The sequence below is a fragment of the Homalodisca vitripennis genome, chromosome X, assembly GCF_021130785.1.
Source record: "Homalodisca vitripennis isolate AUS2020 chromosome X, UT_GWSS_2.1, whole genome shotgun sequence".
Taxonomy (NCBI): domain Eukaryota; kingdom Metazoa; phylum Arthropoda; class Insecta; order Hemiptera; family Cicadellidae; genus Homalodisca; species Homalodisca vitripennis.
Genome location: NC_060215.1, coordinates 55,567,202 through 55,628,149, shown reverse-complemented (window position 1 = coordinate 55,628,149; position 60,948 = coordinate 55,567,202). Strand labels below are relative to the sequence as shown.

The following is a 60,948-nucleotide window of genomic DNA, read 5'->3' as shown; positions in this document are numbered from 1 at the left end:
ATGAATGAATCTTGTGAGGCACTGGATGGTATCAAAACTACATTAACCAAATTTTCTCACACTAAATTTGTTTTGGTAGATATTCCTAATAGACACGATCTTGCTAATTGGTCTTATATTAATGTAGAGACAAGAAAAACCAATGCTGCTCTTAAAGAAATGAGCCTATTACACCCAAATGTCAACTTAGTGGAAGTGAGTAAAGCTGAGAGGCACTTGCACACCCGGCATGGTCAACATCTGAACCTTATGGGTAAAAAGTGGCTGCTGAATGTATTGCTGAAGCAATACACAACCTGGCAGACTCAGAATATCTTGTAGATACTTCTTAGCCTCCACCACCTGGTACCAGTCGAGATGAATCTTTGATTGACGACAGCAAGAAGCCTACCAAGAAAAGTCCTCAGCAGGGATCGGTAGTGTTGACGTTGAAGCCTTCCGAGATAAACCCTCAACAGGGATCGGTGACGTTGAGAGGAACGACATCGGGAAACATAGAAGGAACTGCCTCTACCCACCATCCATAGCCAGTAAGCCTCTACCTAGTCATAACTCTGTCAATTGTAATACACTATCACTTTTCAATCTGTAAAAAATAAATTATACGCTTTGGAAGCATATTTGAATAGTAAATACTTTGATATACTGTGTTTTAATGAACACTGGTGTGCTCACAAGGAACTCGACCTTTATGTACGAAGTGGTGTGTTATTAGGGATTGGTTATTGTAGGAAATTGTTTTCGTTTGGTGGTGTGTCTATTTACATAAATAAAAATGCTAAGTTCAATTTTGAAATAATTGATATTATATAGATAATTGATATAGATTTTGTGAAGAAGAACAATTTGAGGTGTCTGCAATCAAATTTTCTAAGTTAAATTTAGTTTTACTATCAATTTACTGGACCCTTGACTCTTCAATAGATGTTTTCACTGATAAAATGTCTCAGGTGCTGGATAGTATCTCTAGTTTGTCTAAAATGGTGAATTGTAAGATAATAATTTCTAGTGATCTGAATCTTGATCCTAGACACTCTGACCGTAAGACTCAATTTTTTAAAGATGCTTAGGTCATATGATTGTTACTGTTTAAATTTAGAGCCAACTAGATTTAACTCTTGTATAGATAATTGTATCTCTAATATTGGAAATAATGCAGTAGTTTGTTGGGTTGATCACCACCATTTGTCTTTACTTGCTGACCCTACAAATTTTACTGATCCTACCATATCAAATATTAGCTACACTTATAGGGTGCTCAATGAAAAAGCTGTATCTGCCCTACTTAATGGACTGGCTAGTTCTGATTGGGAATCATTTTTCTCATACTGTAAGAATACAAATGAAGCGTTTGAACTTTTTATTAATGATTTAGTGGTTAAGTTTAATGACTGTTGTCCTGTAAGGAAATAAAATTGTAAAAATAAAGAAAAACTCTCAGTAGCCCAAAAAAACTGGTACACTCCGTACTTAGGAAAAATTAAATCTTTTCTTGTAATATGTCATGAAAAATACAAAGCTAGACCCTGCTCTAAATATAAGGAATATTATTCTAGGCAAATAAAATTGTACAGATCAGAAATAGCAAAAGCCAAGAAACAATCTAATGCAGATTTCATTCTGAAATTTGAAAATAAATGTAAAGCAGCCTGGAAGATAATCAATAAGGAAACTGGTCGTTTAATTAAACAAAGCACTTCAAATTTACCCATCAGTGCTACTGAGTTTAACAATTATTTTGTTAATGTTGGTAATAACAACCAACAAGTTTTTCCTATTGATACAAATGCAACCCCAATTGAAATCTTACAGTCTGGTAAACCTGTAAAGGATCCCAAACTATTTTAAATTTAACTTTGTAGATTGTGTAACTGTGAATAAATGTATAAGTAGTCTAAGTAATTCAAAGGCAGAAGATGTTTATGGGCTTTCGAATTACGTTCTCAAGAAGTTAGGTTTACTTTTGCTCATTCCAACGATTCTAATCAACTGGAGTTTTTCGGAAGATGTTTTTCCCAATTTTTTAAAGGTAACAGCTGTAAGTCCCATTTTCAAAAAAGGTGATAGGCTCGGTGTAAATAATTACCGTCTAATTGCTCTTGTGCCAGTAATATCCAAGCTGATAGAGTCCATTGTTAAGGATCAGTTAGAAACCTATTTTGAAACAAACCTATTTTGAAACAAACCATTTTCTCACTTCTGCTCAGTTTGGATTTAGAAGAGGATTATCTACCATTAAGGTGGTAGAAAATCTGATTTTCAATGTTACGGAGGGTTTTGAAAACAATGAAGAAACTAGAACATTACTTTTAGACCTTAGTAAAGCTTTTGACCTTGTTTCGCACAAAGAACTTCTAGAAAAGCTTAATTTCTATGGCTTGGAGAATGCTGAATTATCTTTTATGAAATCTTATTTGGTAGACAGATCACAATTTGTAAAACTTGGAGACCAAAGATCGGACCTGAGGATGGTGACGAGGGGGGTTCCACAGGGCTCTGTCCTTAGTCCCTTCCTTTTCATAATTTTTGTTAATGATTTACCTAATTTTCTTCCAGAAAAGTGTCTTCTTTATGCCGATGACACCACCCTTTTTACATCTAGTCCTGATCGAGAACGTAATGAATTGGTAATTAATTATATGAATGAGCGTTGTGATCTTTGGTTTTCATCCAATAAGCTTATCTTAAATAATGATAAAACTGAAGAAATCATCTTTAGTTTACGTAAATCTACTTTGAATAAGACAGTTAAACTTCTTGGAATTAATTTGGATTCTAAATTGATGTGGGACATTCACACAAAGCATTTATGTACTTGCCTTTCTAGAGTTTTATTTCTGATCCCTAAATTAAAAATGTGTACTCATTTAGATTTAGTGACCCAAGCTTATTATGCATTGTTTCATTCACGTTTACTTTATGGTATTACTCTTTGGGGTAATTCCAGTGGAGCCCAAGAAGTTTTCATGTGGCAAAAAAAGTGGTCAGGTGTATAAAAGGTCTGGGGGATAGAGATTCATGTCGAACTATATTTCCTGAGCTTAAAATACTCACATTACCTAGTCTATTTATCTTCTACAGTCTCACCCATGTCAAGGAAAACTTAAATAGTTTTATTTCGAGAGGTTCAATCCACTGTTACAATACCAGAGGTCAAGGATCTATTGGATGTAATATATGCTAGACTGAGTAAAACTCAAAAGTCTTTTAGCTTTGTTTGTATAAAACTTTTTAATAAATTGCCCTTAAACATTAGAAACCTTCCAATTAACGCTTTTAAAACAAAAATTAAAAATTGGTTGCTTAGTCAAACATTTTATAGTGTAACTGAATTTGAAAATGGGAATTTCAATTCTGTAAAATTGTAATCCAAGATGTTATGTACATTTTTACTTGAATCTATATTTATTTGTGTGTTTAATTTATTTATATGTTTTATTCATTTATATGTTTTTAACTTATTACACTTATTGTTATACATTTTAAATGTAGATTTACAATATCTTATTCACTTTTGTTGACTATAAATTTATTCTATTTGGCCCATTTAATTTGACACGTAACCTTTAATATCTAAGATTAAGGCTACACAAAGGCTGTGTAAGTTTGACTATGTCTATTGCAACTACTGTTGATTAATGACAATAAATATATTTCATTTCATTTCATTGCAAATGAGGTCTAAAAGTGAGGGGCAACCCTATTATAGGCTGTTAAAACAATGCACAAAGTACCAAGTGTTGAATTGCTGACATGTACGATGTGCTGGAGCATCATTGTAGTGACAAAAAGTTCACCAGCACATTGGCAACACCATATGTATTCATAAATTCACAGCTTCCAGTGCTTCAAACATTTGTTTGCTGCATATCATCTGTTCTTATAGCAAGTAAAGATATTATCACTTTACTCCTCCAATAAACTTACTTCATTTTCAGCACACATACTTGCTTGCTGGTCATACTTGTGTATGGTTTGAAGGTCCATGGTATCTCTTTCATGTGAGGATACTACATCATAGAATATAACATATTAGGTAGTAGGAATGTACAAACAAACAAGTTACTGTGATTATTTTTAAATGTACACTTTATTCACAGTTATACAACAAATAATACAAGGTAATACTCAGGATAAAATCTGCAATATGTTTGCGTATACATACTGCTTATTAAGTACAGACAGATATTATTACTACTTATTAAAAAATAACAGATATCAGCTTTTGTAATCACTTGAATTCTCCCTGAAGACAAAAATGCAGTAATTAAGTGAAGCAGACAAACCTGTTTTGGTATACAAAGGAATAAACTTAAGATCTCTTGTAATATAAGAAGCAGTAGCTGACAAAAATGTTTATTTAGGACTAAGAAACAAAAAATAAGGAACTAATCTTTAAGTTTTTCATAAACTCAGCATTTAAAGCGTAAGAAACATCTTCCCAACACAAATCGAGAAAATATAGAGTACGGAGACAAAAGCATTTAATAATACTCCATCAGAAATGGGACAAACTTAATTAATAAGCAAGATATAAAAATAAATCAAAAACATTTTCATGATTTTTAAGCCATTTTAGTTTACACTTCAAAAATTATGTGACTTGTTATTTAGACATGCCGGTATACAACATCTTTAAATGTATAGAATTTATCAATAACAAATTTACAAGATTTGAATGGAATCTGAATATACAAGTGAAGATGAATGTGACTGATCTTCCATTCTACTTCTTTTAAAACCTCCTTTTTTTACGAGAGTAGCATTCTTGGCCTCAAGGCTGTTTTGAAAGCTGATTCTATGAGGCTTTTAATGATCAGTTGTTATTGGTCAGTGGGATAATCAGTAGGGCATAGAGGTAAGTGAGAGCCCTATCGCAAAAAAACATATTTTGGAACTGACCAGCTGTTAGATCAAATTATCAGTTAGAACTCTAGTGACTTCCTCACTTTAGCAAGTCACTTATTCATATTCGTATCATGACCATCAGCAGAACTCTAGTGCTTCTGGACTGCTTACTAGATATAGTCTCCCACATATTAGATAAAATACCCCCATAGAATAGCTCTGTTGTTCTAGCAGAATATATAAACATGGCACCAACCTGAGGATCTAAGCTACAGTACAACTAGGTCTTCTTTATCTCTTATACGAATAACAAAATAATTGATTGGTATTGCACTAATTTTGAACTAACTTACAAAAATGTACACCTTACACAATGAATTAACTTATCACAGTGTTGGTGAACAAATAAACATTAATTTTTCTTAGACTTATAAGATAGTTTATAGATACCAATGACTACGGTACAGTGCTGTGCTTGGGTTGGAAAAGGAACATAACAATTAACACGACAGTTAGCACTGTGAACTGCCAACGAGAAAGTGTCAGTGCTAGTGTTCCTTTCCTATTTCTATTTTTCGCTGGGCTTGGACACAAATCTTCAGTGGTCACTGTCAAGACATTTTAAACTAACGAAATCTGTCAACAATATTCACAAAATTTTATATCTCACAGTTAAAGTATTTAAAATTGTGTTTATTGCCTAAATGTTTGGACTCTAACCTCATGTACCCTTGACAGTGAGCCAGTATAAGTCATATACAATGTAAGTCCTTAATCCTAATATTGAAAAAGTCACAAGTAAACTATAGTTGTATGAGTAATAATATTATGTGTAAAACGTGGATTATGATATTCTAAACAGCTTAACATACATTTATATAATACTGAGCAGTATTGAGATCCACAATTTTTAGCTTTAAGCCATTTGACTATTCAAATTAGTTTCAATATTATTAAACCAGCATGAAATAAGTAATTAAGTGGCATTAATAGTGTTTCATCCACATTAATTATCAGAACCTGAATAATATTACAGTTTCAAGGATTTTGTTATTGCTGACTAGACGTATTAATATTAACGGTGGGAAATATTAATTGTTACAATGCTATACAAGTAAACAAATTCTGAGAGAACACCTTTGTTTGTTTTTATAAAACATATGTTACATAATAATACACAAATACTGATGTAAAATAATATTTTTGACTGTAATTTTCACTAATTAAGTTCTTTCTAATAAACAGTTTTATCTGTTCAAGATTTTTAGTGAACTCTGATAAGTTAAATAGAAATAAAGAACCAGACAGAAAAGATCTGAGTGAGTACATCAGTACACTAAATGAATTAATTATACCATACATCATATTTTATAAACATTATCATCAAATACTTAAATAATTTTACAATAAATAGTGAACTTGAATCCATGACGTCAATGCAGTATATCTCACAGTCTTATATTAAAATACACCTTATGACACAGTATCTAATGTTACTCAGTATCGCTTTACTTGGCCAACATATTGCTTCGATGTACTGGGCTGATCAGGGGGTATGTAATTAATATTCTCAGGAAATTCGTATAGGTCTGAATCTTCTTCTTTTTTCCAATATATACTGGGGTTGACTTTGTTCTTATTTTTTTGAGATTTTGATTTGATCTTTGGCACAACTATTGTTCCATTTTTCATTTCTACATTGTAGTATATACCGGATTTTGAAGTCGAACTTTCCATACCGTTTGCACTTGCTTTCTGTACATTATAATAAGTGTTAGAAGACCTTGTGGAGCTTCTTTTCATACCATTGAATCTGTTTTTTGCCTGTTTGCTTAAGTCTGTTGAATCCACCCCACAGTTTGGTTCAAGCTTTCGGTAACCTGCCGATGCTATAGTGTATGGTAATTCCTTTGGAACAATTTCATCCCAGTACACATCCTTGACAACTTCCGGTTCATCTTCATGCATCTCGTCGACAATCATGTATGCTGCTGTGATGTGCCGGTCTACTGTAGCATTCAGTTCAAAATCATCATCATCTTCTCCAAATGGATTCAACATCACAGTAGCAACTTTCATCAAACCTACGTAAATGATGAAGTTTGTCAAAGAAGACAATGTGACTCCTATCAGACTAATCTCACTGCTATCGTTGAATGGCTGATTGCTGAAGAGAGTGATAATAACGTAACTGACCACCACAACTACCATGGCCTGAGTATACACCAGTGGAATGCTAACTAAATCGTAACCCACCAGAATACCTAACTTATCTCTGTGTGCAGTCAGTTCAGTGATCACCAGTCGTAAACACTGGTCAGATGATGTTTTGTTCAAAGTTTTTGCGTGGGTTGCAATGTTTGCAGCCCAAACTAAAGGCATCCAGTTGTTGGCAGTTACTTGGGTCTCAAGTTTGTCATAATGTTCTTTCTCTTCTTGCAACATGAAGCCTGCTTCTTCGACATGCTTAATTGTTGGAAACCTTTTCTTGATTCTGGTGCTGATATTGCGAAGTGTGAGAACCAATGAAAGGACAGCGTATCTGACGATTGTCCTACGGATCAACCGAGACGTCTCGTCCTTACCTGGAATGGCCGCATTTGTGTACAGAGCGAGTGTGTCTGGGGAAGGGATCATCTGGTATTGGTGCCACCACTTAACTGCCACTTGGTCCACAAAGAAACTCAGCACAAATGGCACAGGAAACGAGGTGATATTTGAGGACAAATAACCTTTGAGCTTGTTCAGAAATTGCTGCATGTATACTGGCATTAGATATGTGTGCATGCAGTTGATGGCCACAAATAGAATGCAATATAATAACAAGTCTTGCCAGATCAGCTTATATAAGCTGCCCCGCCATCTTATCATCACACGCCATATATTCACCAACCTCCCTCCATTCGCTATATCTGCTGTGTATGACACGGTCATCTTTTAGTTTTTCACCAGAAATCTGTATCCTTACTTCCTTTAAAGTATCTTACTTGAAGACTTGTATGATGATAGTTATTGAGTTGAGCATCACATTAAACTCAAAAAAATAATCTCTCTTGGTAATCACTGAAGTTATTGGTGCCGTAAATCCTGAAACAAACCAATTTTGTATTATTACAAAAAAAATCTGTTGGGTTATTTAAAAAACTTATTATTTAAATATAGCATAAACTTGTTTAGATTCTTCTGAACTTATTTTTTCACTGGAAACCAGGGAAGGAGCTCTAAAACTTAAGAATAGGCTATACAGTTCAATAATCAACCCTCTTAACATCAGCAGGTATTTTAGCATAGATAAGTGTCTAGTTTAAAACATCAAGGTAAAATTTTAAAATAAGATTTTTAAAACATTCACTTTAAGTGACAGCTTAATTTGATCGCTATTGTGACTATGGACATTTTTGTAAACCTAATGTTATCTCTGGTCAGTGAATGCTACTTTATGTTTAGTTTTGCTAAGATGAATTTTGTGTTTCTTCATTTTGGGTCTTTAAACCTGGTGTTTGTCTTTTTTTTACATATACTATGTGAAGATAAACTGGAAATCATAAAAATCCTACTGACATCTCAATGTTTGAATAGTTAAAAACTTTCAAACTTCCCTTTATATAATATATATATAGAGCCCCTGATATGACCAATTTCTGTCTATTTTATCCAAAGTGGTTATTGTTTGAACAAGTTTAAAACTCTAATTTCAGTTAGTTGCTGTTCCATATAAAGTCAAATCAAAAACCTCTAATTTAATAGGTTTTTTATTTTTTCCAAGATTTTTAAAATGAGGTGTCACTTGATGAGGTTACGTGTTTTATATTTTAATCACCCCTAAAAACATCATTATGTTTAAAAGGTGTAAAACTTTTGTGGTACCTTTTTTAAAGTTCTTGATAACTCAAAAAGAGTAATAAACAGTGAACATTAGAGATCCTTAAGTTGACTCTGTCCAACATAGCGATCAATTGATATTATTGTATCTTGATCGAAAAAGTATCCATTTTTAATACTATAATAAAAAATTGGTTTCTTTCTGTCATTAGTTTAATCTCACCAGTTCCTTTTTTTTAAACTTACGAAATATACATAACTACTTGAACAAAAGCTGTAATCAAACGTTTCTAAAACATGTTTCATTATGGTATCTTTTTAATTATAGATGACATAAAAGTTTTTACCCAGGGTATTACTATAGGTAGTAATAGACTATTCTACTTGGCATTACCTAAGAGTAAGTACAATTAGTTAACTGAAAAATATTTATTTGGGAGGTCATATTTAATTGAAATCTATTTCGATTTCTATGTCTCTGTCTACCATGTCTTTGATTAAGGTATATGGTGACATGTCTGTTGAATATCTCAATTCATACCACTGATCACATGAAAGTTAACTCAGGATTGAAGCCCAGAACTAATTGGCACTCATAGCAATCTGGAACTAGGCTGATCGACAGCTCACCAGTGACCACCTCATGCTTCTTGTCCGAGTACAACTTCAACTATAATAATTATTCTCCAAATTTGATTCTTTCTTCCTTTTTTATTCCTTTTAGTTACTGTGTCTGCAATTTCGGGCCAAGATGCTGATGCTGCGTGTGTGATTCGACACACATGACAATCAACGTGAAGTCAATTTTAGAGTTTTTTTTTAGTAATGAAGTTTGTAGACAAAATGCCAAAGAACATTGGAACCACTAGGTCCACTCCAAGATATCATTTTAGTTCATTATTACTCTATTTTGGCAGCAACGTGACAAGTCATAATTTTTATTTAACATTTAAAATTGGTGCTTGAAGGTTTTATTTACCACAATTAAACTTAGAAGTAAATGTTGCAATACAGAGTATTCGTTACTACGACCTCAGAGATCTCCATCCCCATGTGTTTCGTCCACTAGGTGCACATATTATTTGTGCCAATCTGCTATTGATATGCACATAGGCGTATCTGGGATGACCTAATGGGAGGTGGAGTGTGTACCACTACAAATTTTCTGTACCTCCCAGTTAAGCTTAGGTACGGGAGCACCCCACTACCCCCAGATTATCTTAAATGCTATCTTATGCTTTATAAAAGTTATAACATAAGCGAACATTAAAACTTCTGGAGACCGCAGGATAACAAAAAAGAATTTCAAGAAAACGACCGCTCTGTAAAGAGAATACCAGAGGGTCGGTTAAATGGCTATATCTTACGAACTACTAAACACATCCTCAACATTTTACCTAGAATGTATACATTATAAAATGGGCTTGCAGGATACATATCTTTTACTTGAAAATATGGGAGTATATTTGTATTACTAAAATCACATGTATTTAACATTTAAATGTTTCTTAATTTCAAACGATACCGTCCCTGATTAAAATATTGGGATATACATCGACATGTATTGTTATAGATGGTATATTTACTGTGTATACAACTATACAAAGTTTGAGGCATGAAACTAGTAATTGTTTTTTACCGCCGCTGCGCTGAGCGGTTGATGTCCACTGCGTGCATTGCGCATTGACGCGGGAGACGCTCGGCAATGAACAAATATAGACGTAGAAAATATGAAATGTAACTTAAATATTATTTAGAAAACACGATATTTTGTTAATGTCTAATTTTGGGTTTTCATACACAAAGTGGGACAGAAACACGTTATAGCGATCGGTAAATAACTATCGTAATAATTAATGAACGTACGCGAATATAAATCGACGAAAAATAAATCTGTTTTTGTTTGTTGACGATTGTAATGTCATTCTAATAGTCATAAAAACTACTCTAACGCCATATTAAATATTTTTACAGTTTCAGACAAACTATTACAGGCATAAACCTGAGATCTGGCGAGGATGCACGGTTTAGACATTTTTGTTAATCTCCTACGTAACAAAGTAGCCTTTTATTTAACAGCATCTTTCTTGGAAGCAAGAACACTGAACCTAAAAAGATAAAATAAATTATTTTTATTAAGAACACTATCGAATAAACATTGCAACATAAACATTGGAATAGAGTATTCGATGAAAGAGATGTTGACAAATAATTAATTATTCATAGACACTATTAGAGACTATTCAAATAAACCGTTTTCTTTAATTCACTAAACAATATCAATTTATAAGAAGCCAACGTTTGATAAAAATTAAAAATCAACAGACAAGAAATTCAAGATGCTTATTTTTTACAGACCAACGGTCTACCAGAATTAATAGTTGTTATAATTGCATTGACTTTGTTTTAAATAACAACAATTCGTTTACAATTCTAGAACTCCTGTGATAGAAATTAAAATTAAATGATTTAAAATAGAGTATTTAAAGTTACACACTTATAAAAAATCAATTATTTACTTTGTTCTTAAATTATTTAACTCCTCAGACCTAGAACATTATCTGGTCAGAAAAAATTTTTTTTAGAAAGAAAAAAATAGTTGTTAGAGAAAAGGTATTTATTATTGTACACAACTAAAAAAAATCACTCCCGGTTTAAAAAGTCTAAAAATAATATTTTGTAAATAATCACGCAGTGAGGAAAGAAAAACGCTATTTTATGAAAATATATGCAAATTTAATGAAAAATTTGAGTAAACTAAATTATAGAAAACCTAATTTAATATTAAATGTGAGAGATTGTAACAATATGCGTCTAATTGAAGCCATAATTGATAAAAATATGAAAAGAAAGTGCTTATTGGATACTGGTGCTACAAGATATAAAATTAGTAAAGCATTTTATAATAGCTTATTGCTAAATAACAATATCTCCAAGTTAATGCAGTGAAATATAGGATGTTTGTTGTAAAGAACACTGAAATCAAATGTTTTGGTTACTGTTATACTAAAATAAAAAAAAAATGAATGAATGAATGAATTTGACGAAACAGTGTGCTCGAACATAGGATTCGTGCTTTAAAATCGTAGGGAACATTACTTTTTGCAAGTTATTTACGACGCTTGTCACCAATTGTTGACGATTTTCTGTTGGAGTTATTTTATTTTCTGACCGTGGAACTTTACCAAATTTGACTCCATTGATAGATAGCTCTTTTCGCTCTAAGGGTTTGGTGCTAGACTTTTCCTCCATATCCTCTAAATGCCGGACAATTTATATAAGTTTATTTGCGTAAAACACAGAATGCCGTATTAGAGATACAAATCCAGGAGATGACATGTTTCGGCAAACCAGTGTAGATTGCTCGTATCCTGCATGTTTTCTTAAGCAATCTAGGATGCTCTTTGGTACAGTTTTGCATTTGATGACACAGCTCAACAAGATATAGGAATAAAAAAATTGGGGCTTCTCTTTACCAACTTTATATATTATATATTTAATCAACACATTTTGTATATGATTTTGTTTCCAAGACTTGTCGATTCATCTATCATAGTAATATCTTAACAGTCACTTCTAAATGTTTTACAATGGTTTTTCTTTTCATTTACCAGATTTGTGACATTATTTTCATTACAGTTTTTGTGTGTATAAACCTATCAAATGTTCAGAAGGGTTGGCCCAGGTATATCTTCAAATGAAGAATCTGTATCGGCAGAGGAGGGTGATAATCCTTGTCCGACATTTGAGTCATCAATTTCATTAGATAAACGTGTCCAATATTCATCATCAGTGTCGATTTCTGAGAGGTCAAGCTTGTATACGAGTATGTTTCATTTAGAGCTTCTAATATATCACTGTCGTCACCAACAAGCTTTCACTTACTCAACGTTGACCTAAATGTAAAATAAATGTTCACAACCCAGTTCATAACCTAACTTATCACCTAAAGCGAAGAGTTTATTTGAAACTTATGTCAATATTTCAACACTAAATGCAAGTTACTAAACTCAGAATCGACAAAAGAGAGGGACAACAATTTATTATTAGTTTTACTGTAAAGTAATAAAGTTTTTACTACTAATACGCAATACAAATATCACATAAACAAACAGCTGGCAGCGAGCGGCAGAGAAAGAGCGTACGTAGTCAGTTTTGCTGTGATGATCAAACACTTTCGGAGACAGAGAAAGAGAATAGTCGGTAGCAATCATTAATCGAATACCACGTTCGGACTTGTTTTTACAAGGTATAGTACATATTTTGAAGCCCATCTGATGTAGGTATTTTTTTCAATACGAATATGAATAAATATGATTCACAAGATCGTATTAGTTAATTAATCCTAATGTGGTACACATGATGAAAACGATATATTCATATACGTATGTTATTCATACATACGGGGGTTTTGACAGTATAATAAATGTATAGTCTTATCCAGACATTGATAAATTTATGATAAAATTATAAATTTACTATGTTATCTTACTTCAGACAGTATCTAAAATCTGTAACTCCACTTTTAGCAACATAGCAGTAATTACATTTTAGTATTGAGTAGTAGTGACGTTCAGCAATCAGTTCTTTATATTTATTATATTTTATTTTACGTCACTCGCTGAAGCGTTTTAACATATCTTTCATATTCTATTATACAAATATTTTAATAGCTATGTTGGATTCATACATTTTTTCGTAACAGAAATCCACAGAAATAGGACCAGAATGAAAAGAATTTTTAATTTATATTTGTAATGGACTAGCCAAAAATTTTCATAATTTGTATCATCAATTGACTAAACTGTGTGAGTTGACAGATATTAAAACATAACTCCTATATTATATGATACTTAATTATCTGAAGTGATTAATAGCATTTATTTACATTGTGAAACAAGATAACTATACTGGACTCGAAACAAACTACTTTTTTTTAGTAGATATAGTCAATATGCGAGGAGAAGAAATATCCGAGAATGATAATAAGAGCGAATGCTATGATATATTGCCCTCTTGTTTATATATTGTGTTTTGTGTATATGATATCTTATCTTAATAATATAATTTATGAATGATTTTATGTTGGTAATGATTTATATCTGTTTACATTGAGCAAATTTTAGAGTTTTATTTGATTGTTTATAATTTCATTACTTGCTCGAAAAGTACACTTAAAAGTCAAAATAAGATGAGAAAATAGTCCTGAGCCTAGTAATAATACCAATCTCTCTACCTGTATGGTTTCCAAAATTCGTTTCATTAATAACACAGATAACTGCCTATTTGAAGAAGGTTAATGTATTACTACAAACAATTAATTAATCTTTCAAATGAAAATAATATTGAAACGAAATGCTATACAATGTCTCTAAATACAACAACTTCTAAAACTGAAACGTTTAATGTAAACTTGGATCATCTTAAATATTTATTTGTGCATCCTCAGAGTATTAAAAGTGCAAAATAGAAATTTGATTTTGCATGGGCATCCAATGAGTTTACTGTATAGCCTGATATAATAATATTGATTGATATATATTGAAACGTGGTTATCCACTGAGAATGACGCCTCTGTGTTCTCGCTTGACGGATACAATACGACACAAATGTTAAGCACTGTTAATATTTCAAGCTTGGGGTCTTGTCTGTATTTATGAATAACGACACGAACAGTTCATTTGATAAGTTTATTGGTGTTATGAACAAGGCGATCTCCCTTTCAAAAATCGAAAGAAAAATTAAATTCAACAAAAATAAACTTAAAAAACTGACATTGAAAGACAAGTGATATCCAAACTATGGCTATTCAAGACAAATTTTTTAAATTAGTAAACTGCAATTCAACCGATAAGTGATTAAAAATTAAATTTATTATATTTAGGAATAAAATTTGAAAGTAGATTAAATACGCTAAAAAACATTATTATTAGGGATTGTCTGGAAAATGCTCAAATAACCCACGTCAGCAGTATAGTACTCGTATAATTAACAAATTGAGCGGGCAAGCCCCCAGCCATGTAACCTGCTGACAAAACAATAACACTAGAGATATGCAGTGTTATTAAGCAATCAGAAATCCATTATAGGCGAATTCAATAGGTTTTTATATTAATGATTCTACTGGTCGGACTCTTGCGCTTGAGCAGCCTAATGAACACCAAAGATTTGGTCATGTCAGCCTATTCAGAACTTGCTCGCCTTCTCGTTCAGTTTATTAGCTTCATGTATCATAAAATTAACTAGTAAACTAAATTAAATTATTATCTAGAAATAAGGTACCAGGGGAAGATTCCGTTTCAAGTTACATACTAAAATGTCTCTTCACAAAGTACCTGTTCAAACACATATTTTATAAGAGGAAATATTTTAAGAGCAACTGAAATTTGCCAAAGTAGAACTGGTATTTTAATAAGAGCAAAGTAAATCCGTCGAAAAATACAGGGAAATATCATTGCTTTTCCTTTTTTTCTGAATTGTTGGCAAAAACGTAAAAATTAACGCAATTAAAAATTTATAGCTCCAATACAATTTGGGTTTAGACAAGAAATGAACAATCGACTGTTATATCACGAGTTCAACTATCAATAATCTCTAAAGTTCCTTCTCGCATATGCTGTGTGCGTATATATATGAGAGGGAGAGAGGGGGGAGAGAGAGAGAGAGAGAGAGAGAGAGAGAGAGAGAGAGAGAGAGAGAGAGATGTATGAAATATCATGCATTAATATCTGATTTTACTATATCTAAATACTCGTTTCTCAGCTTTAGTTTGGTTGTCTTGTATACTTAACGACAAAGTTAATGCCGCTTCAATAAACCGGGAGGGAAGTTGTTTTTGTGTAGTGAGTACGAAAGACACGCAAAGGTTATTACGTAATAATGTCTGTGTTCCTCGTAATTAGGATGAGCCTTGTCTGCAACACTTTCTGCAAGGTTGTCATGGAACATTTAATAAGCAAGAGATACTTGCAGGTAGATATACATTTATTCCACGGATTTTAGGAAGATTACGTGTATCAACAGAGGGTAAAATGCAAGAGACTTGGTATATTTCCTTCCTTTAAAAATTAGATTGTTTGCAAACTAAGATAGGTATAGATATCAGTTTCAAAAGCATATACGAGATCGTGGCATTTAGTGTTTCTGTTTAATGGTTGTTGATTGAGCAATAAGACCTTAAGTGTCCGCAATTCACATGTAGCTATAATTACATTATCAGGAAAGAACTACAATTGGAAAGGAGTATCTAAAGCACGGTTTATTCTCCAAAAACATATTATTTTGATTAAAAATCGTGTACTATTGTAAGTAAAATATTTGATTCAATGGTGTCATTTGTTTAAATTCTATTACAATAAATACTATAATTTACTTGGTAAATATATTTTTTAACTCGTTAGTAAATTTTTAAATTTACTTTTAACTTTTTTATTCGAAGTAAATTCAAATAGTCGAAAATCCAATTGCTGGCACTATTTGGTCTAACACAGGTTTTGCAAAAAACGTCTTTTCAAACATAAAAACCACAATAAATTTGAAAGTGGGATGCATTCGGCTTAATAAAAACACCGATACATAACAAGGCTTTGTTGCAAATAAAAATGTTTTGTTCCAAACAACAAAAACAAGCTTTATTGCGAAGACAAATAGATCGAAAATAAAAAAGAATTTCTTTCAAAGTGTTCATAAAGAGTCGTGTAGAAAAAACAGATTTTTATAAGTCAAGTTAATTTGTTTTTTGTATTTTAAATTGTTTTTAAACTGATATACCTGATTTCCCCTTAATACTGTGACTTTAAAACTATTTCGTCAACGCAGCGACCTCTTCTTATATCCATGTATTAGCGATTCGTTGTACGAGTAAGTTAAAATTTAAAACACATGATACATGCCACTATAGCATGTAAATAAATAATGCAAATATTTATGTAACACAACGCTACGACGCGATGGCCACTTTTTCGCGCGTGCTGGACGGACGGTTTGCAACTACTGAAGGACGCAACTTGTCATAGATGAACGTTTTTCACCGATCAATCGTTTCCAGATGCATTACCGTGTCAATTTTTATTGAATGTTTATTTTATAATTCAGTACGTTACGGGTCACTTTTTGCTGCTGTGTGTATCTCATAATGTTCAAGTGTACTAATGTCAACTACTTTTCTTGCGTTTTAGAATTATATTGCAGTAGTTGTGTCCACGTAGTATGAGATGTGCACAGTAATTTGATCGTTGTGAAGCAATATTCTCTGGAAGGTGTTCCTTAAAACGGGTTTGAATGATCTACCCGTTTGTCCTTGGGACAATCACTACATACATTGCATTTTATATGCCCCGCTGCCGTTAAAATGATCCTTGTCGGGCTTTACAGGAATTTATTTAGCCACTGATTTTATTTATAGTCATGTAAGTTACAGTGTATCCATGTATTGTACATGTGTTGTTAACTTTGTGGATCAATTATACATACAAGCTAATTCATTGTTAGACACGGTAATGCAGCTGGAAATGACGAGTCGGTGAACAACCTACTTCTCCAACAGTTGCACACCACCCGCCCGGCACGCGCGAACGTGAGGCCGTAGCGTCGTGGCATCCATTTGTGTTATGTGGAATGTGTCGTGTACTATGTGTTTTTAATTTCAACATACAACTAAAGACTAAAGGCAGCCTCACACCACACGATCGTCCATCCACTCGACGGATGGGTTGAACGCTCCGTACAGATCACTCGACTGTTTATTAAATTGAACGCCGCACACCGGCGTCCGTCCAACCGCTGGAAGAAAATTCGGCCAGTAGATGGATGTTTTAGAATTGCTTGCCGAGCGATTTTTACAGACGTCCGCGTAGACGTTTTCAGTTGCGCATGCGCACATCACTTCAACAGACACCACCCGGCTATGTCCTCGCCGCGTGATGTCTTTATTGGTAGCTGAATCGTGTTATCCGTGTAATTTGTACCTCAAAAATCAGTTTTTGCTTACTTATTTCTTATTTTAAAGCTTCTTGCCAGATTACCTAGTCCATTCTTGGCATATAGTAGCCCTATTATTAACGATGTTTTGAAGCATTTGTTCAATATTTTTTATGTTTAATTTTTAGTACATGGCGAAAAAGATAGAAGTAAAATGCTTCAAATATTAGAAAAATTATATTTCTCGTCTTTTACTGTAGAAAGCAAAATATAAATGTTGGGTTTTGATCAATGTAATTGTGTTATTGCCAATATTAATTAAAAAGCACCTTTGGTTTTTGCTGGTCCTTAATAGTTTGAAAAAGCCTACCTCAAACATCCAGCTAACCTTTCTCTGCTTGTGATCGATTTCCTGTAATTCCTGTCTTCCTTTTGTATATCACTCTATATATATGTCAAAAACTCTTCGAATTGCTCTTTACTTAGTGTAAAATAAAATCTGAATCTCTCTTCGCCTCCTCCTCTCAATCTGATATTGAATGGTGGGATTCACCAAACCTTTCTCTGTTTTTATTAGTGGGGTGTACCCAATGTTTTCGTTTATTAACTGAATACAGTAGTACTGACTTTTCGTGATCACTGCTAAACTGTCAGTAGCAGTCCATGGTAAACTTATTATAAACTCACTGTTACACCAAGTTACGTACACTAAATGGCATTATTTCAATGTTTCCCTGACGGAGATAGCTATTCAACAGAAAGACGAGATGCAAACAAATTCGTCCGTCCATCCGTTGGATGGTCGTTCGCGGTATAAGATAGAATCCCGTGGAGGTCCAAGGAATTAAATCCGTCCAGTGGGGTATGAGGCGGCCTTAATGCGTAGAACCCTGAAGGTATCACAGTGTTGACGAAACGCGTTGTAACGTCGCAATATTGAGGAACGTCAGAAGGTAAGTTTATAATTTAAAGAACGATCCAGCTGTAGGAATGAGCTGGTATATTTTTTACTTAAAGACAGCTCAGTATAATTTTGTTTTATTCGTAGTGAACACTTTAAAAAATGTTAGAGTAAAGTATTATTTGTTACATTTTGATCACAGCTGCACTGACAATAAGGGAATCGTTAAATTTGCAGGTCGACATGGCAGGTACCAAAGATATTACTTTTAACTTTTCATTTCGAATCTTGAAGAGGGAAAGAGAAAGTTGATACAAGTGAAGTGGGGAGAAAAATAGGTGTTATTTTAATAATAAGATAATATTGTAATTACTGGTGACGTAAATGGCTTGCTATACTCTAAATATATATTGTTAGTGTTTTAACGTAAACATTCCTTTTTTACTCATTAAAGAAGTTTTAGATCGAAGAGTTTTTCTTAAAGTAAATCATTATAATTTAAACAGTTTGTAGTCATGTGGTTACATTGACAATTTGTGAAATATTTTCTTGAGTAAATCTTACATTATTCACTAAAAAATGCATCATACAAAATATAAAGGTTGGATGTTGCATAATTTACTTCTTCTTTGCGTTTGCAGTGGTTCACGGCAAACATGAATTTTCTTAGTTAAAAAACTATTCCTATGAATTTTCACAGAAAGCTCAAAATGTTCAATATTTTAATCTCCAAACCAATTTCTTCTGAACAGTAATTTCTTTAATGGCGTTATTTGCCGCTGGGTTCCCAGCCATAAAGGAACCCAGCGCCATAAGGGCCATAAGGAGGGTGTTGGTATAGTTGACTGTGAAGGATAACTGTTAGAGTGAGTTAGCTTCCTTAATGGTCAAGGGTTTTAATGGAGGGTAATGGCTTCCCCTCTCCTGCCCGCTTTGAATGCAATGGGCTTTAGCATCAGAGCTCTCCCCTGTTTTGAGGGGACATGTTATATTTTGAGGGGATGTTTACCCGTTCTATTGTCAGGTATCCGTCTCCTCACTGGGTATCAACAAGCGGCGGCCCCTACCCCTAATCTTATTCATCCTGAATACTCGTCACCCCGGAAGCAGCGCAAGTTCCTTTTAGAACTAATTGCAATGAAGGAGATTCTTCTTGTCGTCAACAAAACTGCTGTGGATTGTACATTAATAATTTATATTTAATTATATTTAAGAAAAAAAAAGAAACACATTATTTTGTATGCCATAAACTCATTTGCGAAATTATATTAAATTTGATGTTTCCCTACAAGAAAAATAGAAAAACCATGAAAAATCTATTAAATATAGTTGGTTTGGTTTAGTTTTGGTTAATTATGGTTTAAAATATAAAATCGGTTACTGAGAAAAAATTGAACTATTTTATTCGCTGCATAGTTAGTTACCAATAGTAAAAACAAAAAGGTGTTTTTCTGATAGAGACACTTTTAAAGGTATAAAAATGAGTTATGAGTGGTGTAATGGCTTAACAGTGATTAATGCACGGTTAAGTTTTATTTCATTGCTAATTGTAGCCTAGTTGCATACTCGTCTCATTAACCATATTCATTTAATTTAATTAGACATCAGCTAATTGATAAACAAAGTAATTACTGTATTTCTAATTTGAATTTAACTTTTGTGCAGCTAAAAAAGTCATTGTTTACCGTGTGATTGATGTTGTACTATAGCGTGAGACAGAATTGGCCTGAACGAGAAACTCAAGGCTTCAGCTTTTATTTTGGCCCTGTATCAACAACTCAAGTCCATTGAGGCACTGGATTCCAAAACATTCTTAACACGAACAACACACCAAACACAATTCTCGCAAAGCACAAAAAACATGTACGAAACATCAACAGGAGTAGGCATTTAAACCCCCACCCCCCCACCCACAAATGCATTGATTTTTAAACGAGCCAGCCTGTTTTATAGAAATTATAGAAACTTGCAAGAGAAGAGAATGTTTTAAATTTGGTTGAGAGTAGATTTGAAACACTAATACTAATAAAGCCTGTTTTGGAACACCCTGGACGAGGTTTCTACCTGCCTGAGAGATAAGGGCAGTTTCGTTTTTAATGATTCTTTATTTAAAACCATTATTCTAGTTATAACCACTAGTGTGAGAAAACTGAACTGTTAAAGTTGAAACAAAGAAAACTCTAGTTCGTATTTTAGGTTTAGGTCAGGTTCGTATATCTAGCTTATTATCATATGTTGATAAACTGTATATAGTACATGAATTCAATATTTAATTAAATGAAGAATAGTTTCTAGTACTGCAGTACACAAAACAATGCTATGAAAACATTTCAAAATAATATTATTGTTGTACAGTGATAGTTTTTAGAATGATGCTCCTTTACTAACAAACATTTGTTAAGAAGCCATCTTGCATTGGAAGAAGATTGGTTTGGAACAAATGATTTAAAATGGATGAGATAATATTTAGGTATTTAGGCTAATATATGGTAAAAAAATATGAAGCGAATGAAGAAGGATTTGGAAGATCCAGTGATTTTCAGTCACTATTAAATAGGATAAATATTTTAAAATCAAGCGCTTTATATGAATGTATACTACAACTAATTGGAGCACGCCTAAGGGAAAAAAGTTGTTTCATTTTCATCAATGTTTTTACCAATTGTTCCCACAAACAGAGAGGTAGATTAAGTATTTATTTTAAGTTTTTATCTGCATCTGATATAGTAATATAAGTAACTGTGTCTTAGATTGGCATGTTAAAAACTTAATCCTATCTATTTGTAATGGGAAGTAGTGGTGGTTCTGAGGAACCAGTATTTTTAGTATTGAAACTATTAAGGAGGCATCAGTAACCTAACGCTGCTAAGGCGGTTTTGTAGTGTAACTGAAATGCTGGGCATTAATTTTTAGAGCTGAACAATTGGTTGCATGTTCTATTATTTCGGCCCAGACCGTGGGTGCCCTGAGTCGTAAAAACATGAATCTGTTAATGAGAAAGCTAATAAAACCGTACGATAGTTCATTGTTTGCGTTATAGCGTAGTTCAGTCTCTGAGACTGCCGGTATACTTTCTCTTCAAAAGTCTCCAAAAAGTGCATTTCTACTTAATTGTGTGGTGACAATAGGAATTTAGCTGATGGTAAAGTAGCTTTCAAGAACCTATTGAATTAGTATAGGAATGCGCTGGCCTTAAGTAGATGAAGTCGAAAACTACAATCACTGTTCGTAAGTATCCGAGTATATTTTTAACTTATAAGTATACGAGATGATCTTTTTAGGTAACACATTAAGAGATTACGTTTAAGTATAAAGTGAGGGAATATTTACCTGAATGAAAGTTCTATAGTTTTAAGGATGTATGATAATGATGGGCATGTCTCTTTAGTAAGTAATTAGGTAGAATCTAATTAGCGTATCATTAATCTCTTATCATGTGTGCAGTTAAGGTTTATTTTACCATTGGGTTATTGGGATTTTCATATGTGAGGATAAAAATTGTAAAGTTAATTGTGTGCGAGCAAAAGATTAATACAATTTTTTGCCAACCCTAATTCATATTTGTGTTAAATTCGAAAATGAAAGTTACAATTTTATGCAAGTTTGTCGTTATGAAAGGGCAGCTTGAAAAGTTAAACTACAAGCTCTTAAACAATTTAAGTACCTTTGGCCACACAACACGATGCATTGTTGAGAAGGCGGAAGAGTTAGGAAAACACAGCAAACAATTTAGTGTGTAGTGAAAGAAGGATGGGGAGGTCATGGCTGGTAAAACTATTGAAAAGTCCGGTCGGTAAAATCCGTTACTGTATTGTAATTTTACCGAAAATGTACAAAATTAACTCAGTTTGCAGAAACGTCTATTGGAAAGATACAATGTGGTTTGTTGAATTTTAGTCAATACAACCATCAATGATAAAAATTGCGAGTGTGCTAAAAATTTACTTCTTTTCCTAGAGCGCCAGCATAGTGTAGGGCACCGAGAATGTTAATAGTGTCGAGATTACATGATGAGAAGTGCACGAGAAATCAGCATTTATTGATGCATTTATGCAGCATTACGACACCTTAATAGTTTGTGCTGCAATACAATTATTTCACAGTAGGCAACTGAACAATGTTAACAAACTGTTTCAGTACCAAGGGTTTTGAAATATCCCGTTTGGAAAAGCATCTCTTAATTTTATTGAGGTCACGCGATTTATTGAGTCATATCGCCAACATTACATTTCGACGGAAATGAAGTCTGTCCATTAAATAGGTTCAATTAAATATGTATGTAAAAGTAATAAAACCCGTAAATAAATATACATTACAAAAGTGTAAGCGACAAATTAGGATATAAAAGAAAAGTAACATTGGCCACACAGGCACACACCACTCACACAGCCCACAAGTATTGTCAACAAATCGTCCCTTTCAGCTCAGTGGACAAAGCAGCCGATTGTGTAACATCCTGACTTCCGGTATCTGGTCAGTCTGTACCTGTCCAGTACCTTATTCATTATCTGATAAGGTTATCAGTGTTAGTCTAATAATCTGTTTCCTTAGCAAATGTTTATATTTGTTCGCTCGGTTTGGAGGAGTAACTACAGGCCATAGGCAGATAATAACTGTTGACCACGTCACTGTTTACACGGTTGGTGGGCTCTTTATAAAATTGCCTTATACCCTTGTTTACCTCTATTAGTAGATTTATCATAAGGGAATTATGTGTTAAAGGTTAGAAAGATCAGCTTATACGTAAAACAATAATAAATTGTAAATACCAATCAGAATATACAATGGATAATTGAAACAGTAAATAATAATCCCAGTAGCTTAGAAAAACAATTTGGGATTTGAAAAAATCTTAAGTGAGGGAAACTTGAACTAACAGTAAGAGCTTTAAAACTATTTCGACGCTGTTTTTTTGTTTATATATATAATTTTTGAATATGTATTAAATGTAAATTTGTGTTACACTATTATAAGAGGATTTAGTTTCTTTAACATACATTGAAATGTTGTGTGGAATATTTATTTTTATTTTTCATATATGGTAGCTACACACTAAAATAAAGTTCTTGTGTTTCACAAAATATTGTGTAAAATCACTGATTATTGGAAATTTGTTGGCGGGCATTTTGAACCTTTATTGCTATAAACAATTTATATTTTACCACATAATGACCTAGCTATGGTTGGAAGGGTTAATTCTTAGCGCAGTGTCTGAAAACTGACCTGTCACAGACTTGAATCCTGGATGTTTTTTGTAAACCTCAACAAACAATCTTTACTTATTTAGATGATATCTATATTGTAAAACACAATAATGATATTTATGTACATTAATCCATCATCAATATTATGCCCCGATGAGATTATCATATGTTTTGAATCCTAAATCTGGTTGAGGGGGAAGCGTTAAATTGCTCAAGGAATAACAGCCGTAATACCAAATAAGTTTTAGTCATCGAAACAATCCAAATGTATTGGGATACAAGTGTTTGCATCCATAGCAGTAAGTCGGTCGCCGAATTCTAAAATTATATTTAGTTAAAAAAATCGTGCTAATATCATAAAAGATATAAAAAATCCTCTATTGTAAATCTATTTCCCTAATGTGCTAAGCCTTGTTTCTGTAAATTATTTCTTGAAAGATCTCTTGTACTTCGTTGATTTAGAAAATGTTGTTATATTCACTGGCATTTTTGTATACAATCTGTAATTTAGACGTAGGCATCTGATATATAGGGTGTCCGTTTTATCTATGCAACCATTGGTATCTAAAATATACTTATACTATGGATATTATGGATACTTAACTTCATCTTTAGTGAAATTTAACAATATGCTTATAGAATTTCAAAATTGTGCCACCATTTAAATTTTTTTTGATTAATTATTATAACAAAAGGTGTACAATATTAATTTAAAGTTTTTTTTTAATTAAAATTAGTACGTTGTTCTAAAAATATTTCACGTGAAAAACATGAAGTTTGTATTCAGTGAACTGGAAACAACTCGCTCAGTGGTTATTTGTTTAGATTGTCCACAGTGTTCTATTTAATTTAAGCGATTTAATTAATTGTGCTTACAATAAATACTCAATATTATTAACTAGACAAAAAGGGTATGCTTATAAGCAATTTTAAAGTCACTGGTGAGATGATTCTTTTTCTAACATGGTTAAATGTTAGATAGGCGCATCACAAGCAACATTAATCTAACTAAATTTGGAAGTTTTTTCTTTCACGTAGGCTGTGTATAAAGACGAATGTGATCATTGTTTCATATATTTGGCTTGGGGATTTCAAATGTGCCTGTTCTGAGGAACGCTTCACGATAATAAAACAATTGGGCTTGCAGAATCATCGGAATATGAAAAAAACAAGAATAAACAATGGCGACTTAACTTGTCTGGATAAAAACTGTTGTCGGCCTCCAAATAAAATCCGATAAGATATTCCATCCTTGACTGACACGAGGATTGAACCAGATTATTGAATCTAGGATTGTTGCTCTATCCGAAACATTGCTCTCATATGATCATAATTATTATATTAGTCTCTTTCATCTAAGATAATTTAATGGCTTACAAACAGGAAATGCAATGTTAATTGAATTCTGGTACTTTCTTTAAGTCGATAAAAACTTACTTTCAGAAGACCTCATTAATAAGTTCGCCTATGTGGATAAAACATAGGTGTTGTTTTGAAAGCATGGAGGAACTTGGTTATGTGGATCCCAATATTTTAAAACTACAGAATCCTGCTTGATGCTTCAAACATCATTGAAGCCAACTCTTGCCAGAAACAGCGACAGAGGTTACTTTTGCTCGCAGCCAAAATTGCTGTACAGTGGTACTTGCAAGTCCCCGTACAAACTTCAAGTTGTATCGTGAGTAGTCTTGAAGTTTTCCAGATATGCTTGGAGTAATTGTACGGAAGGAATTGTCTCTCTCAGTTCGTCATATTATGGCTGACTTCTTGCGTTTTTATCATCATTCTAAATGACACGACTCAATGTTTCAGCAAAAAATGGGTCTAAAGGATCCGTAGTGTACTTATCGTATGGGAAACCAATTCTTTAGCTTTATCTCTCGTGTTTGTGGACTGAACTGAACACTTTATAGAATTCGGATATCTCAATAATGTCTTTAGAAACCTGTTGTACGTAAGCACAATCAATTTATTTTAAGAAATCATTATTTCTTGATACTTGGCCCCAGGGTTCGTTTGGGAGCTACATTCTGAGAGTGCTCCATTCGTCACTAATTATATCATAAGCACGATTATATAATATGTTGGAATATATTTCTTGATACTTGGCCCCAGGGTTCGTTTGGGAGCTACATTCTGAGAGTGCTCCATTCGTCACTAATTATATCATAAGCACGATTATATAATATGTTGGAATATATTTCTTGATACTTGGCCCCAGGGTTCGTTTGGGAGCTACATTCTGAGAGTGCTCCATTCGTCACTAATTATATCATAAGCACGATTATATAATATGTTGGAATATATTTCTTGATACTTGGCCCCAGGGTTCGTTTGGGAGCTACATTCTGAGAGTGCTCCATTCGTCACTAATTATATCATAAGCACGATTATATAATATGTTGGAATATATTTCTTGATACTTGGCCCCAGGGTTCGTTTGGGAGCTACATTCTGAGAGTGCTCCATTCGTCACTAATTATATCATAAGCACGATTATATAATATGTTGGAATATATTTCTTGATACTTGGCCCCAGGGTTCGTTTGGGAGCTACATTCTGAGAGTGCTCCATTCGTCACTAATTATATCATAAGCACGATTATATAATATGTTGGAATATATTTCTTGATACTTGGCCCCAGGGTTCGTTTGGGAGCTACATTCTGAGAGTGCTCCATTCGTCACTAATTATATCATAAGCACGATTATATAATATGTTGGAATATATTTCTTGATACTTGGCCCCAGGGTTCGTTTGGGAGCTACATTCTGAGAGTGCTCCATTCGTCACTAATTATATCATAAGCACGATTATATAATATGTTGGAATATATTTCAAAGGCTGTCCATTATACTCTTTAGACTGTGTAGTAGTTGTGTGTTTTATGGACTCTACTCGCTCACATTGTAAAGCGATATAAAAAAGGGAATATTTTAAGCAGCTACATAAACTATAAAAGAGAGGAAATAAGAAAACGTACTTTATTATAAGTTTAATTTGATTTCAATAAGATTATACTAAATACGAACAATAAAAATTGATACAACGGGGTTTTTCGAAGGACTTGGCTGAACGCAACGAAAGTCATTACGGAACTGACTTCAACCTTTTACTAGATTAGTGAAAACTTGTGATCGATAGTTCAAAATTTTTTAGTTTATCAATTTTATATTTCATGTTTATTAATTGCGGGCAGTTTCAGGTGGTGTCAACGAAAGGACACAAACGGTTATGACGCCGACTGAAAGTGGTGTTGCATGCCCTGACTAACCTAACTGCTGCTGTAACTTTGCAGTCCTTTGACCTTTTGACCTCAAAATCAATCCAAGAGGAACAAAATTACCGAGTTTCAAGTCTCTAGGATCTTTCTATCGACAATATTTTAAGAAGGACCTGTCAGATATTTACTTAGCTGTTAGTTACATCTTAAAAGCTGTTAAACAAGCAATGTTTGAACATATTAACTAAGAATGAGAAATCTGAACTCTTCATAACAATAACAACAAAACCTGACCTTATTTTCCACATAGTAAATGGCTGATGGCATTGGTTGAAAAGAGTTATTGACAAATTCCTAATGAAAGGACTGAAAGGATGTATAAGGAAATTTAGCAATATTAGGCCATTTTGTTATAGGCTATACGGCTTAATCATATAATATTATAATCAGAATGATTTACCTTTTTTGTTCAATTATAGAACAACATACAGTTTTATGGGAATCTCAATGGAGGGCGGTGTCAAATGATTAATACATAAAAAAAGGTCTTGGCGCCACTACGTGATTCTATAGAATTAATAGTTTTATACACACCTAATTTTGGTAGTGTCCCTGTTGACGGCGCCCTGGAATGTGAGGATGAGGGGTGCGGTTATTGTACTAACGGTCGAGCCTCAATTCCTTCCGTACCCTCCCACGCTCCAGGAATAAAACCGAAGAATGAAGCAGGGCGTCCCCAGAATTCCCTATTGGGCGATAGCAATAGTACATACCCGTTTAATAAGTTTTTTATATGTACACCCATATATATACAAACACACACACACACACACACACACACACACACACACACACACACACACACACACACACACACACACACACACACACACACACACACACACACACACACACACACATATATATATATATATATATATATATATATATATATATATATATATATATATATATATATATATATATATATATATGGGTGTAATCGTTACTAAAAAACTTAGCAACACTAAAAATTAACGTAAAATGGCGTTGAAACTTATTTTTTCATAGATTGGCATAGACCTTGTCCAGATGGTGATACAGTTTGATAGGTTCTTCGGGGGGTATTCCCCCTTAAGGATACGGCACTGAACGACGGGTGTGGCGCCTATTTTCAACGCCTCTATAACAGAATTTTACCTGCTACCTGGCATTTCCTATGTGACCTACCCGTGACCCTGATTTTGGAGGCACATTGACTCGACCATATAGGCCTTATGGATACGACTACAAGTACAAAGTAATTCATTGTGTACTTACTGTAAATTATTGGATATCGGAGTGACATTTACTTTTTTATTTGTCGTTGTAGATTTATTATTGTAATTATGACAAAGAAATTACAAGATATACCTGGATTATGATGAACCACGAGCAGCGGTTAAGATTGGTTCCTCAGATCTGTTTACTACAGAATAATAGTATTTATCTCAATAAGTCCGAATAAATATCCTATGGTTGCTTCTGTTCTTGATGTGAATAAAGTCGTTTCGGAACCCTGGAGTCAGAGAACGAAACAGTTTCTATGGCCACCAACGAAATAGATCGAACTTTCATGCGAAATGTCATGGTATTCGGTTCAGATTTCACTGATGTAGGCTAGTAAGACGAAACCTTAGTGGTGTTCATAGCCCATCAGTACTGAACACGTTTGATATCATATGAACATAATGAATAACTCAAAACATGTATAATTATACATATTTAACACAAATATAATTTCTGACTTTAAACTAAGTTCATGCCAAATTCTAATCGTACAAAACTATTTTGGCACAATACAAAAACAAACATTCAAACCTTAAGATTGAATATTTAGTATTATGGTAATTGTCTTAAAGGACACCCTTGCCTGCTTCGCGGTATCATTAGCTCGCTGTACACGTTTGTACACTCGGCTTTTCTTTTGGAGAGTATTCATGGCCCTATGTAAACTGATTTGATATAGTATATGTTGTTACTTTTCTATTTCTGATCATTTTATTCTCTTCATCACATATTCTTTTGTTAAACGCTGCTCTTAGCCAGAATAAAAAGCGAGCCTCTGCGACTCTGCTGCATCAGTTCAGAATGACCCCTCTTTGATTTCGCTAATAAAGAAAGAAAGCCAAGTATTTCACCAGCTGATTTTCAATCTCATAACCTATATCTCGTCACACGGTCTTTAAAGCAACATCCAAAAGGAAATGAAAGGGATCCGACAACAGATTGAACTGCCTTAAACCACAGCTAGAGAACAAATCTGCAATCTCTTGCCAGCCATTTTAAACGCCACTGAACTCCGAGTCATACTCTCCAAGTCAATTTGGTACCCTTAACTCTGCCAAAACATTAGTAATGGCAAATAAGCTAAACGGTGCCCATTGTTTTGCAGCGGAAAGTGATGCTGATACAACTTCCACCGTGCATGATAAAAAAACACTTAAAATTGAGAAACATTCACCACTGCCATCTTCAAAGCAACTCTGACACAAATGAATTAACCCTTACAGTGCCGAAATCACACTAGGATATGTAAAGCAACTAGATAATGTTATAGAGTGAGACGTTGGAAATTGAGGGGTAATGTTGGCTTCCCGAACGCCTTAACTATCACTGAAGTTATGCTGAATGACATAGCACCCCATCGCTCGTGCCGTCAATTTGACGTCACGCAAGGGAGTGATAAATCAGTGTAGGGGCTGTGTACATGCCTTGATTTAGCACCTCCTCTGAGATATACAGAATGTATATAAATTGACGCTCGAAGTGCATGCCGCTGTTTTCCAGGCGTAGCTGAGTACTGTTGTGTGCCCATGTTGTGTACGCTAAAATTACTGCCAGGATGGGGCATTCATTGTTGAAGTGATATTTATTATCGTACCGAATAAACGTTTTTAATTTTTTTTCTTCTGAATTAATGGCTTGTAAAGAGACAATCTAAACTTCCACTTAGTACCCATTTGGTGATTGTTAGTGATAGAAAATAATTCTTTCATATGCAAGTTATTCATTTTTGTACCGCCATTAATTTGATGTGTAGAAAACACCCCCTTACCATTAAAAAGTGTTGGCTTATGGGTACTTTACAGTTTTAGAAAACTTTGAAAAATTCAACCTTGCATTACATAATTTGGAAGCGCGTGTCATAAAGTATCAGAACACAATTTTATTTTAGTGTGGGTTCATACTACAGGAGTGGCTATAAAAAACAAAAATGCACTGTTTTCTGTACACTTTAGACAACCATTTTGAAAGGAATAGAGATAGTAAAAATGTATTCACCAAATGCTTGGGATGCAAATACCTTTAAAATTATGAAAAACATAACATTTGTTTGCATTTGAAAGTTTTGAATTTGAACATGGGACACTCTGTATAAAGCTTCTCTGTATTTTACAGAATTAAAATTATTTTAAACAAATTATTAGACTCGATTTAGTGAGGAATCCTTTTAAACTAAATATTTGTTAGTTAGAAATTGTTATTGTTTTGTACTAATATTTGATATTATCTTTCAAATAGAGCAATTACTTAAATGTAAAACCACGTCTTAACGTCAATAGATCTAGCTGGCCAGAGTACAGGACCTTTCTGTTCCATTCAAGTCATGTTCAAGTTTGCAAGGATGCACTTCACTTTTGACACTGTTAATTTACACTTGAGCTGAAAAACGTATCATGGTTTATTAACACCATATTATACCCAAACTCAATTAGAAAACAAAAAGGTAACAAGCTTCATATTTTATCTTTACATATTCTGTATAACAGAAAGCAAAGAACACCTACAAAACATTTATTAAATTGACTAATTTCAAATTCAAACTCATATCCATGGACACTGGCCTAGAATTGCATCAAAATTATAAACCCTACAATTATATAAAATAGATTATGTAACGTATTAAAACTCTTTCAAATATATTATTTTGTCTTTTATAGTAATTTCAATTGAGTTGTAGAAATCGTGAACAAATATCAACCAAAAAGAAAATAATTGGAGGTTGTAGGAGTTTATGAACAACATTACATTATATTTTACTCGATTGAGGTAGGTTATTATGCTCTAGTTGCATGACGTTCAGTAACATGTAGACCTCAAACGGGGTGGTCGCGATCGTCTCATTTTTTTGTTGTTTAGGCTCCAGGAAAGTTTTTACGCTCCATAGATTTTATCAAACAACCAAATTGGGAGGTGACACGCCTTTGGGCAGGATCTAGCTGGATCCAGAACAACATACGAGTACATTATTTGTGCTACTAAATTCAGTGTTTTATTTTTGTCATTGTGCTTCCATCATAATGTATTCATTGCGGCGCCTTAAAAATAAATTAAAATTTTACTCCTTACGTTTAATTTATTTACTTACGCCCAAAAGACGTTTTATGGCATGTACACGTGTAACGAAAATTTATCAACATGCTCATTTCCACGGACTGACGTACATTCGCGAGAACCTAAAAGCACAAGTCAGTTCGTGAATCCAGAGAATTCAAACTATTAATTAACTGATCGTTTCAAAAATTATTGCTCTAGATAACACTTTATGACTAATTCCACTAAAAGGTTTTGTTGCAACACGTCTTAAGAATGAAATGGTAGCTTTTTGAGATAAGAGGGTTAGTAATTAATTTTATCGATGTTATTGTTCGCTGAAAGACAGTAATTCGCGTAGTCATTCGATAAATCATCCAATTAACTGTTAGACACGTACGGACTCGTTTAAATCTTTACGACTGTTGTAGTCACTTAATTGGTTCCATAAAATCAGCAATAAATGTCCACATGGGTTCTAAAGTGAATAAATGAAGACGTCATAATGTAGTTGTAAATATCACGGTAGTGACATAATAAATCTTCATGTGACTCCCTGATACTTATAGTGACAGCTTGTAGTATGTTTTACTTACGAGCGAACTTGGTGTATTACGTTGTCACTTACATATGCTATCTAAATATTGTACGTTAAAACGAAAAGACTTATTGAAGCCATTGAAAGTATTCATAAAACTAGAAAACTAGTGTATCCTAATGTATTAACTAGAATATTCTATGACTGAAATTGGTTTATTTTAATCATAATGAAGATTAAAACCGTATTAAAAAAAACATTTGTCTTGCTCGTTCCAACAGCACATAGTCTAATATGACCAGTATTATACTTATAATCGTTAGAATAATATAAGTTTTGAAGGTAACAGACAAATACCTGAAAGCTCCGAAACTATAGAAGGGATTACATGAAACGTTGTACTCATTACAAATCACGATTGTTCATGTTACAGATGGGGTGCTAGCAGAAACGGTTTGAACATTTCGCAACAAACTATACAAAAATAAAAATTTTTATCACATTCAGAATGATTTTTAAAATATTAAAATTATCATTAGGGTTGGTTTCATGAGCCATTGGTCCCCATGAACTCGTAGAAAACGGCAATATCACTCTCGTGAACTAAACAATCGAGACCCAAGTATAGAAATGTTTATATTCCAGTGTAGCAGAATAAAATAGTTCAAGCCCATTTTTATGATTAGTACTAGTTGATTGAAAAATGTCTCAATCGGCAACAGCATTTAAATAACTTTACAATTGTGGTCATTAAATTATGAAAAAATGATGTTTTATGACTATTTGCAAGAAGCTGTACTGTACTGATAATGGAAAAGCTTTGAAATCTTCAAACAATTAGGTTTAAATGTTTATTTGTGTACAAATCTTACATTTATGCATATCAGCGTAGTAAAGCACGAGTATTTTATAAGAAACGAGTTTTTAAATATCATAATTTAACCATGGAGATTCGTGAAATACCAATATACTTTAGATCGTATAAAAACACAAAAAACAACAATATGGACCCATGTGTGTTACACTTTTGCCGGCTGCGTTTTGTATGATTTCATAACCAATTGGGAGAACTGGTAAAAAATCGTGATCACTACTCTCGTGAACTCAACACTCTTCGTAAACGATCACGAAGCTATGGTTTGAAAATTTAAAACGTTTGCTTACAATGATGAATACAATGGTGCTCGTAACATTCATATTTGGGTTTAACAGGTGTGAAAAACTGTTACTTATCACATATAGGTGTTACTATCACAGAGTTTAGGGAATTTTGGGAACAGTCGTCTCCTACGTAAATGTTTCTATATAGTATATCACGTTATTATGAAAATTTTGACTAACACTTCCGCCGCTATTTATATTTTTATGACAAGCCAGGCGCGGCAAGATGGCTCGTTTGACTTGGACATTTTATTCATTGATTGCAAACAAATACTGCAAATTCAACACGCAGATTGTTTTATCAACTACAGTAGTTACAACTATACGATATTAATCACAATCCCAAATAATAGTGTGTAAAACATTAGTTTTAAGAGAATTGCTGTACTATGTATCACTATGCTGTACTATGTTTTTAGTCTTTTTAGTTTAATAGCACTTTTATTATGCAATGTCCATTTCTTAGTTTAAATACAGATGCTGGTGGTCAACGGTAGATTGCAGTTACCCTTCAACAAAATCCTGGTTCTGAAGTTCCTCCCGCACTAAAATGTGTAGTTCTTGTGCCGGGTTACTTTTCTGGACTAGCATTCAACTTTGCCAATGTTAAGGGGGGCCATTTACCCAAAACCAAAAGTTTTTTAATTATAATTTTTTTTTAATTTGACTATTTTATTATAACCTGGTTAGTTTTGTAAAAAAATTTCAATGAAAAAACTTTCTTTCCCCCCACCCATTGCCTTAGGGGGGGGGAGAGCAGTTTTTTTTTTTGTTTTCACACGGGAAAACACTCTAGTTTTATTAGTATTATATATAATTAAGTATTTCTTTTTTTTTAATTGTAGGGTAAGCAAATACCTACACACTGTAGCATGGGTTTTAATAAATTCAGTTATTTATTACCATAAAAAAATTTTTTTTCCTCAAAAAGTTAGGTTTTTAAAAAAAAATTTTCAAAAAAAAATTTTTTTTGTGGGGTTATTTGTAGTATTTTTGTAATTTCCATGCTACAGTGTGTAGATAAAGTATCTAGGAGAGTACATAAAAAATTTCAAGTTGATATATTAACAAATAAAAAAGTTAGAGTGTTTTCCTGCGACGCAAAACACAGAAATTTAAAACTTTCGGAAAAGTCCAAAAAACAAAAGCTTGACACAATTCTTACATTTTATTTAGTTTAAACACTTACTTATAAGGATATAAGTTCCTAGAAGTTCCCTGCTCCATAAGTAGGCCCTTCTTTCTTCTTCTTCTTTGTCTTCTAGTCTCTGCTTCTTCAGCTTCAAATTCCTTCGATATCTCTTGTTAATGCAGATTGTTCTTGCGCACAGTGCTAGTAACTCTCTTTTTGTCTCTGATATTTATTATTCTACCACTGAACCTTCCAGGAGAGACTCCAGCAGCACTCATGCTCAATGAAAATACAGAGTTTCCAAAATTAAAACTGTGAAACAGCCTCAGCTACTGCGCCCTCAAGAGTCTTTTTTCGAAACGTTTCTTGTTTTAGGACACTTTTTCCATATGGTACCATGCAAATTCTCATTTGCATTTTGGGTCCTTCCTTTTACACATCTTTCCAACAAATCCTTTGCCACTAACCTTTGGTAAACAGGAAAGATGTGTCTGAGAACCTGTGGCGTGATGGCAGTACCCAAGTTGTCCTTATGCGGACCAGGTGTAACGTTTGTAGCTTGCGCCCTTTTGTAAAAACACCAGCTCTTTTCTCCATCAGGACAATTTTGAGTGGCGAGGCGCTTCATCTGTGGATGTACAATGATGTAAAGTGGCAAGTATGTCACTTTTCATTTTAGAAATGTCATCTTTATTCCTAAGGATGCTATTCTTGTAATATTTTGTCAGTTTTATAATTGTTGTTTCCTTGAGCATTCCGTAGCCTTTGCCACCAAGGGTTATACCTTTAGCACGACATGTCTTAATAATATTGCGAAGCCCAGTCCCAAGGCGTTTGGCAACGTGGTTAACACATTCTTCTTTTGTTAGGACTAACTCATTTCCATAAAATATGAAGGCTCTGGAGGTGACCAAATACAGAAGAATCACCGTCCGACAAAATAGTGACATAACGAAAGTTATAGGTCAAAGATCTCTGCCAAAGGATTTCCGCAGCTTTTGTTTTCCATTGCTGGGGATGACCCATCATAGTTTTTTGTAGCACAAGTCTTTATGTCCACTAAACCAAATATTATATTCTGGAGAATCTTCACCTAACTCTGTCTTAGTAATTTCACACACCTGACAATACTTTGACAGTACGCAATAGTCTACGACTAGGCCAGTTTGTAGCTCTATCACACATCCAATGCCATAATTGGATGTATGGCCCTCTCTTGTGCCACGATCCATCGTAGCTTACACCGAGATCAATGACAGAATCGTCAGTTACAGTACAATCCATTTCTTTGTATACTTCACGCACTCTTTTTCGAGCCATTTCAAGATTACTTTGACTGACATCAATGGCAGTATTTGCTACAACTGAAGCATGCTTGTGAAATGTTTTGCTACTCAAAATAGGGCATGTTCATAATCATACAAAACTGCTCTACAGCAGCATAACCTTTTCCTAATGCTGTAAAACTTTTTCACAACTCTACGGTTTACATCAAAGTTGTTAGATTCATCAATTGTATCAGAAGTAAAAGAAGAAGCTTTTAATTCTTCGCAAGTACTACATGAAATCGTAAGTTTTATTGCAAACCCACGTTGGTCTGATGTCTTCAAAACTAAATTTTTTTGTTGAAAGCATAGAGGGCAAGCTAGGCTAGTAACAAGAGGCTTCAAACACCTAATGTCAACCACTGCGTACTCCGGTGTGTTATGCGTACTGCCGTGAAGGCTTGTGTTCTCCTCGCAGCTAACTTCCGAGTTACGCCTAGTAAAAGCTGTGTTTATATCATTTACTCTAATAGTAGGTAGGCCTAATGATTTTGTAGACCTAATTAAATCACTCTTATTCTCAGATGTTTTTAGAAGTACTGGGAACAGGGTTAGAATCATCACAGGATGTGGTAGGCCTATAAGTTTTTTCCACTTGCCCCCATCTTTTACTGGCTGCTAAAGCAGCTTTTAGTTTTTTGTTACTCTTAGTTCTAGCACTTTTCTGAATAGTAGAATGTTTTATCGGTGCCATTTTTCACTAACAATACAAAAATTCATAAGCTCACCACCAAAATTCTTCAAAACAAATCTGTCTACCTTCAAAACAAATCAAAGAAGACAGCACCGTCCTTCAAAACACTTCCACTAACATATAAAACTAATATCAATTCACTATTTATAGTTTGTGCTTTTCTACTGAAAATAAAAGCAAACTTCAAAAATTAACACACTGTGTTTACTGACCACAACAAAACAAGGCTAGAGAAGTAAACAAAACACAAACAGCTGGCTTTCTGCTTGCCAGTACAAAAAATCAGATTGTTTCTGGCTGGTATTGCCAACCTAACAAATCAAAAAACTCTGAGAAACAACCACTGTTATATTGTATAATTATATAATAATTATATAATAATTGTATAATAATAATAATTTTGTTGGATAGTTGTATTTGGGTGTAGCATAATGAAGGTTTCTGCATGCAGGCGAAAAAAATGGGAGTCAGGCAGTGGTATGCATGTACAAAACCACACAAAAAAACCATGATTTAGTCAATAAAAACTTATTTAAATGTCAAAACATGTCTTCCAGAATGTTTAAGAAATAAAAACAGAAAAAAAATTTTGAAAAAAAAAAATCATTTTTTATGGGTAAATGGCCCCCCTTAACAAGGTACGGCATTACACATATGGAGCTTTTAAATTGAAGGAGTTAATTATTCAAAAAATTCCAAAGAGAGGATTTAACGTCCACAGCACGTTGGAAGTAAATAACCATTACCTAGTAGTAACTATTGTACTAATTTAATACACTACTGCTAGGAGACGCTCAGACAATAAAGTTACAGAGGGTAAGATAAAAGTTATGTAGGTCCATAGCAATGAACCTGTTAAAAATTGATTGGCAAATTTTGGTTACGTTTCAAAATAAAACTATTCTGGAGGTTTTAAACATTGTAGAGTAATTAATAAACAATTAGCTAACAAATAAAAAACTTTTTCATTGAAATCGGATCTAGTCTCGTCAATTTTGGTAAGGAATTAAATAATATTAAAAGATACGCTTTATAAACACTGTTTTACAAATCCAGTACATACGCACGTATATGTTCTACGTTATTTTTTTTTTATTTACTATTACCTTTGGAAATAGTATTGAACTGTATGTCTGATGCTCCTGTTTTCTAGTAATGGAGATGTGAAAAGGGGCTTTTCACTTGTGTTTTGCACCCATACAAAAGTTATTTAATGGGTTGATTTTGTAATACTTAATCACTATTTATTCCATAGGATTCTATCCATAAGAAACTGAAGGTCGGAATGCACGATTGTCAACCTGGATGTGGTATTCTTAAAAAGTATATAGAATATAATTATAAAGTATTGAAATTTTAACAATAACAATAAATCATTAGATTTTATTTTAACTCACAAAAAACTGCATTTTAAAGCTTTGCTATTTGAAGGTTTTGTGCGAAAACGTTGTTCTAGCACTAAGAGAAATATATTTTGTAATAGAGCGACGTGAGGCATTCATATTTCACATAAGTGATAAATATTAATGAGACCACGTGGTGTACTATGTGTTTATTATGGGCGGTCGTCAACCCATAATATACCGGACCATACTGGTTCAAACGTCATATTATTGAAACTTTAAACAAGCTCCTAAGTTTTGTAGTGGCTTGCCTCTGAACATTCGGTGCAGAGGTCCCGGGTTCGAATTTCGTGGGAGTCCAAAATTCTAGGGTTGATAATAATATATATATATATATATATATATATATATATATATATATATATATATATATATATATATATATATGTATATATATATCTTTAATAATAATAAACATTGTGAGTGGATCTATGTTGTTACTATAGCCTCAGTTTGGATTATCGAATAAATATCTAAATAGCAACTGACGGCCGGATCTAACATGTATAATCGTTACATTAGTTGATTTTATTCATGATCACATCCAATTAGTTTGAAGTTATAATTATTTTAGATATACAGATACCCCAGGAGGGTTCACTTCTGGCTGCTTTATACCTTCCAGTTGAGCCTACAGTAGTTACAGCAAAGACCGATGTGTCACTTTTATCTGGGAAACCCTATGGATGTCCAAGAGCAGCACATCTCTAACCGCAAATGTCGAGATAAGTCGAGTGCAAGGGTAGATTGATAGGTCTAGTCTACTGCAGGGGGGTGACTGTAGGATGTGGTAGTTTCGTAACTAGCCTGGACATACAGACGTGCCATCCATCCCTGCTTTGACCAGAGAGGCTGGTACAGAGCTGGCCTCCCCTTCTTCCAAGAACTAATGACAGATTAATGGACAAAATTCTTCCTAATAGATCTCAACAAGAGGCGGCCCCTACTCTCAACATTATTCATCTAAAATATCCTGTCACTCCGGAAGCAGCGCAAAGGTTCTTTTAGTAAGTGCAGTTCCTCAGCTTCTTTTCCTGAGTTAGATAATACATCGAATTAGGTCAGCAGCCGAACTGATATGTAAAACAACAATGCATAAAATGTGTTTGCATTCATCATGACCATTTATAGTAAAATGCACCTTAAAATATCTCTAACAGTAAAATGCACTTTCGGTTTACAGTGTCCGTAGTAAAAACTATGTTTGGAGATAGCTTTATCTCGGATTCATCTGTTTTAGGAGAGCCGCTGGCCGAGTTGTCTAGGTTCGGCTTCATGTTGGCGGAACTTCACACTGAGTCATTGCGGGCTACACGGAGGCGTACATCGGATTTTGGATCTGTGCTAGAGATAGCGCAGATTAGAAGCCTATCAGTAACCATAGAACATCAGGACCATCGACCTTGTACTATATCAACTCGCATTCTTGTTCTGTTTGATGAGATCCTCGCACAGCCCAGTGGCCCATGAGAACGGACAGAGTAAGGCTTAAAAGGCCTTCCCTCCTTTTATAAAATTATCGAAAAATGTTTGTTAAATTTCAATTTTATGGCTTGGAAAAGCTCTTCAACAAAATATAAACAAGTCAGAAAATCAGAAGTTATTTGTATTGAATTTGGTACAAAATGGAATGTTGTGGAAGTTAAAATAATAGCTGGGTTTTGATGGAAACATAAAATAAATGTGTTTTAAAATAAATTTACATGATACAATATGTATACATTCAGTTTAGAAGGAACTTAATTCTCTGAGTTTTCTTTAGAAGTTTCAATATGTTTTATTTATGTTTGAGACATTTGGAATATCTTTTAGACGGGAGTTTATGTCATTTATGTGAACTGTCCTGAGTGGATTGTATCTCTTTTTACATATACATCATATCCACGGACATACGGTTATATATGCATATATGATACATTGTTAATGCTATTGGTTTGTTGATTTATAATACAAATATTTATTTTTTTTTCTTTTTTAGAATTATAATGTTTTCAAAGTTTGTGAATAGTTTTTGTTGCTGGCTCTCTCTTTGTAACTACATACGTACATGTTTATGAACTGTTAATATATTGTTAATATTGTTATTATAATGTTTTGATCGTTTTAGCAATTAATTAAAAACTTACTAAAATAATTTGTTAAATAACTAATAGAACATGCTAGCACTAAAACCAGCAGTGTTTTGAGAAAAATTCATTAATTGTAATTATCTGTTCAAGCAGCTCACACAATATATTATTTTTTATAATTTATCTAAAAATTAGTTTTTTTAATTTGGGAAATGTGTGAATGGGTTTTTCGTTTATAATAAATAAGTTTAGAAGCAGTGGCCTTCTCAGTGTGTGCTGCAGAATGATAACAGCTCGCTATTAGGTCAAAATACACTGCCCACAATAAATAATAATTTTGACCATATTAGTTACACAATGATGTATCTAATGCAATATAAGATAATACGTAGTACAAAAAAGATTTAATGGTTTTTGTATAGCTTACCATGAATAATAATTTTATTTAAAATTGTTTGAATGAATAGTGTATAATGTGGTTCAAAATTAAAAAATGTGGATGAGTATATAAAATAAGAGTACCATTTTTAAGATCTTGAGTTACCTTGATAATAAAAATTAAAATAAATCAGTAGATGTAACTATCATATAACGATGTTGGGTTTTACTCGATATAAACTTCATTTTATATGTTGGGTTTAAAATGTATTCGCAAATTAAAAACTGTTTCATTGAGATAAATGAGACATTTAAATGAAGTGGAGGCTGAAATATAAATAGAAATTTATCATTACAATCATAAGCCAAGCAAGAAATTAAAACTGTAGTTAATTGTTGTCAGCAAAGTGATATGAAGCGATATTCGTTAATTTTTAATTGATTATATTATATTTTGGTAGAAAATGTAGTTTTATATTTATATTATATTTTTATCATCTATTCTTACACGGTTTCTTATATTTATTTATTTATATTTATATTTTATATTATATTTTTATAATCTATTCTTACACGGTTTCTTATATTTATTTATTTATTTTATATTTTATATTATATTTTTATCATCTATTCTTACACGGTTTCTTGTAAAAAAATACAAAGATGTTGGTAAACAACAACATCTTAATTATGATTTCCCCAATTTGGTTTTTTCAGTTAATCAAAAAGAGTTTAAACTCAACAGTAGCCTTACAGTCTGTGCAACAACCGAATTTCCGGTTCCAATGAACTGGTACAATTTTTAACTAGCTCGGTAGTTTGGGATGGATAACCATTAACTACTTTACGCATGTTGTCGTAACCAAATTCAAAAATAATGTAGTAAACTAAGTCGCCACAAAGACAAGAATAATATTAATATTAATAAGAGTTATGGCAACCAGAATATATCTTCAACACCTTACAGTTTATAAAGGACGTGAATTTGACTTGTGCTATTTATACCACTGTAAAACAATTCAATAACATGTTGTTACAATATAATCTTTTTTGTATGTTTACTTTTAACTAATCTTTTATTTAACTATCATATTAACTTAAAATTTTCTGAGCGAATCCTTATATTTCCATTTAAAAAAATCTCGACCAAAAACTCCTCCTCAGCAAACTCTGATTACTCCTCTGTCTGATAGGACAAATTTCAGATAATGTTACCTTTCTATGGTTTTAAATTCCAGGTTTTAGTGGAGCAGTACAAATCTTAAAATATACCTAAAAAATATATGCAGTTTAAACAAGAGAACTAAATATCCAAATATTTTTACAGATAGAGATTGTATAAACATTAGATTCTCGTATCCTGACGCGAAAGATGAATTGTAACCGCAAATGTCCTTAGATATGTTTCCGGGTTAGCTAACGTTGGTAGTGCTCAACACATTGTTTACTTCACTCCTTTGTTGATATTTTATAATAGAACAATAGTAAAATGTAGTATACCAACATTATATAATAACGCAAATAAATATTACAATTTGCCTTTAAGAATATGCATGTTTCTCTGAAGAAGATGGTAGATGTCAATCCTCGAGAAACGTAGTGTTATAATTTTATAACATATAACGATGTCATATAAGTGTTTGAAATTCTGCTATATTTCAAATAATCCATCGTCAGTTACAAACTTTAAACAAATTCCGTATGTTTCATGTTATAAAAATGTGTATATCTACACTTGGAACGGGTTCATATTATTTTGGAAAATGATACTACTAGTGTCAATATAAACATACACAAGGAAAGTATTATGACCACCACAATGAAACCGTAACAGTTTTAAAAATAGATTAAGTAGGAATATTTATTCTATAGCTCTATAATCTATAATTATTCTTTTTATGGCTTTTATAAAAATCCGTTATTGCAAACGTTGTACAAATGCAAGTGTAATTATATGAAAGAAATGTCTCCTTTTCTTTGTTACGAAAGAAACTTTGAAATTGATATTTATGTTAATAATCTCTGTGTCGATATTTACTAGACATTTTTTACCAAGATGCTGGAATCGTTGCACCTTTGTTATTTATGAAGAGTGGTTTCTATATTATTGCAGAAGGCAACTTCACTTTGCATGCCTTAACGTTACGTACATTTATTTTTGAAAATTTTAGCAACATATTTAACAGTAAAATATATGTTTATTTTCAACACACTACCACGATTGTAAACATATATAAACATTTTTAGTAGTAGAGGACTTTATAGTCCTAACTTCACCTCTATTAAAGACATTTTTTATTCAATTTCATTTTAATATTTCAATTGGAATTAACATTTTATTACAAATGCCATGTTTTATAGATATTTCCCGTGCGCAGTAATTATAATTCGAAAAAAGTGAAAAAAAAAAAATCAATCTTTTAATATATATATAAAATTGTAAAGAATTAATATATATTAACTTGTTCTTAATACTATGTCTGAAATGTCTTAAAAATGATGACATGTTATTCATGTATGTAAACGTATCTCTAACTCGAAAATGAGCACCTTTTTGATATTTAGCCAATAACGTAACCTTTTGATCAACTGCATACGAATTCGTGCGTAGTATGAATCGAAAAATAAAAAAAATCCTAATATTAATTCATAATTTTTGTTTAAACTTAAAAATAACTAGAATTTGGACATTATAATGCTTAACGCCACATTTTGAGCGGTTACAAAATATTAATGAAAATGTCCAACATTGTGCTATGGTTAATTTAATCGAGTAATTTTGCAAATATCAGTGTAGTAGTAATGATAACAGAAAAGGAAGGAAGAATTGTACATTACCGACGCAACCCAAATTTAAACCCGTGCCCTAGTACCAATTTTTTGGAAGTAAAATAATTCCAAACGTTAAGAAGTTAGATGTGTCCACAGTGGTAGCTGAATCAGCACGAGCTGCCTACTGACTGCTGCTGGCTTGGCGAGCCGTTGTTGCTGATGGAGACTACAACAGTTAGCTAGCTAGCTACCTTTACATTATATATTACTTCATGAGAACTTGTTGACTCCCTTCTGTAGTGACTATGTCACTTTCACAGATCACTGAAAAAGTTGTGCTGCAAAGTTTTTTGTCAATTTTGAGAACATATTTGGAATTGTTGATTTGCGTTACAATTATTTAAACTGTTTCTTTGAATGAAAAGAATGAAATTCCATTTACCATCGGACGTCAGTTATGGTAAATGCTGTCAGTTATTATCCTAATGCTGTATACAGAATTTCACTTCGATTAAAATATAATATTGTTGGAATGTCGTTATATAATATTTGGATATCGATTCGGCTCTCTTTTACTATCGTAACATTTTAAGACTGGGCTGGAGATTATTTAAATTTAATGCTATGAGATATCGAGCTTTTACAGTTTAAGAATGGCCTCTAAGAAACATAAAAAAGTAGTACATAACCCGTTGTGCTAAATTTGTTTAATCGTCTGCAATAAATGGGAGAAGTTTCAAAGGACATTTTCACATGTGTATACATATAGAGATCGAAGCTGATCCAAATTACAGATTTGGTTCATAAAAATACGTAGAGTTTTTTTTCCGAAAGTACATTACCTAAATGTGTTCAGATAACGATTTAATCTTGAAACTTCATATCTAGTTTCAATGAAACACAACTGTTGCAACAGTTTTTACGTTGTAACGCAGGTGGTTATTTTTTTAAAGTTACAAATATATTGACATAAAAAATGATCACCTCATCTTTATTTTATCCAAAAATATTTCCTAAAAAAGATATGAACATTATGGGAGACTGGTGTAATTGTGTTACACAGATAATAGGCTATATGTGTTTAATAATTCGTTATATGCAACGATGTATTACTATAAAGTGTGTTTAGACCAGGTGCGGGTGCAAAATCAGGTTTGTTTTTCAACATGTCGTTTCGTATTTATTGATTTACTGTGATCGAAAGAATGTCGAAATTTGATTACACTTAATTATAAATACAACGAATTTGAATGCAAATATGTTTGACAAGGATATTCTACTGTAAACAAAATCGTCTCATGAATTTTTTTTAATGAAAACTCCGAGTTCGGATTTTGCTGATCAATTTTTATATTTGCAAGAATACGAAGTTGACTATGCCTTAATAAACAAATGGAAGAAAACATTCAAAAGCATGGAGTACTCCCTGGATGCACAATGCCGGCTTCACTATCACATGCGTAGATTAAAATAAAAGCACCATCTAAAGTGCGGCTCATCTTTTAAAACTCATAGTCGTACTAAATAAATATAGTAATTAAGTAAATGTATTACTCACAGCAAAGTACTGTTCATTAATCCAAAGACGGCAGTGGACCGGTCCGCAGAGTACGCACTGACCACAGAGACCTGGCAACCGACACTGACCACTGGCACTGCTAGACTGGCTTGTGCTGCCTGGCTAGCTTCTGGCTGCCCCCTCTCTTGGCTGGCTGGCACCGACCATCCCGTGCCCGAGGATCAACCGTTACGCTAGCCGCTGCTCTCACTGCCAATTTATGCGTGTAACTTTTGGTACACAACTTTTAGCTTTAAATCCAGTACACCCAAAGTACGAGATGAGTACAGACCTCATATATAAATAGTACTTCTAAGTAGCATTCAAATATAAAAGTATAACAGTATATGCATTGTTTATTTTTTTTCAACTCTTTAAAAACTCGTGGTTGAAGCGAAACGTTAGGTATCAAGAATGAAAAATACAAGGAAATGTTACAAAAATTATTACTATTCAAAATATTATTCTTAATAAAATTGTTTGTTATGAAATGATTTAAGTGCTTGCCTAGACTTTGGTAATACTGTTTAAGTCCATTTATTGACAATCATAGTCGTTATCCCAAGCTGGAAATGATTTCAGTGTAGATACTGTTGTGAAGCATCATCATTTATGACTAATAAAATTGGACGAAGCCTTTTGTATATACTCCACCAAGAACTTTAGCAGGCTTGAAACTGCACGTACGTACAGATCCATCGGAAGCTTCAAAGAGACCTGCTGGCTCCTTTTCATCCATTAGTGCATCCATATGGTTATAGTTGTGATAGCGATGGCTTTATGGTATTTATATTGTTCAGAATTCTCACCAATCTCCACCAATATAGAAAAGCTTATGTGTTTTGGGTATATAACGATATTTGACCACCACAGTGATAATCCTTCTGGTAAATAGGAATACTCAGTAACCGCGTACTATTAATATGGACTCAAGATATAAAGGATCTGTAATAGACCTCTTTATATTCAGATTGCGTGAAATGCATCAAAAGATAGTTCGGGAAGGTTTGTCTCAAAACCGATACGAAGGAAACCGATATTCATGTAAGTCAGGGAGGCCTCCCCAGAACTATTGTGTTTACAAGACAAACACAATGTTATGTGTGTCGTTGTTTATGAAATCAATAGAGGAATTCCTCCTAACAAAGAATTATCGTCAATCGCGTTAGTTTTGGTGGAGGTAAAAATGGGAGTGATGCAAAAAAATAAAATTACCAAGTATGAATGTTTCACAAGTACTCGTATTTTTTTGACACGCTTAACCGCCGGTTGCAATTTTCGTCCTCTTTATTTTGTTGATTGACTCTGATGCTTGATCATTATTGGGTGAATTATTATTTACTAGTCTAACGGTTACTTTTAAGTGTGTCAAGCTGAAATGAACCTGTAATAATTATGCTTTGGTCGTTTTAACTCTCCAGCTATCCTTTATGTACCACACCCAACAAATCACTACCGATGCCAAGAAAAATTAGTTTATGGTCTTATGCAATGCAAACTAAATTTCGCCCCCCATAGTATACAAATAGTTTGTGACATCATGGACCAGTTACAAGTAACCTTTGATACAGCAGAAATCTCTCCACCACCTCTGTACGCTAATTCCTATACAACCAGCACACTGGAAGACCATAAAACAGTGTGTAATAAAAGAAAAGACCGATTATTAAAACAGTTTTTGGTATCAAATCTGACATGTATTATGACCACCGATCTTTTCCCGTAAACCTTTCTGTTCCCCCCTTGAGCACATCTCGACTACAGCAGCGGGAGTGGAGATTTCACACCCTGGGGCCCCACACGGCAGCATGCCGCCTCAGGGCACGGCCCGGTCTGGCGACTCTCTTCTTGATTACATATGCAATCACTTGAGTACTCGCTCTACCTTGCAAATCACTCAGTGGTTTTTGATTTGGCGTTCGCATATTACTTCTCACAGACTATGCTTTCATCTAATACTCATGCTCTTTGGTTAAACACAAATTTCTTCTCCTTTCCCAAAATTGTTAAGTTTCAAAATACTAGTTATGAACATAATAAAGTCTATAATCGCTATTCATCAATATATTATATAAGCTGAATCGTAATATCAATGTATTAGAATCACATTGCTTATAAAGCTTATTTTTAATGCCAAATATATTGTAATTTTAGTAAAAATCATTAAATTTAAATAGCACACGCTGCTAAATTCTTAAAAGTTGGCTGTAGTGAAACGATCTTGAGTTTTATCCCAAAAGAAAAATATGAAAGATCTGATCGTTATATTTGATCATAGAATCATTAAAAAAAATATACTGCACTAACAGAAAATATGATTTATACGCATCTCAGCGTCTTTTAATATCCTGTTTTAAGTGAATAATTTTGTAATCTTTAAACGATGGAATACAATACAGTTTTAAGCCTTTTCTGATTAACCAATGAAAATATAGAAAAAGCTAAAATGTATCATGTAAGGCTTTGAGTACTCATATTTAAACCCTCAAATATGAGTAATATTTTCTTCAGGAATCCAATATATTTACTTTCAATCAACTACATGCACTGTGCTGTTTATTGTATATTCATAAAATTCCATAAAGATATGAATTTAATGAGTATTCCCGAAATACACGTTTGTTTTCTAAATTCTGAATTAAAACTGAAACCCTGCACAAAGAACTGGCTAGAAAACAGTTTGCTTATGTCGGAGTTAAAATGTTTAATAATTTCATTATAAAAGGTAGCAACTGGTTGCTGTTTGAAGGTAAACCAAAATTTAAGATGAAAGATAAATAGTATATTTTCCAAATTATAATATAATGAAATGCTCCAGTGATTCCTGATTATGGCTTTGCAGTTGAAGAGTTTTATACGTTTTATTATATTTATTGAAAACTGTTACTGGATTTTTTATTTAAAGTTTTATTATCCTGTTATTGAATTTAGAATTTTTTTATTTGTTATTATAGTTGATCTTTTTTAGTTTTATGAATTTAGATGTTGATTGTTAGTTATTGTTGTTCATTGTTGTTAGAATTGTTGATCTGTATTGTTGTTATGAATTTAAAGTTTATAGTTGGTTATTGTTGTTCATCTTGTTGCTGTTATTTATTTATTACGCAATAACCTACACATCTAGGTGTACACTCATGGGAGAGCTTACATGTACTGGGAGTCTCTTAGAGTAGCTTTCAGTCAGAAAATGTGTTTTGTTAGTGTAGTTATAACAGTATTTATTATGTTTTGTTGGGATATAGTTTTATTTTAAAGTGGTGTATTTACTAGTATTAAATTGTTATTGTTATTATAAATTGTTATTTTTATCATTATTACTTATAAAAAGTCATTTAATTGTAAAGTAGACTTTTTCCTGGGATAACATGGTAGGAGTATTAACTGTGTAGTAGCCATATCATCTGTATTTGAAAAATACTGTATTTGAAAAAGTGTATTAATCATGCATGTTGTTTTCTGAACCCCGCACGTGCCGTGTGAGGCACATGAGATCATCTATAAAGAAAAAATTGTTAATAAATAAACGTATTTCAACTGTGAACTCACGGACGACAATAAAGCGGTTTCTCTATGGTTTATCCCTGTAAACATCTTGGCTAAGGTGTGTTTCTTAAGAGTCTTCATTGTAGTCTGGTGACACTTCATAACTTCTTTAGATTTCGAAATAGCATGATTGGAGAACCAACCTTGAGATAATAAAGGAGAAGCGGCGTACTTTTAGCTCATCGAGTTTATGCAAGATTTCTACATTGTATAGCACAGCATCCTCGACTTCAGCCGCAGAATCCACTGATTTGTAAACCATGAGATCAGTTGGAAGGTTTTCCAACAGAAAATTTTTAACTCAATTTGATGAGTCAATTGTTAGAATGAGAATAGGGTTATCACTCAGCCATGTCCGTAACGACATGTTAAACTTTTGTATATACTCTGTCCATAAAATCGAACAAATCGATCACAACATTGCTAAGGTTACCAATGGAAGTAGTGTGTATTCTTCCATATTCCTCCAAAATTTTACCATCATCAATATAGATCAATAAAATTCAAAGCTCCTGTGTTCTCAAGTCATGTTGAAGGTGAACACGCATGTTCACTCTCAAAGATATAACTTTAACTTGAAGCCATAATTACGATGACTTGAGGCATGCCAAAACCTCATCAACACCTGCTCTTTATGGTATAAACGCAGAGCCTGTTTAAAGTCACCTGGCAAAAGCATCGCGACTCCCCTCACAATACAGTTTTCTCCTTATGTCCTGAAGCGTTCTGCCAAGAGCCTCAAAATTTCCCTTGTGATTCATGGTGCATTCATACCACACAATCACTCTAGCTTCTCAGAGAACCTGAGCCATATCACTCTGCTTAGAGGTGTTACTCATCGTTGTCCCAAAAAGTTTAAACTGAGAGATTACTTGAAGGGAAAGTGAGCTATGTCCATTTTGCTTCTAATTTTTAGACAACAACACATTTGAGGAACAAAGCCTGTGGCCACCAGAACCCTCAATGAGACTTATTGATGTCCATGAGTAATGATTAATGTCCATGTAATGAGTAGTTGAATACGTCATACACTGTATCTGTTTTATCTTTTAATTTAGACCATTAACAGGAAGTGCTTCATATAAATCAACTGTATTGTATGACAGTTCACTTTTGCAAACAATTTAAAAAATCAGAATGGTAAATATGCCGTATATATCGGCAGTGTTGTCAGGTTATGAGTTCAATAATTAGTAATCTGATAGTTTTTCACGAATTGTTCATGAAACCATGCAAAAAATTAATCTTGAGCGTATCTAAAGGACTCATATGGAGATATAATGGTATTCTACATGTGATGAAAATCGTCATTTAAAGTAACGTGGTTTTTCATGGATTTCCGTGGTTAGACATCGAAAATTTACAAAACGTTTTATAACGAGCACCTTAGAAGTAAGAAGACCGTGCATACTAAGTTTCATGTAAATCCGTTAAGTAGTTTTCGAGATTTCGTGATGAACCAGTTAGTAAATTTGGTTTATATATTTACAAACTCTGTATTCAAATTATTTTGTTTAGAATAAGGCATAACATAAAAACAATAAAACCTATCTCTTAGTTTCTGACGAAAGTACAAAAAGTACATGAGATGTACATAGGGATTTACAAGACATCCTATCCCCAAAACTCACTTTTCTGTACAAGAATTGACGTGCACGATTCACGGAGAATCAGATACCTATACATTTTCAGTAGGTTCCTTCTATCAAGGAACCAAGAAAAGCCAAGGTTCTTTTGGTTGGGTACTAACCAAGCTTAGCATCCTATACTGCGTAGTTACTAGACTGTTTTTATGTATCTGAAATAGCTAAAACAAAGGTTGCTATTATTCTGATTATTATTGTTCGATCACTAGAAAGGTAACTAATGTACGGTACTATATTAAACAGTAGTTAATTAGGAATAAGCGACCCTGCATGCTTATGTCACTTACACAATGTGCTGGTTATACGCATTTGTGTCATCGTACCATTTTGTGTTTTATGCATTGTCCCACACGATTACGAATGGCCACGGTTGATGATCTCATACACAATCCACTTTTTCAGAGCAATAACTTGAAATAGGTGGAGCAACACAAGGCTATAAAATCAGTCTGATCTCATTCCTAAGAGTTCATGATCTCACAATAGGTAGTTTCGACCAGTAATGGTTCTTTGAAAGCTCCAATCTTTATAGCATACTAACCGATAACAACTGATTTTCCAGCATCCTTTCGACTGTTTATACATACTTCTGTAATTGGAACTACTACAACATGTGTAAAGTCACGTATCCAGTTTCTTACTCACGTGCGCACACTCTCGGTCCACGCGCTTACCAGTGTGCGATGCAAGCCGCCGTCAAAATCTAGGAATACCAAGAGAGAATGTTTACAAAATAAATTTCTAATATTTTTAAGAAGCTCTCTAATTTGCTTACAATAGTAATTATAGAGGTTTTGTAATACTTCTACTGGAGAATAGCTTGCCGAAGCTGGTGTTACTGTGTAGCTTTGTAGTCTTCAAATCTTTTAACGATTGGTTTTGGAAGAACGGTAGGTCAACGGTTTCAATTTAACATTTGAGGCTCAAACATCAACTTTTGCGTAACATGATGATTTTTCTTGACTTATATCCATTCTAATAATAATAAAAATGTAAAAAATACTAATAATAAAAAGCTATTTGGTCCTTTGAAGATCTCTGTATCGGAAAACTTCTGTATCGTGAGGATTGAGATTTGGATTTTTTATTGTGGAAAATTATTTTCTGAATTTGAATTTTTGAACCATTTCTATTGGGTCACTAATTTAATTTCCAACAACATTGGTCCTAATTTATAGGTTGTTATGTTGTTTATTTTATGTAGATAAGGTTGATTTAGGAAGATACACTTTTAGGAGGTTTAGAATTGATACAATGTTTAAGGCTTAGCATCACTGTTATCTTTCTTATGAATATCTCTCGAATTTTGAGAAGATCTACATTTGTCGTTTGTTGTATGTAAATTACATGTTAAATTACATAATTTACAAATATACTTGACAATTTTTTCTGAGTCTTGAAGAGACAGTTGTGTCTTAATTCAGATAATGCAATTGAAGTTTTCTATACAATTAGGAATTGTTTACAACATTTCTATTTGGACTGTTAGTATGTTCAAGTTGAGCGCATCTTGTATCATTGGTAGTAGGAATATAAACCTTGGAATCCTTTCTTACTATCACTACATGTGTGTGTCGTTAGGAAATTGTCGTACTCAACACGAGAGTAAGTGATATCCAATGTAGGTGTCTCGATGGTGAATCGAATTGGAGACACATTTTAGACCAAACGCATTTTGGAGAAATTTGATGGTTTATTCGTATTTCTTAACACCGATTAGATTTGGTAAAATTGATACGAGTGAAAGAATTGTTTGGATCAAATTCCAATTCCTTATAAATTAGTTTTGTACTGAACATACCAATATGCCGCATCCGGACCTTTAAAAGAACAGATTGGTGTTATGCAAGACCAAGGTGGGTTTTGGTCTCGGAATGTTCTGCATTGTTAATGTAGAGAACAACTAGTTACTCGGTATCTGCGAGAGATGTCATCATAATGCTTAAATATCACTGTGGTTAACCGACCTGAGCATTTACAGTTCGTCTGATGGTTTTGTACTTTGGTCGAGTCTAAATGTTATCCCATTAAAGTCCTGTGTGGCTCTGCTTTCCTTGAAATAAAAATCGGGATCGTAGCGTCAAGTTTGTCCTTCTTCCAGTAATGTTCCTACCAGTAAGAACCCAAACAACGATGAAAAGGCGGAATATAAAAATAATTCAGTACCGCCCTGGTTATTATTCACGCATGGTGGAATACTACATGGTGTGACTCGTTGGATGCTGGGGAATGTATGTAGCATAATAGCAGTTCCTCGATGCTGAACAGGATTGGGATTGGCGTAAACAAGATAAGGTCCAAAAAAGGCGGTATGTTTGTTGTTGATCCTCAGGTAGTGGGTGATCCTGCAAACTCCGAAGTACAGTGTTGATGCTAGTAATATCGTCCATCATTACTTGGCACGGAGGAGGGTGTTCATAGCATGAACCCCATAGCTTAGGGGTCATAAGGAGAAATGCTTCTCCGAAGCAGCCTTATCCAGTTCACTATATGGAAGATATTGCTCCCAGAGCTGTGGGTGCTACAGGAATCAGAAGCTCGACGATCTAACCGACGTCATTTATTATCAAGTCCACTATATGGAAGATATTGCTCCCAGAGCTGTGGGTGCTACAGGAATCAGAAGCTCGACGATCTAACCGACGACATTTATTATCAAGTTCACTACATGGAAGATATTGCTCCCAGAGCTGTGGGTGCTACAGGAATCAGAAGCTCGACGATCTAACCGACGTCATTTATTATCAAGTTCACTATATGGAAGATATTGCTCCCACAGCTGTGGGTGCTACAGGAATCAGAAGCTCGACGATCTAACCGACGTCATTTATTATCAAGTTCACTATATGGAAGATATTGCTCCCAGAGCTGTGGGTGCTACAGGAATCAGAAGCTCGACGATCTAACCGACGTGGAGAGTTAGATGAACAAAAAGTGGCCAGTACTGTTCGTACCAAAATCATTCCTTGTTTATAAGGCCAAAAAACATTAACGTTAGGAATGCCCAAACGGTAATTTCTTTATTGCCGTATATACTCCAAGTTTCTCCTTCGTTCTTTCCGTTTGTGGTACTAGCACTGTGTAAAAATGCTTCTATTTCTGTAATAACACGGCATTAATAACAGCAAAGAAGGAGAAAGAAGTTTAGTCAGTGAAATCGCTACTGAAGAATTTTAACGAAGCCTGCATTACTGAATCAGGGCTTCCTGAAACCCCCTGAAAAACGAATGCTATTGAGCTCAGGCTCATAGTATTAGATTTGCAACTACACAACTTTTGTGATGTTCTAGAAGAGCACTGCTTAAATGTTTTTACTTGTCTATCGAAAATTACAGTATTTTGACTTACCGAATTCTATCTAACAATGCTGAAAGCTAACATGAGATTAAAATTTGTAATTGGTGTTCACCAGAAGGCCTAACCTCAATAGTAAGTATTTTATGTTGCAGAAAAATAACACAACCTAGTTCATTTGCGTGTTCACATTTTACGCGAAAACAACTAAGGGGTTATTACAGTTTTCAAACAAAATAAAGTTAAATTAAACACTGGATTAATATTAATTCAGTAACATTTTTCGATGAAATAATTCCATACTCTGAAAAACGGTTTGGAGCAACAATGGGATTGCGATTTCACCTAAAGCCGTGATGTACCCTTTCTCAGCAACCATCTACGACCTTGACATTTTTGTTCTCAATTCTCGAAATCTTGATAATACTTTCACTTTAACTAAACCCCTTTTTAAAATATTGTTATGTGCAAAATAAACTAAAATAACTAATATATAACTAACTAACTTAATTAAAACAGTGTATTATAATGATTGTAATATTTTAAGGAGAATAAGATGTATTGGAAAACTGCTTAATATATGTTCAAATTTTATGTAATACATTCTATCTGAATAAGAAAATCATCATTCTCTAAATATTTTCTTCGCCTCGCCATTAACTGCTATTTTATTGTTTATGAGGTGTACTTATAATTTTTAAATATGTGTACTAAATTCAACTCCTTAAACACTTTGGAACAATGAGCAATGGCAATTATCCCCGACGTGGTTATTATATTACATTTTGCAATATTGTCTTCTTGGAATTTACAACAATATGAAATACTTACAATTCTAGTACGTTTAGTGCTACAAAGTTAATTTGGAAGTCTTCTCAAAATTACTTATACATTAACTGGCTCATTTAGGTTTTTATAGATAGATACAGCATAAATAACTATAAAAAAATAAGTTTAACTCTGACATTTATTTTCATGAAGGCATGTAATTAGTTCAATGATTAGTTTGAAAACGTGCTAGATCCATAACTCTTAAGTAGTGTATAATATACAGTATTATGTTTGAACCCAGAATGAAACAGAGAATCATGTTGAAAAAGCAAACTAAGCTTTTTAATTTTCAAAATACCTAAAACGATTCAAATAAATTTTAACTTTTGTATTAATTATTTTCAAATAGTACATTTTCTATAAATCTAGCTCTATCAGTTCATCAGGCCCTTGGGATTTATGTGAAAATATATATTAAACACTTATTATGTTATATTAATTATAATATTTAAAATCGTCTTGTGATTCTGATTTATGAAGAATGGTAATTTATACTGTTGATTTCAATTACTTGTAATCCAACATTCAACTAAAATATATTACCACAAGCAGTAGCAGAAGTATTTAAATTTACTGTTTTCTGTTTTTTTCCAACAACTTTACATCTTATACAAATTGATCAAGGTCTGGGCCTCACAATAGTCCATTGAGACTTCTTAAAACATATTTTTATCCCAGGAGTTAAAAATTTAAATTTTAAGACTGTTTTTACAAAAATATAATTGCAATCCTACGGACTATCAATGTGTGACAAACTACTATACAATTGTCCTATCATTACGCATGTTAGTTTAAAGTATTATAAACAAACAATTAAACGTGTTAACCACGCAATTTAATCATTCAAATGTGTGTATAACATTCCAGGCTAAAAAAATGTTTGCTAATTGGAATGACAATTAACATTAATACAACTGTATGAAGCAGGAGGTGTTATATGTTTAAATCGACATGGATACCCAAGGAATTTGTTTTTGTATTTAGCACAGCCGATGTACTGTACTATTGTTGGATAATAGTTTAACATTACCAATTTAAGTTGTCCTGTCATTATAGATTACAAATCTTTATCTAGAAACAGTTTATTTCAGAATTGGAAAGCATTATTACAGGCATACAGTCACACAACCTAATTGTTAATGTGAAATATCACCATTGTTATCTAATTGTCTAACAATTCGGATTCTCAATCGTGTGGTAATCTAATGGTAAATCACGGCTTTCTCTCGTTTGTGAATGTAACACCGAGAATAAAAACAAATTGTAAGTCATGTACTGGCCATATTTTAATAATATTTAGGCCAATTGATAAGCTTAGAAATGTGGGTCTTGACATAGGTTTATATGATCAGTGTTTGGGCCTTGTTATTGAAAATAGATTTATCGCATCAAGCAAGCTTGTCAGTGGTAGTAGTGCTTCAACTCCTATAATTGATTATAATTTATTAAATGAGAATATTGCCAATTATGGTCCTCCATTTATTCGATGATGTTAATATATGTTATAATCCGTTCCATGACACTTTTACTGGTATTGTGTATAGATGAAGTAGGAGTATTAAGTTAAGTAAAAGAGATATACATAAAGAAATAACAAACAACATGCCTTTATTAATTCGAGCATTTCTTACATACACTGATTTTCAGAGCAACTCATACCATGTTCAAATAGTACAAAATCTACATTTACATTAACTATAACAACAATCTTAATCTAAAAAGTATTAAAAAATCTATACGAAAGAATATATATATATATATATATATATATATATATATATATATCAAAATATACTAGCATCTCAATTCCTAATAATATAAAGCAAAAGAAAACGTTCCCTGGATATTACGTAGTGTTTTAAATAAAATAAGAACTACGGGTAAGCTTTATACTATGGATAAAAGTAGACCGCATAACACTAGGTGCAGTGGCTACTATAACAGGCTGTAACAAGGTAGAAGAGTGAAATACATTGTGTAAAAATGAGCATTTTACAAATAGAATGTGGCGCTGTAACATTTGTGTATCACAGCAATGGAAAGTCATAATTGAGATTATAGGAAGGGTCAATAAGCACACCTTAGTTAAGTTACTTTTAGATACTGGCGAGAAGATGAGCGAGGCGGGGCGAATAGCCGAGGAGTTTATTATAGTGTAGTGTTAGCAATAATTAGTGATTAGGGTCAGTTAATCGCCTCGCACTCACGCATTCCCACACTCACGAGCGCGGGGATCATGGATTGGGACCAGAACCACGAAAGAACGGCTCATTTCACACACGTTTGTTTTGAATCAATGGAAATTTACTCTATATATATATATATATATATATATATATATATATATATATAAAACATGAAATGTTTTATATGTTATAAAACATATAATATATATATATATATATAATATATATATATATATATATATATATATAACATATAAGTACAACGTACTAAACACTTTTAACTTGAGTTCGTACCAACCAGTCGATCTGGGTGTCCAGCAATCACCAGTTTTGTCAGCAAAGTTATTATTTATTTCTTATAAACAATTTACTGAATCAAAATTTGTTATATATCATCTCAATTTTTTGTTTATATTGCTGTGGTGATATTGCTGTTTCTTAATCAATTAACTCTTGAAGATCTTTACATAACACCCTAACATGACACAAAAACAGATCTCATTAAGTTAATATAATAGGGTATTCGTAATAAATTGAAAACAAGTGTCAGTAAGACTAAATACATAAACTTTGGTTTCTATAACTATAATTTTGTGACGCCTATAACATACCGCATATCTGACTGTGAAAGCCTGGATTGTGGCTATTTATTTGTTAAAAGATAAATAATTTAGGAATAAAGTTGGACGAAAAAGTTAATTGGGAGAAATACATAACACAGGTACATTGCAACATTGAATTTTCAATAAGAACTTTTTACACTTTAGAGAAATAACTGTGGTGTAAAGTTAATAAGATGTCTGTACTATCCATTGATTTAATTCAGTTTACAGTACGGTCTTACTTGCTGGGGAGGCACGTAAAAATCTGATGTTGTTTCAGTTTTGGTATTTAAGGATCGTAACGTGTTGAAACTATAAGTTGGTAGGCGAAGAAAGACCAACAGCCACTAATTCAAAATGTTTTACATTTATTTTGAAGTCATGTCGTTTTTTCGATAAGTACGTGGTTTAAATAAGATTTTGGAGAGTTTTTAAATAGAGGAGTCGGAAAATACGGAAAAACCAGCCTCTTAATTTTCCAGAACAGAATTGTAGTCATACGGAGAAAGGGAAAAGAATCTTGTAGTTGGAAATATAAATAGAGTCTACTTGTTATCAGTTGATAATAAAAAAACATGTGAAAAACTGGTAGTCAATCCATAAATGCCCTGGTAATGAACAGCCTACGAATCAAACTTGTTCAACGTATTGATTCACTAAGTATTTGTATTCATGAAGTAGTAATAGTAACGGGAACTGAGTTGTCTAACGACATCTCAACGTGTTGGCTAAGATTTAGAAACTACATTATTAAGTTGATCGATTACTACCAAAAGAAAATAATTGATTGTAGTAAATATAAACTTTCTTTATATTTATATTTACATTTCTAATTACTTTTCTAAGTAATTTATCTTTTCAATTTTTTATCCTGCGATGTTTAGTTTTAGCGTGAATAAAACGGTCGCAGCTCGCCGTGTCACGTGACATGGGTTTATATTTCATTCAAAATTGATCACAAATTCTAGTGTTTATAAAGCAGTTTATTTTGTAATTTATAAAGTAATATGTAAAATAAAAAAGGTATAAGTATTATTGATATAACTCAAACCAACAGTAACAAAAAATCTGTATTAATTATTACCAACATATGCAACCAATGCCACGTAGATGACAGTTGGCATAACGTTTTTTAAAGATTACGCTCGAATTACCAAACATTGCTAAAAATAACCTTTGTAAACTTTTAAACCAACACAGGGGCAGTTTTTTGTGCTTTGACAGTTAAAATGTCTTGGTGTCCGCCAGCAGGCCGTTGAATAGGTCAGCTCCATCTGGAACCTATGGCTCCTTGCAGCTCCTGATGCTCCGATCTGGATGTTTGGTGGGGCCTCCTTGCCAATTCATGGAATTCTCGAGAGACCTTCCTTCAGTAGCAGATAAGGAAGATGGTCGTAAAAGAAAGTGTAAGGGAATATTTTGTATTTTATGTATGTGTATGTGTGGTTAAATATTTTAGGAAGTTGTGAGGCCATTGCCGCTGTGTTTGGTAGAGAATTATGTACCGAAGAGTAAAATCTTTAGCAAAAATTGACCAATTACTTGACCAATTGGAATCAGGCAAAGATTTTTATATTGTGTCTGTCAGGAGGCCGTTGGCTGGGTCGGAAACGCGGTCGATCCTAGCGGAAGAACGTGATAAGTCATTTCTTTCTTTGTTAAATCATATTCGTCAGTGAGCCCTGACCATCTCACCTATCCCTCCCTACTCAACGCCATTTTCTCGCTCTTGGCCAAAACTGAAGAACTGGCTCAGTGTACACTAGACCAGTGTAGTATTTGTATATCAAGTAAAAATTGCGTATCTCGTTTGGGCTGTAACTCCATTGTCATCAGTTGTAAGTCGCGTCTGATTACATTAAATAATTTTATTTTAATATTTGCAGTGTAATGAAAAATAATTTTTCCTGGTAATTTGAGCATCTAGAAAATGTTATATGCTAAAGTAAGAAGTTTCTTGGTCAATGTGTAACGTAACTTTTTTTGTTTCAAGAGACCTTTGGAGTAATGTTTTTAATTTTTAGATTTTTTCACTTTTTAGATTTTGGACCTTGTGAGCTAATTTTAGATTCCTCATATATTTACGTTAAGTTAAGCATTTAATTTGCAAAAAATTCTTCCGGTAATTTTAATATTAATTTTTTTAATGTAAACTAAATAGTAGTTAAAGTTTTTGATCGAGATTTGCAAAGACAATTGAGAAGTATTTTTTTGAAAATTTGAAAATTAAATTTTATTTTAAAAAGCAATTTTAAATTTGAATGACACCCAGACTTTATTTATTTTGTTTTGTGTGAATTTATTTTGTATTCAAAACAAGAAGAATTGTTAAGACTGTTTTTTTGGTTTTATGAACATTCTTAACATAGAATAAATCCATGAATTTTCAAGTGACCTTAATTTAAAATTGGATTTCTCAATTAAAATTACACTTTAATTAAATTCTAATTCCGGTGTATCGTAATTAATTGAAAATACGGTACAACCTAATCAATAATCGGTTAAACAATAATCGTGCATGAAGAGTGGCTTTGTATGAACACGTTTATGCAAGTATATTATGCATGCGGTACATAAATGTAATGTTGAATAGTATTAAATATAAAAACATTTAGTAAATATTAATTATTGAATAAACTTTGATAATTTTTCAAAGAACAATGAATCTCACATATTGACTCACTCTTAATGAAAGAGTTAATTTTTTTAAATTACAATAAAAGGTGGAATTGCCGATAACACCATTGTGGTGGCAGACTTGTGAAAGAATCTCAAATCCTTACTCAACTTAAAGGTAAGGTCTAATGTACATAATTTAAAGGTGTTTTCTTACACAAAACATCAAGGACATTGGTAGTGATATGGTTGTTTTGTCAATTAAGTTGGATGCACTTAATGAATCAAAATCAGCTGTAGAGCAGAATATAAATGCGAACATCAAACCTTGCGAGTAAAGATATTGGCGGAGTTGTATGTTACTGAGGGAGACAAAGTTGCGCTTTAGTAAGTTTATTAAATACTAGAGTGGAGGAAGAAGCCACCGAGGTTGATGTTACAAATAAATCTTCAACCAAATTACATGAATTTTGGAGTCAGGAGCCCCCCTCCCCCGGCCTGTGAGTGTTATTTCAAGTTTTGCAAAGTTGCCAAACCCACTAAAACGGTACTTGATATTGTTCAGGCCTACAGGTAGAATTAAGATAGGTGAATTGTTAGTTTATTTGGAAGTGACGATGAAAATTTTGGTCGAGAATGCATTGAGCTTTGGTGAAATTGTTAATATTAGCCTTGGGTATTTAAACGGATCTCTATACAATAAGTTGTTATAGCTGAAGGTGACTTATAATAAGTTGCAAAAGTCCCTTCTTGACTACTTTATACATATTGGACACTAAGAGAAGTTGAAGCAGGACTTAACAACCAGGCTACAGAGTAGTAATGAGAGGTCACGTTGCTACATCCATAGTATAAAGCAAAATTCTAGGATTGTTACTACGCCGTTATTCCGAGGTGGAGTTAACGGAAATTATTAAATTGGGAATTTCCCAAAAATTTTAGATTAGACTTATAATCTGTGCTAACACACGGACCTTTGCTGATCTGGAGAATCTTTGCATTCACGAACAGAATGTAAGGTACGAGGAGAATAGGTTTCACGTTAATCACCAGCCACAGAGATCTAGTTTACAGCATACAAGAAGTGTAAACATCCCCAGGCCACAGGTAAACAAAAACCCAAAACCAGTTCCCAACATAACCCCACAACAACATGTCAACAAAGCAGAGATGAAGTGTTATTTCTAACAAAACAGTACATATAGCTAAGTATTGTAACGAAAAGAGAATAACGTCAATGACTCAACCACCATGTTTCCTAAACCGAGAGTTTCCAAAACACTTGTAAATAGGGGAGTACCAAAACAACAACAAGTCTCGCATGGTTTTCTCCAGGCAATGGTAGATTTGTAATTCAGTGGAAAGGAATCTTTATATGTGCCGGCTGCGAGAAATATAAACACTTCTATAGGTAAGCAGGGGAGATTTCCAGTCCTTGCTGCTACAATTAATAATACTATTTACTCGGTTCTAATGGACACAAGAAGCTCACCGCCGTTAATAAGACCTACACGTGTTGGTGAAAACAAGACGGGTTTGTACATTGTTGCCCACTAACATTAAATGTGCCACGGCAAGTGAATTTGAAATTATTATCTTGGAAAATGTTTACTTTATTGCGGATTTGTCTTGGAAAATATATTTTGCTCTTGGAAAATAATATTTACTGTAGCTGAGAAGTTATCCTGGACTGTTATTTTGGAGGCTTATTTTATAAAGGAGACTAACATGATTATCAACATGCTAGATGACTAGTGTACTTTTATTATTATTTATTATTTGCGAAATAACAATGTAATAACAAGTAACAAAATTCAGGCAATTGTAGTGGGATGTAGTAAAGCCAAGGATGCAATATTAAACATTTAGAAGGAGTATCTAGAGGTTTTTACCAATAAAATTGGCAAGACCTGGCTTTGAGATTGA

At 33.2% G+C, this 60,948-nt stretch overlaps 1 protein-coding gene across 1 annotated transcript; it reads right to left on the bottom strand.

Moving 5' to 3' along the window:
- Positions 1 to 4,062: 4,062 nt before the first annotated feature.
- LOC124369007 (bestrophin-2-like) lies at positions 4,063 to 44,400 on the bottom strand. The gene is made up of 2 exons (XM_046826613.1): positions 44,305 to 44,400; positions 4,063 to 7,935 (listed from the first exon to the last, which is right to left on the bottom strand). The coding sequence occupies exon 2, from the start codon at positions 7,780 to 7,782 to the stop codon at positions 6,346 to 6,348; it is 1,437 nt and encodes a 478-aa protein (XP_046682569.1). The 5' UTR covers positions 7,783 to 7,935; positions 44,305 to 44,400; the 3' UTR covers positions 4,063 to 6,345.
- Positions 44,401 to 60,948: the final 16,548 nt, after the last annotated feature.

Excerpts from the sequence above, each read along its gene's own strand:
- LOC124369007 (XM_046826613.1), bottom strand. The coding sequence starts at position 7,782 with ATGACCGTGTCATACACAGCAGATATAGCGAATGGAGGGAGGTTGGTG.